We start from the raw sequence: 68104 nt of genomic DNA on the forward strand, positions 1-68104 counted from the left end.
TGATCCCCCTCTACCACAGTGACTGGGGTAATCTGACATTTGACCTTCATGTCCCTGTGGGATATAGGGGGACACCGCTGCACAAAACTCATTTTTTGGGAATTCAAAAAGATATGAAATGTACAGAGTGCTACATGTCATTTAGGCTATGTAAAGCATATTAGTCACATGTAGAAGTGTAAGCGCAGTGGGACGAAGGAAACTGGAGGAAACACAGAGAGACCATCTCCATCAAGGTTGTCCCTCACATCCCTCCCTTCAGACCCTGTCCCCACCTCCGAGGGACCTTGACTAATTTAATTACATTTTTGTATTATTATTTTACTGTGCAGGGTCAGGGGAAGATGCTACAGCTGTCATAATACTGTCAGCTGTCACCCAGGCAGGCCCAGTGCTGCTGAGCTAAAACAGGATTAGACAGAATGAGGAGAGCCCAGTCTGCATGCCCTGCTCCACTCTGCTCTGCTCCCAATCATCTTACTGCTCTGCCCTCCTCTCCTCTTACCCTCCTTGACCCATCCATCTCTACTACTGGAACCAGACCTCATCTCCTGCTGAGCCTGCCTACTGCACTGCCCACACCACAGCAGACCATAACCAGCCACTGGCATAATGCTTGCAGAGGCTCAGACAGGTCTAGTTATGGTAGGCTAAACCAGGCCTAGTTATGTTTGACTAAACCAGGCCTAGTTATGTTTGACTAAACCAGGCCTAGTTATGTTTGACTAAACCAGGCATAGATATTCATATAACTAACTGATGGACATATTGTTGATAAAGGCACCTACAAAAATATGACTATATGGATTTTATTACACAGAAAGAACACAATCAATAAGTAATAGGTCAAATAAAAATGTAATAATCATCCAAAAAGCTGAGTCCCGTTCCACTTCACATCACTTCATAAATTAAATATGTACTCATCAGCTCATCAAGCTCCTGCCCTGTTTGGCTTTTGTTTCCTCAATTAGTTCTCCATTCCAGCCGACCCTATTCTCATTATATAAATATGCCAGTGTTTTGGCTTGGAAGTGTAGCCAACAAACACATTGACATGTCGTGCATAGTATCTGTCTCATGTTGGAGGGGTGATGTTCTCTGGGTCTAGTATGGCAGGCCACTGAGCCCAGACAAGACAATAGGGCATCTCTTACTGAAGGCCAAGCATTTAATATGGCTTAGGGGTAGGGGTCTGATCCAAGTGAAATCTTACTTATAAAGCTTATTTGAATTTTTTCCAAATGTCTTCTATCCCTCTGATGTCTACCTCTTCTAATCCCCCTACCCCCCTCCACCTGTTTGTCCCTGGTTTGCCTCCCTCTCTCCTGAGACCATATGGGGTGGTAGCTGGGGCTGGTCGGGGTCTGGGCTGAAAAACGTAAGGGAGTTGTTGGGTATAGGGACAGATGCAGCCCTCCCCTCTCATTATTTCCCCTCTCTCCCTTTCCCCTCCCCTACTCTCCTACCCACCTGTTTGGGCCACAGACGAGAGCTGAGCGGCCGCACGCGTGCCATATCAGTGGCTTGGAAACCGATTATTATCACACCCCAGACAAAGGGGTATTTAGGGTGGCCGGGGGCAGCCTGCCTGCCCGGGGGAACACAATGCCATGAGGCTGGCAGGCCTGTGGCCACAGGCTCCTGAATCACGTGCCCGCTTGTGTGTGTGAGTGTCAGGTGGCATCTGTTATGTGTGTGTCACCCGAGGTATTATGCCAAGGAGGAGGGGCACAGAGGAAAGGGTTGGGGTTGTTATTTATTAATTTTTTTGTATTCATTATGATTAAATGAGATCTACACAGAAATGCATTGTGGGCTCTAGCGTTACCCACTCATAACCGGTCAGTATCCACTGCTGTTGACATACACACTGCTGTCAATTATTGCTGTTTTATAGTGCAGTCACAATATATTTTTTTCCTTGTATTTTCTTTACTGATTGTTATTCATTAAAGTGTAGAGTAGTAGCAACTATGGTAATCCATTTCCTGATACATCATCAGTATGAGGTTCCATCTGTGCTGAAAGACAACCAATCAATGAAGTTCAATAAATAGGCATTTGGGAGCCCTCACACGTTCTCCAGCACCACCTAGTTGAACCCGTTTACAGTCTGTTCCCCTCAGTCAGTTGCCTGGGGTATTCAGATCTGTTGGAACTGGGCCTCTATAGTCTACTGATGGCTGATCCCCCAGAGGTAACCAAACCATGGAGTCTCTGTGTACTTCAGCCATTGGCTGCTGCTGCAGGGCAGTAGGGATAACGCTTTAATCACTCATAGGAAATAATTGTTGTTTCACAGAAGAATAAAACTAATTGAAATGATTGAAATGGAAAATTGATTAGCTACTCACTTCAGATTGGGCAGATCCACCAGAGGCTGTGTTGGTCTTTGATTTAATAACTCCTTGGTAAGTGGAGCAAACTAGCTTCGACAGGTTATTGGGGTCGTGCCAGAAGCATCTAGGGGTCACTGAGGTCAAGTCCCTCTTGGTTGTCATGATGAGGATCCTAACCTCCAGGTCAACTGAAAAATTAAACAGACAACATGTCAAATACTGAGCCATGGAACATGCCAATTATCAACACAACCTTTAAAAATAAATTGTAACTTGGTTAAGTAGAAACCGTTAGTATAGCTGTGAGCTTAACATGGGTGTTTCTTGTCATGGCCAGTCCCAACCACCATAAAGGGGTTACAACGTCAGGAACTTTAGCTCCATCACTATTCCTCTCTCCTCAAGGGTGGTCCCCGTAGGTTGGTGTGGAGTCGAGGCCTTCCGCCTACTGAAGGGACGTTTCACCTTCGCCCCATTGCTCAAACACCCAGATCCCACGACACCCTCGGTAGTGGAGGTGGACGCTTCAGCGGTGGGTGTGGGGACAGTTCTGTCTCAACGACAGGGTAATCCACAAATTGTATCCGTGTGTGTATTACTCTAAGAAACTGTTCCCTGCAGAGAGGAATTACGACATCGGTGATCGAGAGCTCATGGCGGTGAAGTTGGCATTAGAGGTGTGGAGACACATGCTGGAGGGTGCCAAGGACTACGTCAACTCCTGTTCCGTATGTGCTCAAACCAAATCCCCTCGGCATGCTCCAGCAGGGAAACTCCTTCCCCTTCCCGTGCCTCAGCGTCCGTGGTCTCATCTGTCCATTGACTTTGTCACTGATCTCTCCTCCTCTGACGGTTACACCACCATTTTGGTGGTTGTGGATAGATTTTCAAAATCCTGTCGTCTCATCCCTCTCTCTCGTCTCCCTACTGCTCTCGAGGTCGCTGAGGCACTATTCCAGCAGGTCTTCCGGCATTATGGCCTTCCGGGAGGACATCGTCTCCGACCGTGGCCCCAATTCACATCACGGGTATGGAGAGCCTTTATGGAGAAACTCAGGGTCACGGTCAGCCTCACTTCCGGGTATAGGCCTCAGTCTAACGGGCAGGTGGAGAGGATGAACCAGGAGCTGGGGAGGTTCCTGAGGAGTCACTGCCAGGACCGGCAGGGAGATTCCTTCCATGGGTGGAGTTCGCCCAGAATTCGTTACGTCACTCCTCCACCAGGCTGACTCCCTTCCAATGTGTTCTGGGTTTTCAGCCGGCACTGGCTCCGTGGACCCCAGGCCAGACCGAAGCTCCTGCGGTGGATGAGTGGTATAGGCGCGCAGAAGAGGTGTGGAGCGATGCTCACGTGAGACTCCAGCACGCCGTCCACTGCCAGAATGAGCAGGCAGACCGCCACCGCAGATAGACTCCTGTGTTCCATCCTGGGAATTGTGTCTGGCTCTCTACCAGGAACCTCTCACTCCGCCTGCCATGCAAGAAGCTGAGCCCCCGGTTCGTGGGGCCGTTCAAGGTTCTCCAGAGGGTCAACGAAGTGACGTATAGGTTACAGCTTCCCAGTGACTACCGTATCTCACCCTCTTTTCATGTCTCCCATCTCAGGCCGGTGGTTCCTGGTCCCCTGGCTGATACTGTCCCCCAAGACACCCCTCCGTCCCCCCTGGATGTCGAGGGAGGTCCCGCCTATGCTGTCAGATCCCTACTGGACTCCTGACGTTGTGGGGGTCGGCTCCAGTATCTGGTGGACTGGGGGGGGGGTATGGCCCAGAGGAGCGGTGTTGGGTTCCGGTGGAGGACATTCTGGACCCCAACATCATCCGTCATTTCCATCTTCGCCGCCCAGACCGGCCCGCTCCTCGTCTTTGGGGCCGTCCCTCTGGCCAGCGTCGTCCTGCGGCTGAAGCCACGCATCCATAAAGGCTCTCCATACCCGTGATGTGTATTGGGGGCCACGGTCGGAGACGATGTCACGTCTACTCCCGCTCCTCCCCTCTGGCGTCGCCGGTTTACTAACCACCGGTCCTGGCAACCATCATTACGAGCACCTGGCATCAATCATTACACGCCCCTGTGCTTCATTATGAGGCACACCCGGACTCCATTACCTCACTCATTACCTCCCCTTTATCTGACACTCCCTTCGGTTCATTCCCCAGGCAGTATTGTTTCTGTTGTTCATGTCAAGACGCTACTCCAATGTTGTATCGTTCCATGTTGTTGGTTCTTTATTGTTCCATTCAATCTGCCATAATATAATCTAAAGTAGTCAGTATGGGTGTTTTTTTATAAGGTATATTTGTGGATTCGGAGTGGTTGCAATCCCTCGTATTCTGAGTTATGTTTGGACGTTGTGATAATAATTATGTTGATGACGTGGTGCGTGTGCTGTAGCACCCAGTCTAGACTGTGCTACATCATCTCAGAGGGGGTGCATGTATGTTGTTCTCATGTTATTGTGGACGATCGACGACAGCCTGTCCTCTCTGACACAGTAACGCATGGCTTGTGCCGTCCTGACCTACAACGAACCCTCTTGTTTGTCAGCAGTTGTTTGGCCTACTTTCATAAACAACAACACAGCCTTTTTGTTTTTCATTTCCATGAAAAAGGAAGAAAAAAGTGGAGCGGCAGCTGAAGCGTGGGGGGAGGGGGAAGTTGTGATGGAGTTTAACAACAAAAACAAAAGCGACAACAACGGCCACACCTAAAAGAATGGACAAACAGTACTCACATGAATCAAACAACAAAATGCCATTCTAACGCTGACTTAGTCAATTGTAAAGTATACTAATAGCCAGTGAATACTGAACAAAAGATAACAGGACAATGAAATAAAACAAACAACAGCTCAACAAATTGCTCCAGTATTGGTACAGTATTTCCTTTGAAGAGAACAGTTCATATCAGCAACATCAATGATAGTACATGCTACTAATATGGATGGAAGTAGACCATAACAATAACAGTGAAAAACTAAATAACAAAAAGATATATATATACACACTGTATATTAGTATAGTTGTTCTTCATGACCTTATGGACACCAACAGAAGTGTTTTCCACAGGAGACAGCAGGTCCTCAAACTGAATAAGATGTAAAGCTTGGGCCTCCCCCCCCCTTCTTTCTCTGGACAGTAAGGATGCTACAGTTTACTAATGAGAGCAGGCCATAGAGTCCTTAATTAGTCGCACACTGACACAGCACAGGCCAGCAAGGGGGGGCACACTGACACAGCGCAGACCAGCAAGGGACGACGACAACACACTGACACAGAGCAGACCAGCAAGGGACGACGACAACACACTGACACAGAGCAGACCAGCAAGGGACGACGACAACACACTGACACAGAGCAGACCAGCAAGGGACGACGACAACACACTGACACAGAGCAGACCAGCAAGGGACGACGACAACACACTGACACAGAGCAGACCAGCAAGGGACGACGACAACACACTGACACAGAGCAGACCAGCAAGGGGGGGGGGGGGGGGGCACACTGACACAGAGTAGACCAGCGGGGGGGGGGGGGGGGGGCACTGACACAACAGAGTAGACCAGCAAGGGGGGGGCACACTGACACAGAGTAGACCAGCAAGGGACGACGACAACACACTGACACAGAGCAGACCAGCAAGGGACGACGACAACACACTGACACAGAGCAGACCAGCAAGGGACGACGACAACACACTGACACAGAGTAGACCAGCAAGGGGGGGGGCACACTGACACAGAGCAGACCAGCGGGGGGGGGGGGGGGGGCGCACTGACACAGAGTAGACCAGCAAGGGGGGGGCACACTGACACAGAGTAGACCAGCGGGGGGGGGGGGGGGGCACTGACACAGAGTAGACCAGCAAGGGGGGGGCACACTGACACAGAGTAGACCAGCAAGGGGAGCGGCGGCAACACACTGACACAGAGTAGACCAGCAAGGGACGACGACAACACACTGACACAGAGCAGACCAGCAAGGGGGGGGGCACACTGACACAGAGCAGACCAGCAAGGGGGGGGGGGGGGCACACTGACACAGAGTAGACCAGCAAGGGGGGGGCACACTGACACAGAGCAGACCAGCAAGGGACGACGACAACACACTGACACAGAGCAGACCAGCAAGGGACGACGACAACACACTGACACAGAGCAGACCAGCAAGGGACGACGACAACACACTGACACAGAGTAGACCAGCAAGGGGGGGGGCACACTGACACAGAGTAGACCAGCGGGGGGGGGGGGGGGGGGGGCACTGACACAGAGTAGACCAGCAAGGGGGGGGCACACTGACACAGAGTAGACCAGCAAGGGGGGAGGGGGGGCCACACTGACACAGAGTAGACCAGCAAGGGGGGGGGGGGGGGGCACTGACACAGAGTAGACCAGCAAGGGGGGGCACACTGACACAGAGTAGACCAGCAAAGGGGGGAGGGGGGGCCACACTGACACAGAGTAGACCAGCAAGGGGGGGGGGGGGCACTGACACAGAGTAGACCAGCAAGGGGGGGGCACACTGACACAGAGTAGACCAGCAAAGGGGGGGGGCACACTGACACAGAGCAGACCAGCAAGGGGGGGGGGCACACTGACACAGAGTAGACCAGCAAGGGGGGGGGCACACTGACACAGAGCAGACCAGCACGGAGGGGGGGGGGGGGGGGCACACTGACACAGCAGCAGGCCAGCGCGGGGGGGGACGGGACACACACACTGACACAGAGTAGACCAGCAGGGACACACACACACACACACACACACACACACACACTGACACCGAGTAGACCAGCACAGGGGGGGGGGGGGGGGGGCACACTGACACAGAGTAGACCAGCATGGGGGGGGGCACACTGACACAGCACAGGCCAGCAAGGGGGATACACTAAATTCATTCCCTTTTTCTTTATCTCTGTTGAATATTTATAAAATGACGGGGAACTCCTTCAAACTAAATTGATTATCCTATAAACATGGTGTGACATTGATATTGTGTCAAGGTTAGGACATTGCCTCTGCCCACCCTGACTGAATGAAACACTTTGGCACACTTAAACAAGCAGAGGCATCATATTTGACCTGAATTATCAGCGGTCCCATAGGGGTGCAGATGGACCGGTCCCCAGAGTCAGACGTGTGTGGAATATTAACAGGGGATCATCAGTGACCAGTGGGTCAGGGGGCAGGGCTGGTAGAGTGGTGGGAAGGTAGTTCCTGAGGGGCTGGGGGAGTTGGGGACATTCCTCCAGCAGGTCTTTAATATGATCTGTCTGGACAGCCTTCCAACAGGTGCTCTGTGGACAGCCAGGCACACTTCTAGCACACAACCACCACAGCCCTGGTGAGTGTGTGTTTGTGTTGTAGGGGGTGGGACTGGGATGGTGGTCCCAGATGGGTTAATGAGGAGTTTAGCATCAGGATTACAATGCAACGGTGCCGGCTTTGGATTGAGTGGCGATTAGCCCAAACTCACACTGTCTACACACCCCCCCCCCCCCCCCCTTCTCTCCAAGTTCAACAACACCCCCACTGAGAGTCCAGGCACACAGTCAGTCAACCACCCATCCTCTACAACAGGAAAAACAACACTTGTATCTCTCCATCATCACTCCATCCCCCCTTCTCCATCACGTTCCTCCATCAGAGACACTCAGGGCTGGGGGACTAATCTGTTTGTGAAACGTGTGTCCTGCCTCTGCCCGCCTGCCCCTCCAGACCCATCCAACGGCGCCTGGCCGCCATAGGCCAAGCCCCAGCCAGCCAGGCAGGCAGGGAAAGAGAGGGAGATTGAAATGTTAAGGGCAGGGACGACAGCTCCACTAATTACATTTCCCAGGTTAATCCCTGCCAATCCCTTCATCACACTCTCCGACCAGTCCCTGCAAGGAGAGAGGGAGAAAGGGAGGCCAGGGGAACAAACAAAATGAAAACCAAAAGGAGGGGGAAAAGCAGAGTGAAATAAGGAAACAATAGATGGGAGGATGAGTGTGGTTGGAACAATTGGAACAGCGCAGGCCTATTGTATTGCATGCATGTTTCATGAAAAGCCTTTTTATAAACAAGCACTTAAACAAAACACGTAAAACAGAACACAGAAACAAACATCTGCCACTATTGACAGATATGTTAATATGACCAAACTGTTAACATGCGCATGCTAAATATCCTGAACAATAGCCATCACCCCTCATTGCATCCTATGTAATGAAATGCACAGAGCTATACATTCAATACAGACAGAATCTAAAGGATGTCCTTTAAACATCCCAAAAAAGTACTCTCCCAGCGAAGTAAATAATTCATTTTACCAACCACTGCCTTTGGTCCAACACATTTTACTGTATATTATAGCTATGTGGAATAACTGTTATAATTGTTATTCCTAACCTGCCATCTGTGTCTGACCTGGTCCCAGCCAGGAGTGTGAGGCCCTGCACCCTGCCCACTGAGATGGGCCTTGGCCCCCTCATTCTCCCAGCATTCATTACTCATAAGTGGTCCTATGTCTGACCCTATGCCTCCCAACACAGGGGGGAATAGACATACTGAGGAAGGTGTTTTTGGTAACCCTATCACCTCTTATAAGAGGTGTAAAATGAGCATCTTTGTTTCAAATATGATAAAATAAAATGCTTTGGTCGCATACACATGTTCAGCAGATGTTATTGCGGGTGTAACGAAATGCTTGTGTTCCTAGCTCCAACAGTGCAGTAATATCTGACAATTCAAACAATACACACAAGCCAAAAAGTAAACTAATGGAATTAAGAAATATTGAAATATTAGGACGAGCAATGTCGCAGTCCAGAATTAATATATATATGATGGGATGTATAGACATTATGGACAGTATGTGTATAGAATATGTAAACTCAGCAAAAAGAAACGTCCCTTTTTCAGAACCCTGTCTTTCAAAGATAATTCATAAAAATCCAAATAACTTCACAGATCTTCATTGTAAAACTGTTTCCCATGCTTGTTCAATGAACCATAAACAATTAATGAACACGCACCTGTGGAACTGTCATTAAGACACTAACAGCTTATAGACGGTAGGCAATTAAGGTCACAGTTAGGAAACTTAGGACACTAAAGAGGCCTTTCTACTGACTCTGAAAAACACAAAAATAAAGATGCCCAGGGTCCCTGCTCATCTGTGTGAATGTGCCTTAGGCATGCTGCAAGGAAGCATGAGGACTGCAGATGTGGCCAGGGCAATAAATTGCAATGTCCGTACTGTGAGACGCCTAAGACAGCGCTACAGGGAGACAGGACGAACAGCTGATCGTCCTCGCAGTGGCAAACCATGTGTAACAACACCTACACAGGATCGGTACATCCGAACATCACACCTGCAGGACAGGTACAGGATGGTAACAACAACTGCCCGAGTTACACAAGGAATGCACAATCCCTCCATCAGTGCTCAGACTGTCCGCAATAGGCTGAGAGAGGCTGGACTGAGGGCTTGTAGGTCTGTTGTAAGGCAGGTCCTCACCAGACATCACCAGCAACAATGTCACCTATGGGCCCAAACCCACCGTTACTGGACCAGACAGGACTGGCAAAAAGTGCTCTTCACTGACAAGTAGCGGTTTTCTCTCACCAGGGGTGATGGTCGGATTCGCGTTTATCGTCGAAGGAATGAGCGTGGGGCGGTGTGTCACAGCATCATCGGACTGAGCTTGTTGTCATTGCAGGCAATCTCAACGCTGTGCGTTACAGGGAAGACATCCTCCTCCCTCATGTGGTACCCTTCCTGCAGAATCATCCTGACATGACCCTCCAGCATGACAATGCCACCAGCCATACTGCTCGTTCTGTGTGTGATTTCCTGCAAGACAGGAATATCAGTGTTCTGCCATGGCCAGGGAAGAGCCTGGATCTAAATCCCATTGAGCACGTCTGGGTCCTGTTGGATCGGAGGGTGAGGGCTAGGGCCATCCCCCCCAGAAATGTCCGGGAACTTGCAGGTGCCTTGGTGGAAGAGTGGGGTAACATCTCACAGCAAGAACTGGCAAATCTGGTGCAGTCCATGAGGAGGAGATGCACTGCAGTATTTAATGCAGCTGGTGGCCACACCAGATACTGACTGTTACTTTTGATTTTGACCCCCCCCCCCCCCCCCCCTTTGTTCAGGTACACATTATTACATTTCTGTTAGTCACATGTCTGTGGAACTTGTTTAGATTGTCTCAGTTGTTGAATCTTATGTTCATACAAATATTTACACATGTTAAGTTTGCTGAAAATAAATGCAGTTGACAGTGAGAGGACGTTTCTTTTTTTGCAGAGTTTAGCATATCTGAAGAATACGTAGGATAGAACAGTACATGTACAGCAATAGTTGAATAGGATGGCCTTCACTAGAATACAGTATACACACATATGAAATGGGTAAAACAGTATGTAAACATTATTAAAAAGTGACCAGTGTTCCATTATTAAAGTGACCATTGTTCTATGTCTACGTACACTACCATTCAAAAGTTTAGGGTCACTTAGAAATGTCCTTGTTTTTGAAAGAAAAGCACCTTTTTTGTCCATTAAAATAACATCAAATTGATCAGAAATACAGTGTAGACATTGTTAATGTTGTAAATTACTACTGTAGCTGGAAACATCAGATTTTCTTAATCAAATATCTACATAGGCGTACAGAGGCCCATTATCAGCAACCATCACTCCTGTGGTCCAATAGCACGTTGTGTTAGCTAATCCAAGTTCATCATTTTAAAAGGCTAATTGATCATTAGACACTCTAATGTACCAGTCCTCTTGCTCAGTTGTTGCCCGGGGCCTCCCACTCCTCTTTCTATTCTGGTTAGAGACATTTTGCACTGTTCTGTGAAGGGAGTAGTACACAGCATTGTATGATATCTTCAGTTTCTTGGCAATTTCTCGCATGGAACAGCCTTCATTTCTCAGAACAAGAATAGACTGACGAGTTTCAGAAGAAAGTTCTTTGTCTCTGGCCATTTTGAGCCTGTAATCGAACCCACAAATGCTGATGCTCCAGATACTCAACTAGTCTAAAGAATGCCAGTTTTATTGCTTCTTTAATCAAAACAACAGTTTTCAGCTGTGCTAACATAATATCAAAAGCATTTTCTAATGACCAATTAGCCTTTTAAAATGATAAACTTGGATTAGCTAACACAACGTGCCATTGGAACACAGGAGTGATGTTTGCTGATAATGGGCATCTGTATGCCTATGTTGTTATTCCATTTTTTTCAAAAATCAGCCTATATAGATATTGCATTAAAACAATCGTCCGTTTCCAGCCACTGGGGCCAAGCTTCCTGCCATCCAGGACCTCTTTACCAAGCGGTGTCAGAGGAAGGCCCTAAAAATTGTCAAAGACTCCAGCCACCCTAGTCATAGACTGTTCTCTCTGCTACCGCACGGTAAGCAGTACCAGAGCTCCAAGTCGAGGTCCAAATGGCTTCTTAACAGCTTCTACCCCCAAGCCATAATACTCCTGAACATCTAATCAAAGGGCTACCCAGACTCCTCTTTTACGCTGCTGCTACTCTCTGTTTATTATCTATGCATACTCACTTTAACTCTACCTACATGTACATATTATCTCAATTACCTCGACTAAAAGGTGTCCCTGCACATTGAATCTGTATTGGTACCTCCTGTATATAGCCTCGCTTGTTATTTTACTTCTGCCTTTTAATTAATGGACTGAACTATCAAGTGTCAGTCAATCAGGGCAATAATCTCCAGACCCAGAGCAGAGGGCCTGACCTCTGAGGACCAGGAGCTGGGCTGTCAGAACAGCCAGTCTACAGACAGACCACCCCGCTCTGGCCTCTTCATGTCAGCATGTCTACGGGACATCCTGTACTATAACCCTTGTCTTACACTCATGTCTTACTCCTGTGACCAATAGCGTGGCAGCAGGGCGATGGAATGAGTACTTCACCACACCCATCAAGATGCACAAAATCCTGTTCTCAGTATATTGTACTTAAGATGAAATTCATGTTGTACTGTTTAACCCTCCTGCTGTGTTCCAGTCGAATTGGACCAATTGACAAGTTCTCTCTCTGAAAAATGTAGTTCATTTAATCTGATTGTCATAAGGTTCCATGACTTTGTCCACACAGGGCATCTGAACACACAAAATACACTGATGATTTTCATGAAATTTTGGCTGTTTTATTTAACTTGTGTACATCTGTGGTGTTCCCGGTCAAAAATAACAGGTCATTAGAAATGAATGGGTCTCTCTCTCTCTCACACACACACACACACACACACACACACACACACACACACACACACACACACACACACACACACACACACACACACACACACACACACACACACACACACACACACACACACACACCTCACTCCCCTTCTTGGCTTCCAAGGCAACTTCTTGTCTTCTGTGGATGTGATGAGTTAGAGAAAATGTGGTGTTTAATACAGTGTGGGTGTGATGTGGTGTTTAATACAGTGTGGGTGTGATGTGGTGTTTAATACAGTGTGGGTGTGGTGTTTAATACAGTGTGGGTGTGATGTGGTGTTTAATACAGTGTGGGTGTGATGTGGTGTTTAATACAGTGTGGGTGTGGTGTGGTGTTTAATACAGTGTGGGTGTGGTGTGGTGTTTAATACAGTGTGGGTGTGATGTGGTGTTTAATACAGTGTGGGTGTGGTGTTTTATACAGTGTTGGTGTGGTGTTTTATACAGTGTGGGTGTGGTGTGGTGTTTAATACAGCGTGGGTGTGGTGTGGTGTTTTATACAGTGTGGGTGTGGTGTGGTGTTTTATACAGTGTGGGTGTGATGTGGTGTTTAATACAGTGTGGGCGTGGTGTTTTATACAGTGTGGGTGTGGTGTGGTGTTTTATACAGTGTGGGTGTGGTGTGGTGTTTAATACAGTGTGGGTGTGGTGTTTTATACAGTGTTGGTGTGGTGTTTTATACAGTGTGGGTGTGGTGTGGTGTTTAATACAGCGTGGGTGTGGTGTGGTGTTTTATACAGTGTGGGTGTGGTGTGGTGTTTTATACAGTGTGGGTGTGGTGTGGTGTTTTATACAGTGTGGGTGTGGTGTGGTGTTTAATACAGTGTGGGTGTGGTGTGGTGTTTTATACAGTGTGGGTGTGGTGTGGTGTTTTATACAGTGTGGGTGTGGTGTGGTGTTTTATACAGTGTGGGTGTGGTGTGGTGTTTAATACAGTGTGGGTGTGGTGTGGTGTTTAATACAGTGTGGGTGTGGTGTGGTGTTTTATACAGTGTGGGTGTGGTGTGGTGTTTTATACAGTGTGGGTGTGGTGTGGTGTTTAATACAGTGTGGGTGTGGTGTGGTGTTTTATACAGTGTGGGTGTGGTGTGGTGTTTTATACAGTGTGGGTGTGGTGTTTTATACAGTGTGGGTGTGCTGCGTCACAGCCAGCATGCGCCTGCGTTGTGGCTTCGCTCAGAGGTGTAATGCCTGATTAGGGGATTACAGGAAAGTACTTCTTTGCAGTTCTGTGAGAAACAATTATTAACATGTTGCTGTCTCTAATCCTGGATAAACACAGCTTTTCAAGAACAACAGACTCTCTTTCTTCCATTTTTGAAAATCTGCATCTAAACCCTGTAGCCACTTGAACTCCAAAGCCTAACTACTAACTAATACCAGTTAAGGAGACAGGGCAGTGGCATGGAACACTGTCATTAACTAGGTGCCGCTGATTCACTGCTCACAGCTCCTGGAGGAGAACATGGCTGACCAACAGGGGCTAGTATTTAGGGAGAAATCCACATTTAGCTTGGGGAGAGAAAGGCATTGTGTGGTGCATTGCTTGTTGAAAGGGCATTAGACTGAACATGTTCACAGCCTGTAATCTTTTATTTGTTTGTACACTTCTTTCATGTAATTTGCTTTCTAGTAATTCAGAGAATATTTTGTAAGTAATGCTGCTGGAGAAGCTGTGGATAACTGATCCAGGTAGGGAAATACTAGAATGTAGATATTTTAGAGCTGTCTGCTTGTCAGGGATGCCTTTGAAGTCTTAATATTTCCTATTGTACCTTAATAATACTTCCAATTAGTCTGATTTAACACCAGTTTAATAATACATTCTTTTTTTTGCTACTTCCAAGCAGGTGCAGAGGGCACTCGACATACACACCTTAGCCAGAATGTTCAAACAACACACACACACAAAGTTAACAGATTTCCATCCAAAGTTATTTGCATGTACAGTAGGAGTATTGTAAGCTAGCAGTAGAAGACAGTTCCAGGGCTTAAAGACAGTTATTGGGGCAAAATACATATTTGAAATGTTATTTAATCACAATCAACATAATCATTTATTATCAACATTACCTCCCTGTTGAGGAGAACCATACCCTCTGAGCTCCCCAAGGGGTTCCATCTCCCTATTGTCCGGTCCACAGAGCCCAGTGCAGGCCAGGGGGAGCAGGGCTCAGCCTGTCCCTGAGGTCTAAGGTTGGTGGTGGTGGTAGTGGGTGGGATTGATGTGGTGCTGGTGCCCATCTGGCAGGGCAGGGTTTAGCCCTAATCCCAGAGCTCCTCGGCAGGGGAGCCCCAGGCTGCTGATCAGAACCCCCCATTGGTCCCTATTCATTCCTCTCCTACTACTCAGCACACACATAGCCTGCTGTAGAAACCAGAGAAAAACAACAAGTCTTCAACTGCTGGACATTGACAAGAACACATCAGAGACATTACAATTGATATTGTACACTGTGGGAAATGTTAATATTTTAATTGACACAGGAAACGTCATCTTAGCCTACACACATCATACACTGAGTGTGCAAAACATTAGGAACACCTTCATAATATTGAGTTGCACCCCCTTTTGCCCTCAGAACAGCCTCAAATCGTCGGGGCTTGGATTCTACAAGGTGTCAAAAGCGTTCCACAGGGATGCTGGCCCATGTTGACTCCAATGCTTCCCACAGTTGTGTCAAGTTTGCTGCATGTCCTTTGGGCATTGGACCATTCTTGATACACACGGGAAACTGTTGAGTGTGAAAAACCCGATAGCGTTGCAGTTCTTGATACACACAAACCGCTGCGCTTGGCACCTACTACCATACCTCGTTCAAAGGCACTTAAATATTTTTGTCTTTCCCATTCACCCTCTGAATGGCACACACACACTATACATGTCTCAATTGTCTCAAGGCTTAAAAATCCTTCTTTAACCTGTCTTCTCCCCTTCATCTACACTGATTGAAATGGATTTAACAAGTGACATCAGTAAGGGATCATAGCTTTCACCTGGATTCACCTGGTCGGTCTATGTCATGGAAAGAGCAGGTGTTCTTAAAGTTTTGTACACACAGGGTATATCCAGTAGACTAAACCAGTCTTGTCTGTCTGGGATTAACAGCTGTACACAGACGTAATGTGATAAACAAAAATAAAATATGATCCCAACAAACGCCGACAGGAAGAGGAGAGACATACACATCGTCACAAGCAGAGGGCACAGACTGATATTTGTGAGGCAAGTTGTAGTAACACATTTGTCACATACACAAGTAAAGACTGAGTAAATATATACACACATAATTACAAAAACAGACGGAGAGGCAAATACACAAAGACACCCAGAAGCAGTCACAAAGCCAAACACACCTAACCACAGATAATCCCCTTGACACTGGAACACACACACACACACACACACACACACACCACACACACACACACACACACACACACACACACACACACACACCATCATCATTATGTTTATCACTCCAAAACCAGCCCACCGACACCCATCACTCTAATTCCATTTGTCTGTTTAGATTCGTTTTGCTTTAATCCTCCCTTGTTTGTGCACATCTGCAAGCACTGTAGCAGCATTGAGAGAGAGGAAGAGAGAGAGAGAAACAGAGTGAGTGAGCGAGAGAGAAAGAACTGAGAGCACAGGGAGTACTTTCACTCCTGCACCTCTGGTCCCGGTACCGAGGGCTCCACCACTAGGGGTAGACAGGCATGTCTGCTAGCCCAGAGAGGAGCACCCTTTCCCAGCCACGGAGCCGCCGTCAGCCCCGCAGGCCTCGTTAATCACTGTACACAGTGAAACACCCAGTCACGCAGTCTCAAACACCAACAACATTACAGGCTTTTTACACAGTATTACGCCACATCTTATTACCCCATCCAAGTCCCTCTATTAGCTCAATTGGATAGTGGGATTTCCATTTGTAAATTGGGTGATTTTAGATTAGCTTGTCTGTATGTCAGCTGTGAAATGCCCCAATGAGACAGTGAATGATGTGACCAATCAGGCAAAAGACGTGTGTTTAGGAACAATGTGAGCTGATTTCTAATAGGGTCCCGTTGTTTTACTCTTTGCATATTTAATTACTATGAGTTGTAAATGATACACACCTGTAGTGATGTACTCCTGACGTGAAACATGTTTTAACAGGTAATTCAGGTCTTAACAGAGATTGTTTTATACTTTTACTGTATCCTCACCTACTACCAACTGCCTTATGCAGGAACATAGTCACCCGACAGAAACCAAGGGTGTGAATCACTCTTCATCCCCAGGCCTCTCATTCAGATACGGAGTGAGACTGAAGAGTGAGAGAGAGATAGAGAGAAAGAGAGGCACCCCAAGCGAGCTGAGACGCGGCAAATTATGAAAAAGCCTCTGTGTCCTAAATGGAGGCCGAGCTCTTTAATGTCGCACAAAATTAGAACCTGGGGGAGGAAGTGTGGCCTGCTTCTCGTTCTGGCCAACTCCCCACCAACCCCCCTCCCTCAGCCCCTCTCAAAGCAAACAGAGATATTATCTCATGGCCAGTGGCGCTCTGTTGTATAGGGGAAACGGAGAGACCCCTGAGAGGGTCCAGGGGCGTCCATAAAGGTGCCTAATTTGTCAGTTTACTCCTCAATTATTTAAATAGGTCTAAGAAGGGAGCGGAGAAAGGGGCTTTTTCTGCCTTTCCGTAGTAATGCGGAGATAGACCTTTCTCCACAGTAGCCATTTTCAATTATGCTCTGCACTGCTGTCTTTGATATACGAAAGTGCAGTGGTGCTGTATCAAATAAACAAATGTACACAAGATAACAATGGGAACTTAGGATACAATTCCGTTAGCCAAGTATAACTCCAAGAGGTTATTTCACATTTACTACACTGTAATACTAAAATACATATTGAAAAAACACAGACACAAAGCTGTCAGTCGAGATGTATGGCAGAGGTGTACTATGGAGACAGCGTTAAAAACCCTTTGTCCAGACATCCCCTGTGGTCCTCCATGCACCCGTCTGCCTGGGTAAAGCCCTTATCCCTCAACTACCTCTCCAACCTGGACAGAGGAACATGGCTCCTTTCCTATCAGCCAGGCACCACCAGCCCTCCATGTCCTGCTAAAGGAGCAACACAGCCAGGCAGGGCCAGGCATCTTCCAGGCTAGGGCCAGGCATCTCCCAGGTTAGGGCCAGGCATCTCCCAGGCTAGGGCCAGGCATCTCCCAGGCTAGGGCCAGGCATCTCCCAGGCTAGGGCCAGGCATCTCCCAGGCTAGGGCCAGGCATCTCCCAGGCTAGGGCCAGGCAACCCATTGGAGGTATGCGGGGGCTGGGGACAGATATTAGCAAGGGTTCAAGATTGATCCTGAAAACGTAGATGGCCAAATCTCCCAACCCCCTGACCCCTAATCCCTCCCATATCTGTCCCTAATGTTGGAGGGCTTTATTAAAGAGACGATGAGGAGGATGCTGTGGATGTGTGGTGGGGGTCGGGAGGTGACCATCACCTCCAGGCGTCTAGTGGAGGTCTAGTGGAGGCAGGTAACACGCTCTCCCTCCCTCTGTCTACATGCTTTGATGTAGGTCCCTGTTGTGAAGGATACTCATTTGTTCAACAACAAGCACTTTCAATAAGCTCAGCAGCAGCAGCAACACAAGGTCCTATGACAGCACTATATACCTAGTATTCCTACACAAAGACCTGGACAAAGTTCTCATCAACACAATGACTTAGTCCATTTAAAAACAGACAGGGACACTTACAGGCGGAGAATACACATTTTGACTTTCTGCACAACAGGAGGCAAACAAACCAACATAAAGACATATACAGTAAAGACAATGGAGAGAGCTGCCAGCACCTGTACAAACAGACTCTCTGTAAACCCACAAACACACTGTACCTGCAAGGTCTCAAACGATGGCTGTCACACACTGAGACAGACACTCATTAAGGCAATAAAAAACTCAACCTGCAAGCACGGCAATTCACACATTACAACAAAGTCATTCTCCAAGAGGAAAATAACCTATAGCGCATAACACAAAGGAACACTTTGGTCCCATACATGTTCTATTAGACTTTTGGCTTGTTGCGCATACACTAAAAAAACAACCAATGGAAACACCTTGGCTATCCCTGCTAGTCTGAGGCACTCAGGAGCCCCAGCACTACTATGGGGACACTCCACACTGTCATCTATATTTAGTTTTCTTTTGAACCTTTATTTAACTAGGAAAGTCAGTTGAGAACAAATTCTTATTTACAATGACAGCCTACCCCGGCCAAACCTGGACTCCCAATCATGGCCGGATGCCTCTTGCACTGACATGCAGTGCCTTAGACCGCTGCGCAACTCGGGAGCCCATCTATAAGACCTACGGTGCAAAACCAACCATCAACAGCCGCTGCATTAGACAAACCTACAAGTATGGATGAATAACAAGAACAATCCTGTGCTAAATATGTCAAGTTCAGTCGCGGCCATTGGCCATGATCACAGAAATGGGTGGCGTAGAGTAAACACCCTTGAAACAGGTTTCTCTGCTTAGCAAACTGATCTGCAGGGAAGTTTTTCCAGAGTGTAAGATGATACAAAATCTGTGGCCAGCTCAGTACATTATGCCTATTCCACCCCCTACCCCAACCCAACCTTCTCCATCCAGCCAGAGAGGAGATAGGCCCAGCCTCTAAAGCTGTCTTTTCAGCCCCTACTCCCGTTCGGTCTATCTGAGATGCACAGCAAGCGGAGGTGTCGCTTTTCCGCTGGCATTTCGGACAGTATCTACTTATAGATGGAGAAAAAGAGAAAAGAAAAACAGAAGGGGTATTATCAGGGAGGGATGAGAGCAGCAAAGGCATTTTGTCTTTTTATTCCGCTCCTAAGCCCTGGGCTTTGCTCCCAATCCGATTGGTCGATACGGCCAGGGATGTAAATGAAATGCAAAGAGGAATAAGGCTGGCTTCCCATCTCCAGTGTGTGCTTCCATGTCCCCCCCCCCCCCCCCTCTTTTCTGCTCTGTCGCTATTCTCTTTCTCCGGCTGTTTATAGTGTTGTCTCTCTGTCTCCCATTCACAGGCTTGCCTCTCACCCTCTCTCTGTCTCTTTCCCCCTCTCCCTCCATCCCTTCCCTCTCCCTCGCTCCCTGGCTGGGCTCACAGCTCTTATCTCCTCAGACGCCCCACATTCCAGCGTTGCCGTGGCTGCCTGCCTGCATCCGTGGTCACGGCGATTCCATGGGTTTCTACAATCCTTCGGCAGCTTGCTGATTTGGGGTGGGCAACTGACTCTCAGAGACAGGGGGCAGGAGGGAGAGACAGTGGGAGAGAGGGACGTAAGAGAGGGATGAGAGAGAGCGAGGGAGACAGGAGAGGGAGACAGATAGAGGGAGATTCAAGCAGAAGAGAGGACACGAGAAAAAGCAAATGAGTAAGGTGACAGAGCGAAAAACACAATATATTAAACAGCTGTACATTGTACTATAGATGTGCATCTCCTTTTAATACTAATTTGTCATATTTGTATAGATCAGTAAATACTTACACAAGAAATAAAATGTCTCATAGAAAAAATAAACACAGTAGAAAAAAAGTAAAGCTCTGAGAACATTTTAAGTGGAAAAATGAATCTTTATTTGAGTATTTTAATCTGTGGACAGCAGAAACAAATAGCATGTTCACAGTCAGAATGTGTAAGGTGAGCGAGGTAGAAGGTCTCTCCGAGAACAGAGGAACGAGGGAATGGAAGGTGAGCGAGGTAGAAGGTCTCTCCGAGAACAGAGGAACAAGGGAATGGAAGGTGAGCGAGGTAGAAGGTCTCTCCGAGAACAGAGGAACGAGGGAATGGAAGGTGAGCGAGGTACAAGGTCTCTCCGAGAACAGAGGAACGAGGGAAGGGAAGGGAAAGGTATAAAAAGCAGGTGAGATCGATAAAGATGTTATCAAGTGGGCTCTGCATGCCATCATGTCTCTCAGACCAGCCTCAAGGGACTGGGTCCATCTCTCTAGGAGCCTGGGTCGCGCTGCTGAGGACCCTTGCATGTCTGTGTGCAACGTCTCTGAGTGTCTGTGTTAGTGTAGCTGTGACTCTCAATGTCTGCGCGACGGAATGTCTCTGTGGAGATGAAAGCGCACCACTGTTCAGTGTGTGTGTGTGTGTGTGTGTGTGTGTGTGTGTGTGGTGTGTGTGTGTGGTGTGTTTCTGTCCTCGTGTCTGTGTATCACAGGAGGAGCACACACCTCTAAAAGCGTCCCTGGTATTGAAACATTTAATATGTCATTTAAATCCGTCAAGGATTATAGCTCTGCTGTCAAAAGGAGAAAAAAAGCTCCTTGAATCCATTTGTTTTTTAAAGGACCGTCTCAGCCGGATGGATAGTCGATGGGCAAAGGTGGTGATTTGGAGCCGGGGTCAAAGAGCCCAGAGGACAGCGTGGCACGGCACGGCACGGCACAACTCTGTCCTAGATTAAGAGCCTGCTCTAATCCTCCATTTCTGCGCACAAATTGGGTTTCCCTCAATCTCAGCCTGACCGCCCTAATGGGAGAACTAAAGCAGGAGGCCACATAATCACAACGTTAAAAGACGCGAGAGAGGCAGAGAAAGAGATACAGGTGAAATAGCAAATAAAATAATGTGTGTGTGGGAGATATGAACAGCTTGATTGGGTTCAGTCCAGGTTGCAAAAGTCATGTAACGTCCCCTGTGGAAAACATTCCTGCAGTATGAGGTGCAGTCAGGGTCCTGTTTGTCTGGACAACACCACCCCATCACAGAAAGCCTCATCACCAGCACTACCTCCACCAACACCACCTCCATAACAGGTACCATGTTGTAGCCAAGTCTTTGACAAGAGACATTTTTCATGACCTACTTCATCAAAGAATGGTGCAGGTCATCATACAAACATTTTTGCATTTACAGGTACACCTGTATCCAAACATCTCCAGAGACCCCAGTCTACTCTCCCCTTTACTGGGGGTGTTCTACCCTTGAGAAAAACCCTTAGCCCAACCACAAGAGAGGCTAGAGCACCAGCCAAAGTCCCCTGGCTGCAACACCGGAACCTCCTTTCAACCATGAAGTTGAGAGGACCTCTTCTCCGAAGAGTCTCCATGGCAGAAGTGTCCTGTAGTAACAGTACAAGCCCACTCCCAGTGTGCCCGCTCTATCTGACCGTCCCCTCCCTCAGGGGGTGCGTCTCTGCCGGAGCCTGGTCCTCTCCTGCAGCAGGTGGGAAACGGCGGTGCGGATGGCGGGGGCCTGAGAGTCCGTGGGCTCCTTGTCCAGGTACAGGCTGAAGTGCTGGATGCTGCAGTAGCCTCCCGCTGGCTAGGGCCAGGTTCTTATCCCAGTTGGGACGGTTGTCTGTGTGCCTCTGCACGATTTCCTTATACAGCTGTCAATCACAAAGAACACAACTTGTATACAATGACCATAACAAGCACCACTGTACAAATCTTGACCATATACTGTACTTCTAAGCTATGTGATTATGGTTAATGCTCATAGTCCTATTGGTTTGCTATGGGAGGACTGACTCTCTGTGTAGGAGAGCTCAAACAGGCGAGCTTTCTCCTCTCCCTGGATCCTCTCAGCCAGGTCAAACAGAAAGAAAGCCGTCTTCATCCTGAAACAAAGAGAACATATCACAGGCTCAGAGCTAAGTGCTGGATGGATGAATCGTGGAGATTTATCCGCAGAGATGCACTAGCAGAATAGAGTGATTTATGTAGATGCTAGCTACACAACGGCATTTCATGTAGAATAGCTGGTGCTCTACCACACCAGAGTGAGTTACGTAGATGTTTTAGCTAGCAGATGAGAGGCTCTATCTGTAAACTATACATATATACAGTGACTGCAAGAGAAAAGAGAGTCAGTGTCTTCAATGTTTACTCTTTACTTTACCTGGCCTGCCACATCTTCTCGTTAGACCCCCTCACCCAGGACCCTGGGTGGTAAATGGAACAAGACACAAAACAGCTCTTTATCTCAACACCTCTGGGGCTTTTCTTATGCATCATTCCTTCCACACAATCATATTCATTCTGTATCATTATGGATGTTAATACACATTGTTCAAAGTGTGCCGGTTTAGGTTTTCACAAACCCAATGTGAATATACAGTACAGTACTGTAGAGCAACAGTACCAGCACATTAGACATGGAAGGAACCACATATCCTTCTTCATGTTGTTGCGTATAAACACTTGACCTCTTCTTCAAAATAATATTTTAGCAGGGTTCCAAGCTAATATTTGGCTTGTGGGCATCGACGGACACGCTTGTAGTGAGGGCAAAGGAAATAATGTCACAGTATTCAGCCATGATTATCGCAGTGAATGAGGGACTGCTGGCAACAGCAACAGAAAATGGAGCTTTGACTAATTCCACTTTTGACACACTTATTGACAAAACGCAATAAGAAACTAATTATGTTTCATCTTTAGCCTCATTTCAAATGGCTGGAGGTCTAATGTCTTGCTTTGGTATAACGCAAAAAGAGCTGCTGGATCAGAGCACGGAGAACAGAGGAAACCTTGCTGTAGGAACGTCCGTTAAGTCTCTGCCGGTATTGTGAAAGACCACATAGAGAAGAAATAGTCCACACCAAAGAGTATCACTGAACACAAGATTCTTACTCTGCTATAGAAATGTATGATAACAGGATTCCTAACTAACAGGCCCAGCATGTTCGTCATGCTATGGCATACAGTATGACCATTTCCATGGCAGCTAGCAGAACACCATAGACTTCCCATGAACTGTAGGCTTCTCCTGCTGAGGAGGACCCCCACCCCTCCAGAGGGCCCTCTGGGTTGTATGTGTAGTATACTGTGTACCTGTTGTGTGGCTCGGTCCAGATGTAGAGGGTGTGGCGGGTCCACTCCTCCGGGTGGAAGGGCTCCTGGGCAGGCACCAGGTGGTCACACACACCCAGGAGCCAGTGAGAAAAGCTTCTCTCCCAGCTGGGGTCCCGGTCAGGCAGCCCGATGCAGGCCAGCACAGCCCCCCCTGCAGACACACACACACAACCAGGCAGGCACCGTGACCATGCTGCTGAGGTGGACAGAGCAGAACCACAGTGTCGGAGCCCCTAAAGGGAACTACCCTCAGCTATCTATCTCCCCTCAAACACTACTCACTCTCACTCCAGGTGACTTCTGATAGAACTGAATAGGCATACGTGGGAAGCACATGTGCATCCACCTCATACCCAACAAGCACAAGCATGCACACACACCCACCATTCAGCTCTCTCCCATTCCTACTGATCCACTCTCCTCTCCAGTGCTGTGCCCAGAGGGTTGAACCCACTGGGCAGTGTTGCCCCCCTGTTGGCCAAGCAAACACTGCCCCCTAGTGGGCTGGGGATTTAGAGGAGTCCTGTCCAACCCATTTGTTCTCTGTATCCTTCGAGTACTATAGTCAGATGGATAAAACATAAATACACTGTATATATCTGTTCAGTCTTTCTCTGCAGTCTTTCACAGACATGGATGAAGTATTGTGACTCCTCACGGGGCAGTAGCCTGGTGTTATAGTCCTTAATGCTGTAGGTTTTATGTTTTATCTCCTCCATATTGTTTCAACCACTCAGTGCTCTCCAACAATCTCACCATTCCTCATGTAACAGTATAGCTTCCGTCCCTCTCCTCGTCCCTACCTGGGCTCGAACCAGGGACCCTCTGCACACATAGACAACAGTCACCGTTGAAGCATCGCTACAGATCAGTCCACAAAAGCCGCGGCCCTTGCAGAGCAAGGGGAACAAGTACTTCAAGGTCTCAGAGCGAGTGACGTCACAGATTGAAAAGCTATTAGCGCGCACCCCAATAACTAGCTAGCCATTTCACATCAGTTACACTCACTTTCTACCCAGTCCATTGTTGTCCTCTTCATTCATTCTCTTCATTTGTCACTCGTCCATTCAGTCAATCCATACATTGTCAATAAAGAAAGACACTATGTATCTCTATGGTATTCTCTCCCTCCCTTCTCTCCCAGTGACTCACTGTGCGTTGTGAGAGAGGAACTGCTCCAGACTGAAGGTGTCTTTCTCCTCAATATGGACCGGGTCCCACCAGCGCCCTGGGAAGTGAACCCCAGGGTGATGCTGGCCCAGCTTGGCCACGTACCAGCTGTACGTCATCATCTGGAAGAGCAGAGAGGTCAACAAACAGGAGCCTTACTAGGATCTTCTACTGTCTATCATGTACGTCCTCTGTTTACAATGCTGTTATCATAACGCTGAATGAATGGAAGTCCTGACCTGGACTTAAAACCAATGCAAATTACCTTAAGTGGCAAAGTAGTAACCTCCTGGTTAACGAGGCATGCGTCAGGCCAGAGCCCCTGTCAGTAGTGCAGGGAGTTCCCTGGGAGGTCTCCCCGGGTCAGGATGATAGAGTCTGGAGGGACAGAGACCAGAAGCTCCCGCCCAAACTGCTCCACCACACTGTTACTGCTCTGATCACACTCCCTGGGAGGGATGCAACACAAACCTCTACAAGTCAACAGGAGTTAGCATATATTCTCTTACAACTGTGTGTCTGTGTACATTTCTTTTGAGTGGAGTTATGTTTGTCCATCTCCACTACTGAGGATGGTCTCCGTGTGTGTGTGTGTTTGTACTGTATGTATGTATGCCTTCAAGTGCCTCTGTGGTAAGTTGTCAGTCCCCCGCCCCAGCTCTGTCTATCTAATCGTGGGTAGACAGGTGTGATGGGTCTGACAGCGTATGCCCTCCCCCTGATCAAAGCAGCTGTGTGATGCTCCCTCAGTCTGCCTGGCAGAGCGCAGCACCACACTGGTGTAATCTGCTACCTCTCACGGCTAACATCTCACACTCAGCATTCACAGTGGAATCTATGTGCTAACCGTGCCTCTCTTTAGCCCCTACCATGGGATGAGGAGAGACGGGAGAATAAAATACCTGGCATGTGGAGTGCAGGGCCCCAGTTTGAAGTACAGAGAAAATTATTGGGTTAGCTCAGGTGAAACAAGTGCAGAGATATTTGTCAGTAAAATTCTCAAGATGTTTTGTGTGTGACCCTCTAGCTCAGGGGTATCAAACGCAGTTTGTCCCTCGGGCTGCATTCTGTCTCCATCGAGGTCCGGAGGACCGCGTTTAAAATGGATTATATTTTCTTGCCGGCTAAATCTGCAAAAAAATTGTCCTCTTTCCATCGCTTTAAAATTGTTCGATGCTCCCTGGCTGTCAAGCTTTCGTTTGATGACTGTTAGTGAGCTGGACAGAGTGAGGAAACTATAAACGTAGGTCATTATCATTTCTACACAGTTTTGATTTAGTTTAAGTCATTTCAATGTCGCCTGAGATCATTATTTCACGCAAAAATAAATATTCTTGAGTTTGACACGTGCTTAAGCTACAAGACAACATTTATTTTCCAGTTTGTTGGTCATCCTGAAATCAGTTGGTGCAGGTAAAGATACTACTGTGTTATAACACCACACCCAGGATGGTGCCATCAAGCCAAAGTCAGTTGATTTTACTGGATACGATGTCTACCGATGGTTGGAGCGTACCATGTGTACCAGGAGACCTATAGTGAAGAGCCAGCCTCCGGCCCTCCACAGACCCCCATGGCCTAGCCTCCTCTCCAGGCCTGTGTGTCCATTTCAGGCCCAGACAGCACACACACCACAGCATCACTCTGAAGCCAGAACCGCTCCACCTGCAGAGAGACTAAACACACAACACAGCCTTTACCTGGGGCAGAGGAGACTGTGGCAGCCCAACTCAGGCCCATCCAGTCACCTCCCTGCCCTAACTCAGCCCCACCGCTCACCACTCCCAGCAGTAGGGGTCTGCTGGTGTCCAGGTTGGCTCTCCAGGTGAAGAACAGGAAGTACAGTAGCAGCATGGCCATCAGAAGCCAGGGAACAACACCCTGCGTCCTGAAGGGAAAAGACAGGCATTCATCCCCGTAAGACCACTGGCCTTACACATAGTTACTGTATATAGACAGAAATACCATATACAGTGCTTTGCATAATTATTGGGACAGTAACACATTTTTGTTCTGTTTTACCTCTTTACTCCAGAACTTTGGATTTGAAATGATACAATGACTGAGATTAAAGTGCAGACTGTCACCTTTAATTTGAGGGTAATTTCATCCAAATCGGGTGAACCGTATAGGAATTACAGCAATTTTGTACATAGTCCCCTCATTTTAGGTGACCAAAGTATATGGACAAATTCAGTTATATGTATTAAAGTCGTCAAAAGTGTAGTATTTGGTCCCATATTCTTAGCACACAATGACTACATCATTTTAAGAATATGGGACCAAATACTACACTTTTGACTACTTTAATACATATAATTGAATTTGTCCATATACTTTGGTCACCTAAAATGGGGGGACTATGTACAAAAAGTGCTGTAATTTCTAAACGGTTGACCCGATTTGGATGAAAATACCTTGAAATGAAATCTGACAGTCTGCACTTTAATCTCAGTCATTGTCTCATTTAAAATCCGAAGTGCTGGAGTACAGAACCAAAACAACAAAAAAATGTGTATCTCACTCTCTCAATACATGTGCAGGGTACCTGTTCATTTAACAAATCACATTTATTTTCAATCTCATAATAAGTACATGAAAATACAGTACATGCAGTGCAATTCCCTCCTAAATGTATCGAGGTACAGGAGAGATAACATCCCTCCGCCTGTAGACAGCCACACTATCACAGCTAACATGTTCTGGTGCCCACAGCATGATTGCTTTCCTAATGCTGGGTCTGGATGACAGAGTGTGAGTCACTGTGTGACGGGGCCTACCACTCTGCCTCACATCACCATTACAACACAGAGGACTGTTGTAAATGGTTTTTATAAAATAACGACAAAACACTATCCCCTAGTGGTAATCTAAACACATATGCAATTTGAAAACAAAAAGTGGAAATAAAAGTACATCTTTATTTGTGCTGTATTTCAGAAAACTTTGCTGACATTTTCATGGAATTTCAATGGAATGACCCACGTATGTTTGCGAGTGTGTTTGCGCACGTACATGCTTGTGTGTCTGTGTGTGTGTAAAGCCAAGTGTGTCTGGGTGCCCCCCAGGGAAGGCAGGGGGAGGCAGGGGGTTGGCAGTGCCCTGGGGACTGCCTGGCTCTGCTCTGCCTTATCAGTGGCACCCAACCGACCCCAGCATAGCACTACTGTAATGAATTACTGCATCAGAGAGCACTGCTACATACAGATACATACATTCACATCATTACAACTAGTAGACAAACACACACATCAAAATCTCGCTTTCTTATTTTAATTGTACAGTGCCATGGCAGCACGACAGGTCGAATAGTTCATTTTCATGTTAAAAGCACTTGGCAATGGTTTTATTTCTCTAGAAGGAATGAAGTGAGTGTATATGGACTTGGATTGTGCCTGTCTGAGAGTGATTTCTGTCTGTCTGGTGTGTTTCCTTACCTGTCCCTGGAGGAGAGGAACAGGCCCAGTCCAGCTAGGACCAGCACAGGGAGGGACAGGTCAGCCATACAGTGGGTCAGCTGAGCCCTGACACACACACACACACACACCAAAAACCTCTGATTAGCAGACACCAATGTCTCCATGACCGCATCCCTCTAACCTCCATCAAACTGAAGGACACCAATTATTGAATAACCTCCCACTTCCCTTTCTTGTGACTGGAAGACACAAATAACTGACCCCTCCCCAATCAAACAGACTAACTCTAATGACTGTATGCACCCTTCCATCCGATTGACAGACACCAATGAATGTGTCCTCCACCCAACCCCTGTCAGAGAGCCTGTCAGTCAGAGAGCCTGTCAGTCAGAGAGCCTGTCAGTCAGAGAGCCTGTCAGTCAGAGAGCCTGTCAGTCAGAGAGCCTGTCAGTCAGAGAGCCTGTCAGTCACAGACACTTCCCCAGAACAGAGATAGCTCCCTGCCTCTTCTTTAATACCCATCTCTTTCTGACAGCGTATTGAGTCTCTACATCATTGAGTGTAGACCGATGTGTGTGTGTGTGTGTTATGTGCATATGTGTGTAAGACTGTGTCAGCTTCTCTAGGGAGGTTTACGTTCCCAATGTGACATGTTTGTCATGTTTGCCTCTCTCCCTCGTCTTGAATGTATGTTTGTCCATCAACCAGCGGGGGTGATGGAAGTGGGTGGGGCAAGGGCTGAGGGGGTTGGTGGTGGGGGGTCTTAAGAAGCATCAGCCGTAGAAAAATACCAGAAGTAGGATGACGGGGGGGTAGAGGGGGTTGTTGGAGGAAAACACAATCTCTCCAGCTATATTACAGTGTCTGTCATCACAGCTTGTCATGCTTAAACACCAGAGCAGAGTGATCATTTCAAACTGCTGGAGAAACAGAACACAGAGATGTGGTCCTCTAAGCAGGTTCAGTTATGCTTTGATGGTAGAGAGGGGAGCGGGAAGAACAAAAGCTGGGGAGAGAGGAGAGAGAGACAGGCTCCAGTACTGGCGCTGGATGGATTCCCTCCTTCAGAACAGAACTGATGGGTTTCTGTGTGATGTTTAAACCTGTCTGTCTAGAGCTAAAAGCATCAGAAAACAACTCTTTCACTTCTACAAATCACATTATCCAATAAATAACCGTCAATATTCAACATTTAATGTAATATACCACAAAACTGTTTCAAAATAAAATACCCTAAAAGCTCAAATAAATGGAAACAATGTGTAAAACAAACTGTTCAATTAAAATTCATGCTATAGCAATGACTTCATCTGTAAAATAAAGTGAATAACACTCACTACCATATCTCCCACACTAGAGTTTGTGGTAAAGCTCCAATATCCTGTAATGTATGTTGGGACAGTATATGTAAATGTATATAAGTGTGTACCAGGCTAAAGGCGCCGTACTCAGTCCTCTGTAGGCGAGTGAGGAGGCCTGAGAGGGAAGTCTGGTCCCCCCAGCTCCAGCGACTTATGTCCAGGTAGGAGACAGGCAGGAAACCCCCCAGAAAACACAGTCCCAGAGACATCAGCCCACATACAGACAGCTCCTGACACAATCACACAATAACATCTATTCAGCATCCTTACAGATAGGCCAGTTCTTCTACCTGGTTGTGTTACGTCTCTATGGCCACTCAGATGGAGAAGAGTGGTGTGTCGTTAAACTTCCTCTGTGAGAGCAGAGGTGGAGCAGGACCCTGGGAATGATGACTACCACGCACAACACCAGTGTGCCCAGGCCACAGCACAGCGCCCCCCAATGGGCAACCTGACAACAACAAGACGAGACTTAAAGGAGCAGTTAGATGGTTCCTCACCCTGAAAGTAGTCTATGGGCCAGTATTAACTGTAACCCATGGGTCAGTTCTCTTTAAACAGCCACTACAAACTTCAGTTAACTTTGGCCACCACAAGCTAACAAGTAATGGAAGTGATGTGAGCATGTTTAAAAAAAAAAAATGATGGCCAATTCACCTTTAAGTAACAGCAAACCAAATATGGAGTTGATTTGATTTCAGGTGATTTCAACATAATTTTTGTAAAAACATGCTCAAATGCCCCCATCACATCCATTGATTGTTAGCTTGTGGTGGCTAAGGTTAGCAGACGTTTGTAGTGGCTGTTTAAAGAAAAGTGAAACCTGGATTAGTTGATCTTGGCCCATAGACTACTTTCAGGGTAAGGCACCATCTAACATCAAGTTGTAAAATAGTGAACAACTCCTTAAATATATCAATATAAGGCATTTGTCATTGAAAACAGTCTAAATTCACATACCATATTTCTATAAATTGTAACATATAGTTTCCTCAGGCACACAGTTGTGATATCACAATGGAACGGTCTATCTGGTTTCTGGTGGCTGATATGCATGTCTTGTCCTGTGTGAGGGTGGATGGTATAGGAGGGTGTAGTTACCTTACTCCTCTGGGGGGCACTATTTGCACAGTGGAAGCTGGCAGTCAGGGAGAAGAGCCCAACGAAGAGGTTGAGGGAGAAGACCTCGGCCACCACCGACCACTGTCAGCTGGGCCTGGACACAGCAAACACCCCCCAGCCAGCACCGCACCTGGCCCCGGGTCTGCCAGTCTGGAGGAATGGCAGGGGGATCAGGTACGGGGGTGACCACATGTCCAACCCCAGGTATGGGTAAGGGTATGGTTCGTGGCTATCCAAAGTTAGAAAACTCATATTGATGATAGACGGATATTGTTGACCACGACTGCAAAACAAAATCATTGACATATTTTTGAAAATGTCTAAGTACCTGTCATTGAAACAATTCTATTTTCATAGCCATAGGTACCATCTAAAGCTCTGACCATTCCCATACCACATCCTTCAGGCCTCTCTCTCCAGAAGCAAATTCATCCGCCAGCCTGACATAGATAACCACTGTGGGAGATATACTCCTTTACTTCAAAAGTTTCCCCCCCTTCTTCCTCTCCTGCCTCCATCTCTTTAGTGGTAACTGAAGCAAACTTGGGATAAATCTGTCATATGCAAGACCCACCACTTACTAAAAAGAGACACAGAGGGAGAGGGACGACAAATGATGAGGAGGAGAAGGGGAAGACAACTCAAATAGTACAGAGATGTGTGAGTGGGGGGTCAGAGTACGTGAGGATGAAATGAAGAAAACAGAGAAAAAAGTTGAGGAGGAGAGAGGGGGAAAAAAGAGTAAGAAAAAAAAGCCGCCCAGTCCCCGGCACGCTGGCTCTGAAATATGAGCGGGCTCCACAATTAAGGAAGTCAGGCAGTATGGCCGTTTCCGCCATTGTGTAGAGTGGCTTAGAGTCCTCATCAGCCTATCAGCTAACTGACAGGCAGAGAGCTGCTCTATTCAGCACGGCAGATACAAGCTGCAGGCCAAACGGCTGCCAGGTCCCTTATGACCCCACAATCCCTTGCCGGTGACAGCTTCAAGCTCCATGGCAAATTAGGCGCTCTCACATTACAATCGCAGAAGACAGATTCCATTAACGGTATCTGAAATTGAGTAGAGAGCAGGCCCGTTATCAGACCTGACTCATAAGTACCGCCATTAATCACAAGGCATGATACCATTTATACATTTCCAGCTCTCTGCCTGCCGCTGTGATAGTCAGCCACAAAAGGCCTGATGAGACTTAGGCTAGGGGAACAATGGAGCTTTCTGAGGAAAGCGCCGTAAATCAGAAAAAAAAGGAGAGGGAGGAGAGTAAAAAAAGTATTGCTTGCTGACGACTTTTTTCCTTCATTTTTTCCCCTCTCATTTCTGCCAGTCTTTTTGCTCTGTGTTCTATGTGATGCTGGATTGGGTGGGGGGTGTCTAGTGGTGGGAGTGGGGGGGTCAGTCTTAGTAAGAGATAGCAGCATCTTTCTCACTGCATCGCTCCAGGAATTAGCTGCAACTTGAATGGCAGGAGAAGGGGGTGGGGGGCGGATGGGGACTTTTCTTGAGACGCTCCTCACCCTCAATTCTACCCCCCTGAGCGGCAATTAACCCCCAGCCCACACGCTTAGCAGGGGTGCTGGTTTTGGGGTAAAGCAGGGTGCTGAGCAGTAGTGGGGGTCCTTGGAAGTAATATGGATATTACACCAGGCTCGCTATGGCTTCTACGGACATGCCTGTCTAGACACAGACACACACACACACACACACTCACACACACTCCTGTCCGCTCTTTCTGAGAGGCTGACATCTCTCTCTCTCAGGGCCTGTCAGTGTGTTAAAACTCAGTGATGTGTGTACACTCAGGTTTAAATGACCTGTCTGTCTGCAGAGGACCACCTGGGTCCCAGTCAGCCTCTCTATGGCTCATTCTCTGGGCTGGGGATGGGGCTAGCTGCTCCCATGGTACGGAGATGAAGAGGGAGGGAATATGACACAATTGTGGCCATGTTTCCTGTTATCAAAGCTCAATGTGGTGCAGGGTGCTGCTGTTCTGTAATGTAGTGGCTCAGTGACAATAGCTGTCTGGTTGAGACATGGCAGGAGAATAATATGTTCTCAGTGAGGGTATTTTACCCTGAACTGATCCAGCTTGCCAGAATGTCTCAGTCTCATCACTTGGGTAATTAACTGGATGACATAGGAATTCTAAACAGAAATTTTGTAAATAAATTGTATTTCATGAATTGGGAGATCTTAGCTCTGCTAAAAAACATACAAAACACTTAATAGAAATTAATTTCATTAAAATATTTTTTTAAATCCTGGGAATTTGAACCATAATCATCAAGCTCTTATTGAAGTAAAATAAATCTACCAAAATCATATAATAATTCACTTTCTAAAATAAAATATCCTAAAAGAGAGTATATCAGTCAGTAACCAGAACAAGAAAAAATACCTTCAAGGAAACACAAATACCCATAAATACTCCTAACCACAAACCCTGTAGACATTGTCCTCAAACCAACGCCGACATTCAGTGCGTTCGGAAAGTATTCAGACCCCTTCGCTTTTTGTTACGTTACAGCCTTAAATCTAAAATGTATTTTTTTTAAATCCCCTCAATCTACATACAATTTCCCATAATGACAAAGCAAAAACAGGTCTTTAGAATTTTTTGCACATTTTTTAAAACAAAATAATGAAATATCACATTTACATACAGTACCAGTCAAATGTTTGGACACGCCTACTCATTCCAGGGTTTTCTTTATTTTTATTATTTTCTACATTGTAGAATAATAGTGAAGACATCAAAACTATGAAATAACACATATGGAATCATGTAGTAAACAAAAAAGTGTTAAAACAAATCAAAATATATTTGAGATTCTTCAAAGTAGCCACCCTTTGCCTTGATGACAGTTTTGCCCACTCTTGGCATTCTCTCAACCAGCTTCACCTGGAATGCTTTTCCAACAGTCTTGAAGGAGTTCCCACATATGCTGAGCAATTGTTGGCTGCTTTTCCTTCTCTGTGGTCCAACTCATCTCAAACCATCTCAATTGGGTTGAGGTCGGGTAATTGTGGAGGCCGGGTCATCTGATGCAGCACTCCATCACTCTCCTTTTTGGTCAAATAGCCCTTACACAGCCTGGAGGTGTGTTCGGTCATTGTCCTGTTGAAAAACAAATAGTCTCACTAAGCGCAAACCAGATGGGATGGTGTATCGCTACAGAATGCTGTGGTAGCCATGCTGGTTAAGTGTGCCTTGAATTCTAAATGAATCAATCACTGAGTGTCACCAGCAAAGCAAGCCCACACACCATCACACCTCCTCCTCCATGCTTCATGGTGGGAACCACATATGCGGAGATCATCCATTCACTTACTCTCCATCTCACAAAGCAAATATGGAATCATCAGACCAAAGGACGGATTTCCACCGGTCGAATGTCCATTTCTCATGTTCCTTGGCCCAAGCAAGTCTTTTCTTAATGGTGTCCTTTAGGAGTGGTTTCTTTACAGCAATTCGACCATGAAGGCCAGCTTCACGCAATCTCCTCTGAACAGTTGATGTTGAGATGTGTCGTTTACTTGAACTCCATGAAGCATTTATTTGGGCTGTAATCTGAGGTGCAGTTAACTCTAATGAACTTATCCTCTGCAGCAGAGGTAACGGGGTCTTCCTTTCCTGTGACGGTCCTCATGAGAGCCAGTTTCATCATAGCGCTTGATGGTTTTTGCGACTGCACTTGAAGAAACGTTCAAAGTTCTTGAAATTTTACTTATTGACTGACCGTCATGTCTTAATTTAATGATGGACTGTCATTTCTCTTTGCTTATTTGAGCTGTTATTGCCATAATATGGACATGGTGTTCTACCAAATAGGGCTAACTTCTTTATACCACCCCTACCTTGTCACAACACAAATGATTGTCTCTAAACACATTAAGAGGAAAGAAAATCCCCAAATAAACCTTTTATTTTATTTTTATGTAACCTTTATTTAACTAGGCTTTTAGCAAGGCACACCTGATAATTGAAATGCATTCCAGGTGACTACATCATGAAGCTGGTTGAGACAATGCCAAGAGTGGGCAAAGCTTAACACTTTTTTGGTTACTACATGATTCCATGCGTTATTTCATAGTTTTGATGTCTTCACTATTTTCCCACAATGTATAAAATAGTCAAAATAAAGAAAAACCCTTGAATGGGAGTTAAATCTTGGTTTTATCAGACCAGAGAGTCTTGTTTCTTTTTATTTTATTTCACCTTTATTTAAACAGGTAGGCTAGTTGAGAACAAGTTTTCATTTACAACTGCGACCCTGCCAAGATAAAGCAAAGCAGTGTGACACAGACAACAACAGAGTTACACATGGAATAAACAATAAACAAGCCAATAACACAATAAACAAGTCAATGACACAGTAGAAAAAAAAGAAAGTCTATATACAGTGTGTGCAAAAGGCATGAGGAGGTAGGCAATAAATAGGCCATAGTAGCGAAGAATTACAATTTAGCAGATTAACACTGGAGTGATAAATGAGCAGATGATGATGTGCAAGTAGAGATAATGGTGTGCAAAAGAGCAGAAAAGTAAATAAAAACAGTATGGGGATGAGGTAGGTAGATTGGGTGGGCTATTTACAGATGGACTATGTACAGCTGCAGCGATCGGTTAGCTGCTCAGATAGCTGATGTTTAAAGTTGGTGAGGGAAATAAAAGTCTCCAGCTTCAGCGATTTTTGCAATTCGTTCCAGTCACTGGCAGCAGAGAACTGGAAGGAAAGGTGGCCAAATGAGGTGTTGGCTTTAGGGATGATCAGTGAGATATACCTGCTGGAACGTGTGCTACGGGTGGGTGTTGTTATCGTGACCTGTGAACTGAGATAAGGCGGAGCTTTACCTAGCATAGACTTATAGATTTATCTTATGGTCCGAGTTCTTTTTAGTGCCTTTTGGCGAACTCCAAGTGGGCTGTCATATGCCTTTTATTCAGGCGAGCCTTCTGTCTGGCCACTCTACCATTAAGGCCTGATTGGTGGAGTGCTGCAGAGATGGTTGTCCTTCTGGAAGGTTCTCCCATATCCACAGAGGAACTCTGGAGCTCTGTCAGAGTGACCATCAGGTTCTTGGTCACCTCCCTGACCAAGGCCCTTCTCCCCCATTTGCTCAGTTCGGCCGGGCGGCCAGCTCTAGGAAGAGTCTTGGTAGTTCCAAACTTCTTCCATTTAAGAATGATGGAGGCCACTGTGTTCTTGGACCTTCAATGCTGCAGAAATATTTTGGTACCCTTCCCGAGATTTGTGCCTCGACACAATCCTGTCTCGGAGCTCTACGGACAATTCCTTCGACCTCATGGCTTGGTTTTTGCTCTGACATGCACTGTCAACTGTGGGACCTTATATAGACAGGTGTGTGCCTTTACAAATAATGTCCAATCAATTTAATTTACCACAGGTGGACTCAAATCAAGTTGTAGAAACATCTCAAGGATGATCAATTGAAACAGGATGCACCTGAGCCCAATTTCAAATCTCATAGCAAAGGGTCTGAATAATTATGTAAATAAGGTATGTTTTTTATGTTTAATACAATTGCTTTTCACTTCGTCATTATGGGGTATTGTGTGTAGATTGATGAGAAAAAAAACAAAATTATAATAATTTAATCCATTTAGAATAAGGCTGTAAGGTAACAACATGTGGAAAAAGTAAATGGGTCTGAATACTTTCCGAATGCACTGTAGTTACCAGTGTCTTCCACAAGGACAGACAGTAGGACACTAATAGCATGCCACTGTCACATTGAAGAGTCAAAGCAGAAACTGCCTCATTTACCCCCTCAGTTCCTAAACATGGTCCAGAGGATTGCCAGCACTACACTGCAGCCCAGCACCAAATGCCTGCCTGCCTGGGCTGGCCACAATAACACCACACAAAGCGCCACCACCAGCGGCAGCAGCCGTCTGTAGTGAATGTGTAGTGAATGAGGCAACACAAAGGGCCAGACCAGGGGATGGACTGTCACACAACACCTCAGGGACCACACAATGCCACAGCTGTGCCATCGCAGATCAGCCCACCACTGTTCCCTCACCCAGAGAGTGGCGCTTTGAGAGGGACATGGCTGGAAAAGAATCACACATTCCTGAAGAGGCTAGGATGAAGCCCATGAAGTGGTGTCCCGGCCTGGTCTGGTGTGACAGAGGGTTCCAGCTGGCCTTGGCTCAGTAACACTGACACCCCAGGGCTTAGCTGTGGCCAGGACAGGACAGCGGGCTGAACACTGAGGATCTTTAGATAATATGACAGTGTTTGTGGCTTAGTGCTCTGTTGTATCACATTTGGAAAGCAGACATGCAAACCTGTTTTTGGGCCAAGCTAGGAGAAATAGGGGTAACAATTTAACTACCGTAATTTCCGGACTATTAAGCGCACCTGAATATAAGCCGCACCAACTGAATTAAAAAATATATATATATTTTGAACATAAATAAGCCGCAAGTCTATAAGCCGCAGGTGCCTACTGGTACATTGAAACAAATTAACTTTACACAAGCTTTAACGAAACACGGCTTGTAACAAAAATAAAAAATTAGCAGTAAGCTTTAGTTGTCTTTTTGCACTGAGTCAATTCCTCACGCTGCTGTTTCCAACGTCTTATCATCGACTCATTAAGACCAAGCTCCCGTGCAGCAGCTCTATTTCCTTTTCCAACAGCCAGATCAATCGCCTTCAACTTGAAAGCTGCATCATATGCATTTCTCCGTGTCTTTGCCATGATGAGGGTGACAAAATGACTACCGTAATCAGAATGATGGGAAGTTTGAGAGCGCTCGATTTAATCTAAACAGTAAACAAAAAAGTTGTTTGACCTTAACCCGTTCGGCAATTTCATTGGTCTAATGAAAGCTTCATGCCGCCAAAAAACTGAGCACGTCACAGAATGTGTTTTAAAAAAAAAATAATATTTAAAGTGGGAAAAATCCATATATTAGCCGCGTCATTGTTTAAGCCGCGAGGTTCAAAGCCTGGTAAAAAAGTTGCGGCTTATAATCCGGAATTTACGGTATATCATATAAAGCATACAGTACATTACACATGTATAGTAGATCATGAATATGATTGTATGGCTGCTACATACAGTAAAAACTCATTCCAGGGTTTTTATTTTTATTATTTTTTACATTGTAGAATAATAGTTAAGACATCAAAACTATGAAATAACACATATGTAATCATGTAGTAACCAAAAAAGTGTTAAAACAAATCAAAATATATATTAGATTCTTCAAAGTAGCCACCCTTTGCTTTGGCATTCTCTCAACCAGCTACATGAGGAATACTTTTCCAACACTCTTGAAGGAGTTCCCACATATGCTGAGCACTTGTTGGCTGACTTTTCTTGACTCTGCGGTCCAACTCATCCCAAACCATCTCAATTGGGTTGAGTTCGGGTGATTGTGGAGTCCAGGTTATCTGATGCAGCACCATCACTCTCTTTCTTGGTCAAACAGCCCTTACACAGTCTGGAGGTGTGTTGGGTCATTGTCCTGTAGAAAAACAAATAATAGTCCCACTAAGCGCAAACCAGATGGGATGGCGTATTGCTGCAGAATGCTGTGGTAGCCATGTTGGTTAAGTGTGCCTTGAATTCTAAATAAATCACTGACAGTGTCACCAGCAAAGCACCCCCAAACCTCCTCCATGCTTCACGGTGGGAACTACACATGCGGAGATCATCCGTTCACCTACTCTGTGTCTCACAAAGACACGGTGGTTGGAACCAAAAATCTCACATTTGGACTCATCAGATGAAAGGACAGATTTCCACTGGTCTAATTTTCTTGGCCCAAGCAAGTCTCTTCTCCTTATTGGTGTCCTTTAGTAGTGGTTTCTTTGCAGCAATTTGACCGTGAAGGCCTGATTCACGCAGTCTCCTCTGAACAGTTGATGTTGAGATGTGTCTGTTTTGCTATCACAGACTGGAACATGTTCCTGGGATTCTTCCAATGGCATTGATGAGTACGCCACATCAGTCACTTACTTTATCAATAAGTGCATCGAGGACGTCGTCCCCACAGTGACTGTACGTACATACCCCAACCAGAAGCCATGGATTACAGGCAACATTCGCACTGAGCTAAAGGGTAGAGCTGCCGCTTCAAGGTGCGGGACTCTAACCTGGAAGCTTACAAGAAATCCTGCTGTGCCCTGCGACGAACCATCAAACAGGCAAAGCGTCAATACAGGGCTAAGATTGAATCATACTACACCGGCTTCGATGCTCGTCTTATGTGGCAGAGCTTACAAACTATTACAGACTACAAAGGGAAGCACAGCCGCGAGCTGCCCAGTGACACGAGCCTACCAGACGAGCTAAATCACTTCTATGCTCGCTTCAAGGCAAGCAACACTGAGGCATGCATGAGAGCATCAGCTGTTCCAGACGACTGTGTGATCACACTCTCCGTAGTCGACGTGAGAAAGACCTTTAAACAGGTCAACATACACAAGGCTGCGCGGCCAGATGGATTACCAGGACGTGTGCTCCGGGCATGTGCTGACCAACTGGCAGGTGTCTTCACTGACATTTTCAACATATCCCTGATTAAGTCTGTAATACCAACATGTTTCAAGCAGACCACCATAGTCCCTGTGCCCAAGAACACAAAGGCAACCTGCCTAAATGACTACAGACCCGTAGCACTCACGTCCGTAGCCATGAAGTGCTTTGAAAGGTTGGTAATGGCTCACATCAACACCATTATCCCAGAAACCCTAGACCCCCTCCAATTTCAATACCGCCCAAACAGATCCACAGATGATGCAATCTCTATTGCACTACACACTGCCCTTTCCCACCTGGACAAAAGGAACACCTATGTGAGAACGCTATTCATTGACTACAGCTCAGCGTTCAACACCATAGTGCCCTCAAAGCTCATCAATAAGCTAAGGAACCTGGGACTAAACACCTCCCTCTGCAACTGGATCCTGGACTTCCTGACAAGCCGCCCCCAGGTGGTGAGGGTAGGTAGCAACACATCTGCCACGCTGATCCTCAACACTGGAGCTCCCCACGACTGCATGGCCAGGCATGACTCCAACACCATCATTAAGTTTGCAGACGACACAACAGTGGTAGGCCTGATCACCGACAACGACGAGACAGCCTATAGGGAGGAAGTCAGAGACCTGGTGCCAGAATAACAACCTATCCCTCAACGTAACCAAGACTAAGGAGATTATTGTGGACTACAGGAAAAGGAGGACCGAGCACTCCCCCATTCTCATCGACGGGGCTGTAGTGGAGCAGGTTGATAGCTTCAAGTTCCTTGGTGTCCACATTAACAACAAACTAGAATGGTCCAAACACACCAAGACAGTTGTGAAGAGGGCACGACAAAGCCTATTCCCCCTCAGGAAACAACAAGATTTGGCATGGGTCCTGAGATCCTCAAAAAGGTTCTACAGCTGCAACATCGAGAGCATCCTGACTGGTTGCATCACTGCCTGGTACGGCAATTGCTCGGGCCTCTGACCGCAAGGCACTACAGAGGGTAGTGCGTACGGCCCAGTACATCACTGGGGCTAAGCTGCCTGCCATCCAGGACCTCTACACCAGGCGGTGTCAGAGGAAGGCCCTAAAAATTGTCAAAGACCCCAGCCACCCCAGTCATAGACTGTTCTCTCTATTACTGCATGACAAGCGGTACCGGAGTGCCAAGTCTAGGACAAAAAGGCTTCTCAACAGTTTTTACCCCCAAGCCATAAGACTCCTGAACTGGTAATCAAATGGCTACCCGGACTATTTGCATTGTGTGCCCCCACCCAACCCCTCTTTTTACGCTGCTGCTACTCTCTGTTTATCATATATGCATGTACATACTACCTCAATTGGGCCGACCAACCAGTGCTCCCGCACATTGGCTAACCGGGCTGTCTGCATTGTGTCCCACCCACCACCCCCTCTTTTACGCTACTGCTACTCTCTGTTCATCATATATGCATAGTCACTTTAACCATATCTACATGTACATACTACCTCAATCAGCCTGACTAACCGGTGTCTGTACTTTTATAGCCTCGCTACTGTGTATAGCCTGTCTTTTTACTGTTGTTTTATTTCTTTACCTACCAATTGTTCACCTAATACCTTTTTTGCACTATTGGTTAGAGCCTGTAAGTAAGCATTTCACTGTAAGGTCTACACCTGTTGTATTCGGAGCACATGACAAATACATTTTGATTTGATCTCTGTGAAGCAATTATTTGGGCTACAATCTAAGGCTGGTAACTCTAAGGAACTTATCCTCTGCAGCAGAGGTAACTCTGGATATTTCTTTCCTGTGGCAGTCCTCATGAGAGCCAGTTTGGTTGAAGACATGGATGTCGATTAAGGCAGCCCCCCACACCTCTCTAATTCACCCCCTTTCCCTTTCATCAAAGCGCTTGATGGTTTTTGTGACTGCACTTGAAGAAACGTTCAAAGTTCTTGACATTTTCCTGATTGACTGACCTTCATGTCTTAAAGTAATGATGGGCTGTCATTTCTCTTTGCTTATTTGAGCTGCTATTGCCATAATATGGACTTACCTTTTACCAAATAGGGTTATCTTCTGAATACCACCCCTACCTTGTCACAACACAACTGATTGGCTCAAACGCAATAAGAAGGAAAGAAATTCCACAAATTAACTTTTAACAAGGCACACCTGTTGATTGAAATGCATTCCAGGTGACTACCTCATGAAGCTGGTTGAGAGAATGCCAAGATTGTGCAAAGCTGTTATCAAGGCAAAGGGGGGCTACTTTGAAGAATCTGAAATATATGATTTGTTTAACATTTGTTTGGTTACTACATATTTCATAGTTTTGATGTCTTCACTACAATGTAGAAAAAAGTAAAAATAAAGAAAAACCCTAGAATGATTAGGTGTGTCCAAGCTTTTGACTGTTACTGTATATAATTATTATAACATAATAAATGTATTCATAATGCCTAGTATGTGCCTTCCAACAGCTAGTAAACTAACCTTCCTCAATGTGCACCCATTTCTGTTAAAACTCTCCAATCAGGCAGAGGCAGCAACAGCACCAAAGAGAGGAGAGATGAGAAGAGGAGAGAGGTAAACAGGACCTGAGAGCGGAATGAGGCTCAGACACCCCTCCTCCAGGAGAGCGCCCGCCCGAACGCGCGTGCAAAATTAATCACCACAATCCTGCTCAAACAATGCAGCCTATGATATGACAATTTGTCCCAGAATGCCATCTTAATCTCCAGACCAACACACAAAAATGACATAAAACAGAAAAAAACAAATTACAGAAATCCTATGTTTATGCAATTCATAGAAAGCCATTTTTATACCGCTGCTGCTGCTATTTTAACAAAGTCATTAGGCAGCCACCACTGATATATAAATGTTGCTCTACAGATTCCATTAACTAATTCTGGAAGAACTGTAATTGCCGAGTGTGATCCATCTCCTAGCCTGGTGCCTTATTAAGACTGCCTGTGGTGGGTGAGGGATGTAATACTGACGTCCGAGGCCGACACAATCTCAGGCCCACGGGCGAGAGGAATATTAAAACTGGTACTTTGTTATGCTGTCTATCTACCCCACTCTACCCCCTCCTACCCCATCCCACTGCCAGTAATGAGGAAATAACATCTTCATTAAACATCTGTTTAACTGCATTACAGAATGAGTCCTGGGGGGAACCATTGGTCATGCTGAGGATGGGGGTGAGAGGAGCAGGAGGCCTCATGTCTTAGGAGACAGGATATCATACAGACAGGGCAAAGGTCCAAACATAGGAGCTTTTAAATAGGTTATCAAACAATACAACTACCCACTTCAATCTATGGTTGAGAGAAGCTATGGCTCTGAACAGCGGATGGGGATAGAGGGGGATGTTCAGCTGTTATCCCCTATAAAACCCCGGACAAAAACCCACATAAGCACCCAAAAAGACACATACACAGACTGATCCAGTGATGACCCTGCCACACACGTCCCTCCAGCAGCACCAGCCCTGTGGAAAAATAACCCATCTGAGGGAGCAGCAACGGGGAAGGGGTTGCACAATCAGGACCATGTGGTGGAGGCCCGTTTAAGGGGCCTGGGCCACAGCACTGGGCACTAGGCAGGGTCTGGCACACTGCCCGCCCCTGCCGGTCCACTGAGTTATCAGCTGGTCCACAGAGGCCTGCTCTTGGCATTTGATTGTCTCGCAGGTGTACCTTTGGGACAAGGGAGGGGTATGGGGCCCATTTGGTGAGCCTCACAAATCCTGTTGTTTTGTCATCTTACTATCACACAATGTGTCAAAAGTGCTGATTGTTGGATGTTAGTGGTTGTAACAGACAATGTTGTTGTTGTTTTAGCGCTCCTCTGGCTGTGTCCGTGTGCTCTGTCTCTTTCTGGTCTCTCAGGATTACCATGGGAATGAAGTGAGAGAGATTCCTCTCAGGTAGCACAGTTTCAGAGGAGCTTTAGCAGATAAACTGTGAAATGAGGGAGCACCAAATACTGAGCTCTCTGGATTATCATCTAAGACTGATAGGGCCCCATATTATTCCTACGAAGTTTCAAGTGCAATCGATACTAATTATTATCATTATGGCCACCATCTTCAAAGGCCTATCAAGTCCTGGTGTGAAAACATAACGAGATGTGCAATTTGGCCATCAAACCATGTGATCAAGCCAAGTGTGCTGTAATTGACAAATCAAAGGGAAGCTAAGTGCTACATCTTAAACTTATGCAACTGGCAGTTTAGGGAGAAATGGCTTCCAAGCCTATCAACTTACATTCCACCACATTAAACACGGCAATCTGTCCAACTAATTTAAATTGATACATCAAAGGCTTGCTATGTTGGCAATATTCCAGACAAATTTCAAGGTCTTGCAATTTACTGTTCATGAGAAACTAACATTTCAAGTAAAAAAAAATAAAAGTGCATAACATGTAATAACTTCAATGCAATAGGTCTGCAGACAATTGATACTAAGTCCCTATGCATTTAAAACTGTGACTATTCCTCTGGTGCACCCACTTCCATAACCACTCTCAAAATTCTGCTGGGGTACAAACAAAACTTATGCAAATTGGATACAAACCAGGGGAAATGCCAATCACAGCCATATTATAGGCATTACTAGAATTCCACTTATTTGAGCTTAACTAAAATGTCCCTGAGAGGGCTAGGCAGGTAGGAAGTGCAGACTGGTCAGGTTTGGCATATAGTCTGAAGGACCGGTCTGGCCGGAAGGACCCCCACAGGGGAGTAGCATGCCATCTCTGCCACCCTACCGGGCACGGGCGAAGCACCCAAGGCCCCCAGACAACCGTTCGGAAACCATCTACCCCCTTGCCCCCTCAAACCCTACCAGTACCACACCAAGTCTGCCAGCTGAACTCCAGCCACGGGCTAAACCCAAACCAGATAATGACTAAAACCTTTTATGCCTATTTTTCAAATTGAAAAGCTAGATTATACATACTTAAGAGCTTACAGGGTGTGGGTTGGTGCTCTGGCTGAAGTCCTCAGTGCCCATCAGCCCAGTGGGGGGGGGGGGGGGGGGGGGGGTCTACATAATGACTTTTCACTTAGTCTAACTATAATCCAAAATTGGATCTAAATCCTTAGAGATTACAAACAGGGCTGCACTTTGCATGCGCTGTGGTCCAAATATCTTCAGACAGCATGCATAGCTGCTGGCTCCAGAAATCACAGTATGGAAGTGGCTAGCCAGAGCTTAGTGAAATGGTGCTATTGAAATGGTGCTAACAAATTCCAAAATGGAGTTGAGTCCATATCAGAGAGACAGAGACTCAGAGAAAGAGATCCACAGAGCCCAAACAACAACAGAACAGCTCCAGAGCAGTGAGTAAGAGTGGAAAGGAAAGGGAGAGGCAGGGCAGGGGCTAAGGCTGCAGTCAGTCAGTCCGGGCTGAGGGCCAGTCCACATGGGGGAGCACTTCCTCCTCAGCCACTGTCCTGCTCCAGCCTTCAGCAGGGCTAACCCTGTACCCTGACCCCTCCAGATCACCTGCCACCTAGACCATCACCGACCAAGCACACAGGAAATGGACCCAGCCCACTGCAGCCCACATGGGAGCAGTGACACTCCCAGCCCTGTATCACCTGCTTTCTCTGGCCCAAAACAGCTTGCTGATAAGTACTGTATCTGTGCTAAAACACTTTTTAACATATGCCACAACTAATTTGTTGGATCGGTAAATCAAACACAGCGTATGGTATATATTTAAAATAGCACTGCATGCATAAATGGGCCTTGTAAGATGTAAAACTATGTCAAAGGGGAAACATTCCAACACTAAACTGCCACCAATGGTGCACAGTGCACACAAGTAGGAAACTACCTCAATCAGAAAACGGTTATGCAAGGTATGCCAGCCGACAGTGTGAGATAAACACACACAAAGAGAGAGAGTGGAAAAGATTCCTTTCATGATGGGGTCAGCAGGCAGGCTGAGCTTTAGGAGGACCACCACAGGCGGGGTGGCATGGGAATGTGCAGAGACACAGTAACATAACACATTCTGAGCTCATGATTGAGGGAGGGGGGGAGGGAGGGAGAGCGAGGGAGGGAGGGACAGCGAGGGAGGGGTGGTGATCCTGTCCGTCTTAGACCCAGGAGGGCAGAAGGGGAGAGATTAGAAATCGTGCCATGTCAGGATTGGGAGCATGCTGGGTGATGGGAGGGGGGTCAGGCACTTGGAGGGGGCGTGACTGTGTGACACACAAACACACACACAGTGACAATGGGAGGGCAATGGGTAAACAGGCTGGGTGTGTTTGTGGGTGAGGAGTGTGGTGGAACTCTGTTCTGAATACAGAACAGGGGATCAGAAACACTACTAGCTGAAAGAGACTACCCACAAATATCACCAACCCATTCTCTAAGCAGCAAGATGCAAACGTCAGTTGGAAAATGTTCAGGGATTACAGGATTATTATTACTGCTCTTTGGGAGTTGAAATGTTGTGATAAAATCCCATTTGTTGGCTCATTTAGTAATTGACCAGGTTAGTTATTAGGCCAACCTAAACATACATTATCTATTAAAAACAAGAAGGTTTGTTTTTTAGTTCCATGTTTTTTACACCGGAGGTTGATTTTCTTTTAAAGGAGCATTATAAAACATTTCCAAATGCAAAGCCTGCTTTTTTAAGCAACCAAAAGGCCGTCATTGGCACTGCTATTGTAACCTGTAATGCGGCATCTGACAAAAGGTCTGGACCTTAATTAATGGCACAGGTAGTATACTTGCATAACTGCAAAGGTTGCTGGTTTAAACCCTGGTCTGCTGGCTTTTGCCCTCTACTAGCTAAAATAAAAGTTGAACTAACTATTAAAGTATGTGTAGAATTTACCACTGATAGTCAAAAGTAATTGTCTGCAGGTTTCAGAAGGTGATCGCTCAAGTAAAAAGAAAGAAAACTGTTTTAAGTCATTCACTTTTGAAAGTCATATAACTCAGCCATAGAGACTAAACAAAGATATCTCCATTTACACTAGAGGTGTGTCTTTCCTGTGCCTTTTACAGCTTGTTTCTAGCCTAAAGCGTTGCAGAGTTATGCATCCTATACATTTATATAATCCAAGCCCCCTCCCCTGGAGCTGTACACGGCAGAGTTGTTGACAAAGATCCAACACATGGCAGAATTGCTAGTTTGGCACACATTTGGATAAAGATTTCAAGAAGACAAGTGAAGGAGTGTACTGGAATTTATTATGGATGCTAGAAACTGGTGAGTTTTTCTGATGCTAAAAAGCATGCATTTGCACACTGCAGTAGTGTACAACTAAGGCACTGTTACATGTGGAGTTAGCTAGCAATTCTCAGTTTGAGTTGTGTCCTTTCTGACAGCGAAATGTGTCAGGCAGACTAGCTAGCTATGTTTTGTGGAAAAATGTAGCACTGGAATTTGTACGTGAGCTAACATTAGCTAGCTTCTGTGTTGAGGTCAGCTGTAGTTGTCTGGCTCTAGCTAGCTAGCTAATGGATGAAAGAATTTCTGTAAAAACCTTAAATAACCAAATATAGCTAATTACCTTTCTTTGCCTTTCTAGCTAGCTTTCAGCTGACTGGTGTTAGCTAGCTACAGAGCCTAGCTGCTGCACTCACTAACATTAGCTAGATAGCTACCTAGCTAATCAAATGATCTGTTTGCATTTATTGATAAACCTCAGCTTAAATACCACCATATAGCTAGCTTATCTACAGTAGCCTAGGTTTGTTCTCATACACTTCTTATGATTGGCAGCCTGGTGAAGCAGCACCTGTGAGTTTCCAAGCAACCAAGTTGCTCGACCTGGTGTTAGAACTCTGAGTTTGAGCTTTGTCAGAAATGCTACAAAAAGGTAGCACATAGCTGATTTTCTATTGGCAGGTGAGAGCGATAAATGATCAATTTAAATCAAAACTGTTGCCCCTACAAACGTATTCAGTCTGAAAGGTGGCAAGTCTAATGGTCACTTTATGGATGCTGTAGTCTCCTTCTTATCTGAGGCCTAGATATTGCGCTAAGATGGGGCAAGAAAGTGCCTTATTCCTAATGCTAACGACCCCGTTAAAAATCCGGTATGTGGTTCTTGGTAACGGCCTGACAGCTCATGACGAGAGGAGGGAGTTTATTGTGTACCTCCAAACAAGGTGATTTGCGAATTTTCATCAACATTGGCGTCATAATGGCTTAGATATGATGATAGGAGATTTTAATGTAACATTGACCTTCAAGCCTACTATTGTTGCGGCGGTCCATTAACAGACGTGTAACTGCAGAATACCAGAGTTACAGCACTATTGGATGCAGCAGACTAATCATGTTGACTATGATGAGTAGATGAGAAGGACCAGGAGTTTTCACTGACTAGGTGGCCTGACCAGGAGAACTCCTGACCTTGGCGTTAAGTTGTAGTCCTACCTGCAGACAGTGGCCCTGGCAGGCTGCTCAATAGGTTGACGCTGTGGGCCGGAGACATGGAGAGGTAGGGCAGCAGGGACAGATCCAGGCGGGCCAGCAGGGTGAAGACAGGGTGGTGGGTAGCCTGGGGGGTGAGCCACCTGCCCTGACCAACACAGAGAGAGAGAGGACACGTCAGTAATCAGGGGAGGGATTATGAAGAGAGAGACCGGAGAAAGCCAGCTATCAGTCCCAGACTGAGAACATCAGGGTATAGGTAGATGTTTTTCCTGGTCAATTCAGGAAATACTCTTGGCCCTGGATATCAGGCTAAAGAGTTTGAGGAGTGCAAAATGAAGTGCGGTGGAATAATACAGTGAGGGAAGGAGAGGGGGCATGGGGCTGAGGCAGGATGAAAGGGAGAGAGGGTAGAAGGGTAATGAAAGCCTGACATTTTAATGAGCCCCACTGCCACCAGCGCTGTATGTGAGCTGCACCTTTGTCTACAGTGAGTGTGTGACCCTGGGGGAGCGGTGGTAGAGGTGAAGGGATGGATGGAGTTGCAGGCCTGGCCTAGAGAGCCATAGTGTTACTGTGTGACCTGACCGCTGACTGACTCCTCAATGAGAGGGCGTCCCAACCCTCTTTCTGCTCTCTCCCTCTCTCTACACAACCCATTGCTCCTTCTCTTCCTCCCCTCATCACTTCCCAAGGACAAGGCACCTCTCTGGAGTCCGTGCTGCAGCACGTGGTGCTCGCCAGCCCTGGACCCAAACTACCTCGGTGCCGCAGCCACTCCCGCCCTAGGGATCCCAGAAATCACTGCAATTAGCCGCTAAGTCTCCTCCAGGCCGATAAGGGCTCAGTCATTAAACACAGACTCATTCCCTGGCACTGATAAGGCTAGGCCAGCCAGGGAGCAGGGGCAGCTCTTCAAATGGAGCCGCCACTGAGAGGTGAGAGTGTGATTACCCCACCAATCATCACGGACACTGCCGAGGGTCAATGACCCTTGGCCAGTTCCACAACAACCAGCCAGGTCTGAGGAGAGACTGGAGGAGCTTTTAAAGCTAGGGAGGTAAATGAATGGTCAAAGGGAAAGAGACAAGGAGAGTGGATGGTAAAAAGGAAGAGTGAAAGGGGAGGAGCCCGAGAACGAGCAATGAGAGAGAGGAAAGAGACAGACAGCAAAAGAAAGAAAAATAAGGGAAGACATTCAAAAATCCCAGTTTGGTAAACAGATGGTTGTATCAGACAGGCAGGCAGGTGAACATGAGGTGGAGGTAGGAAAGAGGGGATGTTGGGGCAGATTTAGACGGACAGGCTCTTAGTTAAAGAATGAAAGGACAGCGGAGGAGAACCAAGGCCACGGGAAGCTGTGGGCAGAGGTGAGCTCCAGAGCTCTGGGGATTGGAGGGAAGGGCCGGTGGCCCTGGGCCCAGTGTGGCCCTCCGAACCCTGGGGAGGCCTGACAGGCAGACGGGAAGGCCACACGGACTGCGGCACTAACGACAGGATTACTGGCATAGTGACACTGACACAGCCTCCCTAAAAGGATCACAGCGGCGTAATAAACTTTATTAAATAATACAACTTATTATAACTGTTAACCCGATTTAGTTCATTCTTCGCGGCTTACACACACATACACACACAAAAAGAGGGGTGGATATAATAAGCCTTATACCCTACATAAGGCAAAGCCTACAAAAGCCATCGCCTTACCATTGACTTTAATTGGATTTAAAAAACGGGATGCAAATTATAGCATTCTCCACTTCTAACTTGGTAAAATAAGTGTATTGAAAAGAATGGGAAAAAAATGTGGACTTAAAGTAAATTAATCTGCTTTCTGCCCATGCTTAATTAAACTCCCTTAATTCTTATAAGAGTTAATGAGTGAATTGATTAAACAATACGGCTAATTCTTACCCCCAGCTCACAAGCAGCGGTGATCAGCTCTCCTGTAGAAGTGAATAGGGGAGGAAATGAATGTAAACCCAATCATTATTATTAAGAGACGAGTCTGCTCCAAAGTTTTTCCCAAATCAAATACTTGCACTGGGGTTTTGCATTAATTTGCCTGGATCAAAACCTGCAAATCTTCCCAGTGTGACATTTCCTAAGCGGCACGCTCATTCTCTTCATCTCTTGCTTCTCCCCTGACTCCCCCAACTCCCATCTCCGCCACACACACACACAACTCCCATCTCCGCCACACACACACTTACACGCACCATAACACTCCCTCCCCAATGCTCCACCACACAGGCATACACGTAGGCTGATCTGAGAGTATTGCTCAAAGTCCTCCCCATGCACCAGGTCCCTTCTCTTCCTATTCCTTTCTCTCTCTCTCTCTGTTGCCACACTCCCAGCCTCTCCTTTGGTCCAGAGAGGACACAGAAACAGAGACAGTATTGGTGACAATGAAAGCATGATGAGGTAAGCTTAAGGACACAAGAGCTGGTTGCAAAGTTTCTAACTGTCTCTACCTCTGTGTGGGCTGCAGCGTAAACTGCATACAACCCACAACGCTATTTAAGGATGCCTCAGATCATTTTGGGCACAAACCCATGTGCCAGAATACACCCAAAGCGCATTCAATTAAACAGATTTTTCACCCAATGTTTGCATCTCCCACTCATGAAAATTGAAATTCTGTTCAGATTAAATTGATAAATGTGTGGGTCTTACACCTTACACATAGCACCCTCTACTGGTTATATATATATATATATATATATATATATATATATATATATATACACACACACACACACACACACACACACACACACACACACACACACACACACACACACACACACACACACACACACACACACACACACACACACACACACACACACACACTTCGGAAAGCATTCAGACCTCTTGTAAAAAAGTTATAATATCATCAATCTACACACAATATCCCATACTGACAATGTATGTATGTATGTATGTATGTATGTATGTATGTATGTATGTATATACATACATACATACATACATACATACATACACACACACACACTGAGTGCATTCGGAAAGCATTCAGACCTCTTGTAAAAAAGTTATAATATCATCAATCTACACACAATATCCCATACTGACAACGCAAAAACAGGTTTTTACAAAAAATAACATTTATTACAAATAAAAAAACAGAAATACCTTATTTACATAAGCATTCAGAACCTTTGCTATGACACTCGAAACTGAGCCCAGGTGCATACTGTTTCCGTTGATCATATTTGAGATGTTTCTACAACTTGATTGAGTCGATCTGTGGTAAATTCAATTGATCGGACATGATTTGGAAAGGTACACACACCCATATAAGGTCCCACAGTTGGCAGTGCATGTCTCAGAAAAAAAACAAGCCATGAGATCAAAGGAATTGTCCGTAGAGCTCTGAGATAGGATTATGTCGAAGGCACAGATCTGGGGAAGGGTACAAAAACATTTCTGCAGCATTGAAGGTCCCCAAGAACACAGTGGCCTCAATCATTCTTAAATGGAAGAAGTTTGGAACCACCAAGACTCTTCCTAGAGCTAGATGCCCAGCCAAACTGAGCAATCGGGGGAGAAAGGCCTTGGTCAGGGAGGTGACCAAGAACCCGATGGTCACACAGTTCCTCTGTGGAGCTGGGAAAACCTTCCAGAAGGACATCCATCTCTGCAGCACTCCACCAATCAGGCCTCTATGGTAGAGTGGCCAGACAGAAGCCACTCCTTGGTAAAAGGCACGACAGCCCACTTGGAGTTTGCCAAAAGGCACCAAAAGGACTCTCAGATCATGAGAAACAAGATTGAACTCTTTGGCCTGAATGCCAAGCGCCACGTCTGGAGGAAACCTGGCACCATCCCTACGGTGAAGCATGGTGGTGGCAGTATCATGCTGTGGGAATGTTTTTCAGAGGCAGTGACTGGGAGACTAGTCAGGATCGAGGGAAAGATGAACGGAGCAAAGTACAGAGAGATCCTTGATGAAAACCTGCTCCAGAGAACTCAGGACCTCAGACTGAGGCAAAGGTTTACCTTCCAACAGGACAATGACCCTAAGCACACAGCCAAGACAACGCAGGAGTGGCTTCTCTGAATGTTCTTGAGAGCCCAGCCAGAGGCTGGACTTGAACCCGATCAAGCATCTCTGAAGAGACCTGAAAATAGCTGTGCAGCGAGGCTCCCCATCCAACCTGACAGAGCGTGAAAGGATCTGCAGAGAAGAATGGGAGAAATAGCCCAAAAACAGGTGTGCCAAGCTTGTAGTGTCATACCCAAGAAGACTCGAGGCTGTAATCGCTGCCAAAGGTGCTTCAACAAAGTACTGAGTAAAGGGTCTGAATACTTATGTAAATGTGATATTTCCGGGTTTTATTTTTTATACATTTGCTAAAATGTATAAAAACCTGTTTTTGCCTTGTCATTATGGGGTATTGTGTTTAGCCTTCCCTGTAGCTCAGTTGGTAGAGCATGGTGTTTGCAACGCCAGGGTTGTGGGTTCGATTCCCACGGGGGGCCAGCACAGAAAAAAATGTATGCATTCACTACTGTAAGTCGCTCTGAATAAGAGTGTCTGCTAAATGACTAAAATGTAGATTGATGAGGGGGAAAAAACGATTTAATACATGTTAGAATAAGGCTGTAGCGTAACAAAATGTAGAAAAGGTCAAGGGGTCTGAACACTTTCCGAATGCACTGTATCTATTAGAGGTCGACCGATTATGATTTTTCACCGCCGGTACCGATACTGAATATTGGAGGACCAAAAAAGGCCGATACCGATTAATCGGGCGATTATTTTGACATGTATTTATTTGTAATAATGACAATTACAACAATACTGAATGAACACTTATTTTAACTTAATATAATACATCAATAAAATCAATTTAGCCTCAAATAAATAATGAAACATGTTCAATTTGGTTTAAATAGTGCAAAAACAAAGTGTTGGAGAAGAAAGTAAAAGTGCAATATGTGCCATGTAAAAAAGCTAACGTTTAAGTGCCTTGCTCAGAACATGAGAACATACACTGCTCAAAAAAATAAAGGGAACACTTAAACAACACAATGTAACTCCAAGTCAATCACACTTCTGTGAAATCAAACTGTCCACTTAGGAAGCAACACTGATTGACAATAAATTTCACATGCTGTTGTGCAAATGGAATAGACAACAGGTGGAAATTATAGGCAATTAGCAAGACACCCCCAATAAAGGTGTCGTTCTGCAGCTGGTGACCACAGACCACTTCTCAGTTCCTATGCTTCCTGGCTGATGTTTTGGTCACTTTTGAATGCTGGCAGTGCTTTCACTCTAGTGGTAGCATGAGACGGAGTCTACAACCCACACAAGTGGCTCAGGTAGTGCAGCTCATCCAGGATGGCACATCAATGCGAGCTGTGGCAAGAAGGTTTGCTGTGTCTGTCAGCGTAGTGTCCAGAGCATGGAGGCGCTACCAGGAGACAGGCCAGTACATCAGGAGACGTGGAGGAGGCCGTAGGAGGGCAACAACCCAGCAGCAGGACCGCTACCTCCGCCTTTGTGCAAGGAGGAGCACTGCCAGAGCCCTGCAAAATGACCTCCAGCAGGCCACAAATGTGCATGTGTCTGCTCAAACGGTCAGAAACAGACTCCATGAGGGTGGTATGAGGGCCCGACGTCCACAGGTGGGGGTTGTGCTTACAGCCCAACACTGTGCAGGACGTTTGGCATTTGCCAGAGAACACCAAGATTGGCAAATTCGCCACTGGCGCCCTGTGCTCTTCACAGATGAAAACAGGTTCACACTGAGCACGTGACAGACGTGACAGAGTCTGGAGACGCCTTGGAGAACGTTCTGCTGCCTGCAACATCCTCCAGCATGACCGGTTTGGCGGTGGGTCAGTCATGGTGTGGGGTGGCATTTCTTTGGGGGGCCGCACAGCCCTCCATGTGCTCACCAGAGGTAGCCTGACTGCCATTAGGTACCGAGATGAGATCCTCAGACCCCTTGTGAGACCATATGCTGGTGCGGTTGGCCCTGGGTTCCTCCTAATGCAAGACAATGCTAGACCTCATGTGGCTGGAGTGTGTCAGCAGTTCCTGCAAGAGGAAGGCATTGATGCTATGGACTGGCCCGCCCGTTCCCCAGACCTGAATCCAATTGAGCACATCTGGGACATCATGTCTCGCTCCATCCACCAACGCCACGTTGCACCACAGACTGTCCAGGAGTTGGCGGATGCTTTAGTCCAGGTCTGGGAGGAGATCCCTCAGGAGACCATCCGCCACCTCATCAGGAGCATGCCGAGGCGTTGTAGGGAGGTCATACAGGCACGTGGAGGCCACACACACTACTGAGCCTCATTTTGACTTGTTTTAAGGACATTACATCAAAGTTGGATCAGCCTGTAGTGTGGTTTTCCACTTTAATTTTGAGTGTGACTCCAAATCTAGACCTCCATGGATTGATAAATTGGATTTCCATTGATTATTTTTGTGTCATTTTGTTGTCAGCACATTCAACTATGTAAAGAAAAAAGTATTTAATAAGATTATTTCATTCATTCAGATCTAGGATGTGTTATTTTAGTGTTCCCTTTATTTTTTGGAGCAGTGTATGAAAGCTGATGGTTCCTTTTAACATGAGTCTTCAATATTCCCAGGTATGAAGTTATAGGTTGTAGTTATTATAGGAATTATAGGACTATTTCTGTCTATACGATTTGTATTTCATATACCTTTGACTATTGGATGTTCTTATAGGCACTTTAGTATTGCCAGTGTAACAGTATAGCTTCCGTCCCTCTCCTCGCTCCTACCTGGGCTCGAACCAGGAACACATCAACAACAGCCACCCTTGAAGCAGCGTTACCCATGTAGAGCAAGGGGAACATCTACTCCAAGTCTAAGAGCAAGTGACGTTTGAAACGCTATTAGCGCGCACCCGCTAACTAGCTAGCCATTTCACATCGGTTACACCAGCCTAATCTTGGGAGTTGACAGGCTTGAAGTCATAAACAGTGCAATGCATTGTGAAGGGCTACTGGCAAACGCACGAAAGTGCTGTTTGAGTGAACGCTTACGAGCCTGCTGCTGCCAACCATCGCTCAGTTAGGCTGCTCTATCAAATCATAGACTTAATTATAACATAATAACACACAGAAATACGAGCCTTAGGTCATGAATGTGGTCGAATCCGGAAACTATCATCTGGAAAACAAAACGTTTTGTTTGAAACGTGAAATACGGAACCGTTCCGTATTTTATCTAACGGATGGCATCGCTGAATCTAAATATTCCTGTTACATTGCACAACCTTCAATGTTATGTCATAATTACGTAAAATTCTGGCAAATTAGTTCGCAACGAGCCAGGCGGCCCAAACTGTTGCATATACCCTGACTCTGCGTGCAATGAACGCAAAATGACACAATTTCACCTGGTTAATATGGCCTGCTAACCTGGATTTCTTTTAGCTAAATATGCAGGTTTAAAAATATATACTTCTGTGTATTGATTTTAAGAAAGGCATTGATGTTTATGGTTAGGTACAGTCATGCAACGATTGTGCTTTTTTCGCAAATGCGCTTTTGTTAAATCATCCCCCGTTTGGCGAAGTCGGCTGTCTTTGTTAGGAAGAAATAGTCTTCACAGTTCGCAACGAGCCAGGCGGCCCAAACTGCTGCATATACCCTGACTCTGTTTGCAAGAGAAGTGATACATTTTCCCTAGTTAAAAGAAATTAATGTTAGCAGGCAATATTAACTAAATATGCAGGTTTAAAAATATATACTTGTGTATTGATTTTAAGAAAGGCATTGATGTTTATGGTTGGAGCAACATGTACCTAAGCGATTATATGCAACGCAGGACAGGCTACATAAACTAGTAATATCATCAACCATGTGTAGTTAACTAGTGATTATGATTGATTGATTGTTTTTTTATAAGATAAGTTTAATGCTAGCTAGGAACTTACCGTGGCTTCTTACTGCATTCGCGTAACAGGCAGGCTCCTCGTGGAGTGCAATGTAAAGCAGGTGGTTACTGCGTTGGACTAGTTAACCGTAAGGTTGCAAGATTGAATCCCCGAGCTGACAAGGTAAAAATCTGTCATTCTGCCCCTGAACAAGGCAGTTAACCCACCGTTCCTAGGCAGTCATTGAAAATAAGAATGTGTTCATAACTGACTTGCCTAGTTAAATAAAGGTCCACTTTTTTTATAAATAAATAAAAAAGGCCAAATCGGCGTCCAAAAATACCGATTTCCGATAGTTATGAAAACTTGAAATCAGCCCTAATTAATTGGCCATTCCGATTAATCGGTCAAACTCTTGTATCTATACATATTATGTTGGTTTTTTTTTGGGGGGGGGGGGGGGGGGGGGGGTGCTAAAGTCACCTTTTTCTATATTTAAAAATGAGAATTGTCATTTTTGCATTACGGTTTTGCATGAAATATAACTTGACCAATGCATTACTGTGGATAAGATTCTTTCCAAGTATTGTAGAAAATGTCTATATGTAATTGTATTGAATGTGGTCAATTTGCAATAAAAATTGGTAGGCTATATAGTTGTAAATAGTTAGTTATTCCAGTTCTATGCTATATTTACCAGAAATGATTGAATTGCAAGAACTGGGGTTTTGATGCAATACCAAAATTACAGAACATTGCAGTATAATTTCATTTGCATTTAACCTCTGTGATTCACTGCATCATCACATTTGAGTTTCTGGAGCATGAAGCATCCTCAGTCGTATCAGTTTAATAGGCCATGAAACCACAACCCTATTCAACTGCACAGCTCAAATATTTCCATTGGTCCATTTCACCTGGCATGAGAACTTCCTGCCATCATTTTTCATCACTCTCTCATCCTCCATCAATTTCACACAAAACGACATATTCCATATTGTACACTTTTACACACCAACATCAAATTCTAACAAATATAAGGGCAGAACATCAGAGTGGCAGATGCACAGAGATGCACTGCTACGGCCGCATTACTAAAATGGAAAAATATATCAGTTGACAGGGTAGCAGCACGGGCGCCAAGAGACTTTGTGATAGCAGAGCATGGGCACCCACACCAGTCTTCCCATAATCCCGGTCATTTCCACACTCCACATTCCTAGACAACAGCGTTCCTGCGGGGCTGCGCTCAAGCCTCTCTGGGGCGCATCACACCTAAAGAGATTAGGACATGGAGACCTGGAGAATTGGGAAGGGTGTTCAGCTGGCACTATCAGAGCGGGCATCCTGCACCATCCCTAAATGCTGTGAAGGGGCTGGACGTTTTTTCTAAGGCCCAGGCCGCTCGGCAGCAGCACAACCAGCAGGGCTACTCAGAGTTTTTCTCCTGCGCTAACCCCTGCCCCCCCATATCTGGCCCAGGCTTTTCAAAATGGTTCCATCTTGCAAAATGCAGTTTCAATGTACTTCCCCTTTGCAAAATGTATGCCAGGACTACACAAACCTACTGAGCAAAGCATTCATGTCCCCAAGTCCACTTTCACTGTCTCTGAACCTACCGGTATGTTCTTTCTAAGCACAGTCTGTAGCCTACTTGTACAGTCTGTAGCTTTACTTACACTGGGCATGAAATCATAATCAAAAGATTATTTAGTATTGACATTTGTTACCATGCATCAAGAATACCTGCAATTATCCCTGCAACAACATATAAACTACAGCCTACCTACACTAAACAACCATTGATTTCTCTCTGTAACAAAAGTGCATATAATTAGGCATTTTAGTAGCTACTATACATCGAGTTTAAATTTTAAACTTGGTAAAGTAAGACATAACAAAACCATTTTTCTTACAGAGAGAAATGTTTGGATCTTGTTCTTATTGAGAGGTTTTTGAAGGAATTGCAGTTTCTCTAAGGAAATAGACCCTCACTATGTTATTAACAATGCAAATGGTGGAAGAGAGGAGGCTTATGACACTAAAGCCTGACAAAAATACTGTGGTAGAATAATAGATGTCACAGTCCCCCATCCATGATCATCTATGCGTCAGTAATCCTGACAGTGAAGTAATTCCCTGTCTCAGCCAGCAGGCAAGCAGAGAGACACCTCTGCTTGCTGAATACATTACTGAACAACTTTAGACGCAGCTCCTTGTCGCTTCATTGTCATAATTAGAATGAAAAATATACTTTATCACCAAATTAATATGCACTGCCAACCTTCACTTTATGCCAAAATAATCCCCTCTGATAGGAACGTTTTTAAAGTAAGCACCTAAAGAGACAGAGGGAGCCCAAGAGACCACAAATAGCAGATTTGGTAGAAGTAGTAAATTGCATTGAATTTGACTTGCACATTTGATCAAGTAGGCCTATTAAACTGCATAGATGTTTACAGTATGTTTGCATGGACACATGAAAAACATTCAGCACCATGGACAGTATAGCATCAAAGGACTCGATCGCCAATTCGGCACCACGACCACTGAACTGCGCTGTACGCAGGCAGCTCATATCAAGAGAAGATTCAACACACTGGGATGTCACCACCAAAAAGATGTACACTGAATATAATAGAAAACTTTCTGGATGTATCAGAGTGGAGAACATTTGAATGCAAAGAGTAGGGAACTCAACTCACATTAGCTACAATACTTCTGCAGGCACACTGAAAAAGTTGATGCAAAAGTTATTCGCTCACACACCATGAATACCTATTATCCCTTTAATGTCCATGGCGTTATCCTTAACCATGGCAGTACTAATGTACCTGTAGAATTTGTCAGATCACGAGTAGATGATACGTCACCACCAGTCATTGATAAGGAAGGCAAAACGGATCATCAAGAAGGACAATAACTACCAGTTCACCCGACTTCCATCCAGAGGGCGAGGTCAGTGCATGTGCATCGGAGCTGGGACAGAGATTTAAAAAGCAGCTTCTATCTCAAGGCCATCAGATTGTTAAACAGCCACCACTAGCACAGAGAGGCAGCTGCCTACCTACAGACTTGATATCATTGGCCACTTTAATAAATGGAACACTAGTCACTTTAATAATGCCACTTTAAGAATGTTTACATATCTCGCATTACTCATCTCATATGTATATACTGTATCCTTCACTATCTATTCTTTACCATCTATTGCATCTTAGCCGATCTGTCACTGCTCATCCATATATTTTATACTTATATATTCTCATCCCATTCCTTTACTAGATTGTGCGTATTAAGTTTTGTTGTGGAATTTATTAGATACTGCTGCACTGTCGGATGTGGATGCATAAGCATTTCGCTACACTCGTAATAACATCTGCTAACCATGTGTATGTGACCAATAAAATTTGATTTGATAAACCATGGCTGCATAAGCTTAACCTGAGTCTCCTCCGGGGACAGCCTTATGCGTGCAGGGCAGGTAAAGTAAAGAGCCGCGACACAGGCGCCAGTCAGCCGCCAGGTTCTCTGCTCCACCACCACCGCTAGTCAGATAGCAAAAACAAACACGAATTGTTAACTAGCACAATTAACCGGAAAGCTAAGCTAGCTGGCTATCACTGAAACAATGAGTAGATTGCTAGCTAGCTTTAGGCTTCAATGCTAACACCCCGAACTCTATTTACAAATATCTTCTTTTTTTTCATAATCTTTATCTTCATCTTTAAAACACAGCCTAGCTAACGTAGCCTAGCCAACTATGTGAGGTAGCTAGCCTATTCATTGACATATCTGTACCCCAGACCTACGTTTATTATATTGCTCCTCTACACAGGCGCGTGCTTATTAAGTATTTTTGATCAAATGTCTTACTGTAAGAAAAACAAATAGCTAGCTCCCAAAAAGTACTTGCATGGTCCACAACAGGTTATGGTCTGCCCTATCAGCAGCATTCTCCAATGGACCTTGGGACAACCAGAGGAAATTGGAGTAGCACTGCAGTTAGGAGGACCAGAGATGTTCTCTTGATAAGTGCGTGCGTGAATTGGACCATTTTCTTTCCTGCTTAGCATTCAAAATGTAATGAGTACTTTTGGGTGTCAGGTTAAATGGATGGAGTAAAAACCATATTATTTTCTTTAGTTATGTAGTTAAGTAAAAGTTGTCAAAAATATAAATAATAAAGTAACGTACAGATACCCCCCCCCCCCCAAAAAAAAAAAATTACAGTGCATTTGGAAAGTATTCAGAAGCCTTGACTTTTTCCACATTTTGTTACATTACAGCCTTATTCTAAAATGTATTTTTTTTTTAAATCCTTCATCAATCTACACACAATACCCCATAATGACAAAGCAAAACCAGGGTTTTAGAAATGTTTTGCAAATGTATTAAAAATAAAAAACTGAAATACCTGATACATTTTTAATACATTTGCAGGAATGTCTAAAAACCTGTTTTCGCTTTGTCATTATGGGGTACAGTGTGTAGATTGATGAGGGGGGAAAACGATTTCATCCATTTTGAAATAAGGCTGTAACGTAACAAAATGTGGAAAAAGTCAAGGGGTCTGATATCTTTCCGAATGCACTGTAAGTAAAAATTCTTTAAAGTACTACTTATCACTGCTGGGTGGCCAACACTGATTTCGTTAGTCACTCTCACTCAGATATCATATTCAAAACTGCAAACATTTCTCTCCACACTATGGCTAAATGAGTAGAATTGCATGAAATAAGCTATAAAATTGCAAAATCTTCAGTCCGCTCTTGGCAAAATGTGTAGAATTGCATCAAACCTGCTTTAAAACTGCAACATTTTCTCTACGCCCCATGGCAAAATTGCAGGAAATTAACTTTAAAACAACAACCAAAAATCTCTGCTGTCAAGAGGGGGGCCACTAAAATGTTTTGCTCACAAGGTAAGCAACATAATTTCAGTTAAGGTCCCCAAAAGGCTAGGTGTGGGTATGGATGTGTGTGTGCAGATCTGCTCATAACTGCTGCCCTTCATGATGAGTTCAGATTTTTTGTGGCCCCCACCACCATCAATGTTGCCCATCTCTGGGATAGGCCTACCTGATACATCAATTGAATCACCGAACTGAGTCACACAGATGTGAGCCCACTGCCCCATTTACCTGAGGTAACAAATTATATACTGCTCAAAAAAATAAAGGGAACACTTAAACAACACATCCTCGATCTGAATGAAAGAAATAATCTTATTAAATACTTTTTTCTTTACATAGTTGAATGTGCTGACAACAAAATCACACAAAAATAATCAATGGAAATCCAATTTATCAACCCATGGAGGTCTGGATTTGGAGTCACACTCAAAATTAAAGTGGAAAACCACACTACAGGCTGATCCAACGTTGATGTAATGTCCTTAAAACAAGTCAAAATGAGGCTCAGTAGTGTGTGTGGCCTCCACGTGCCTGTATGACCTCCCTACAACGCCTGGGCATGCTCCTGATGAGGTTGCGGATGGTCTCCTGAGGGATCTCCTCCCAGACCTGGACTAAAGCATCCACCAACTCCTGGACAGTCTGTGGTGCAACGTGACGTTGGTGGATGGAGCGAGGCATGATGTCCCAGATGTGCTCAATTGGATTCAGGTCTGGGGAACGGGCGGGCCAGTCCATAGCATCAATGCCTTGCTCTTGCAGGAACTGCTGACACACTCCAGCCACATGAGGTCTAGCATTGTCTTGCATTAGGAGGAACCCAGGGCCAACCGCACCAGCATATGGTCTCACAAGGGGTCTGAGGATCTCAACTCAGTACCTAATGGCAGCCAGGCTACCTCTGGCGAGCACATGGAGGGCTGTGCGGCCCCCCAAAGAAATGCCACCCCACACCATGACTGACCCACCGCCAAACCGGTCATGCTGGAGGATGTTGCAGGCAGCAGAACGTTCTCCACGGCGTCTCCAGACTCTGTCACGTCTGTCACATGCTCAGTGTGAACCTGCTTTCATCTGTGAAGAGCACAGGGCGCCAGTGGCGAATTTGCCAATCTTGGTGTTCTCTGGCAAATGCCAAACGTCCTGCACGGTGTTGGGCTGTAAGCACAACCCCCACCTGTGGACGTCGGGCCCTCATACCACCCTCATGGAGTCTGTTTCTGACCGTTTGAGCAGACACATGCACATTTGTGACCTGCTGGAGGTCATTTTGCAGGGCTTTGGCAGTGCTTCTCCTGCTCCTCCTTGCACAAAGGCGGAGGTAGCGGTCCTGCTGCTGGGTTGTTGCCCTCCTACGGCCTCCTCCACATCTCCTGATGTACTGGCCTGTCTCCTGGTAGCGCCTCCATGCTCTGGACACTACGCTGACAGACACAGCAAACCTTCTTGCCACAGCTCGCATTGATGTGCCATCCTGGATGAGCTGCACTACCTGAGCCACTTGTGTGGGTTGTAGACTCCGTCTCATGCTACCACTAGAGTGAAAGCACCGCCAGCATTCAAAAGTGACCAAAACATCAGCCAGGAAGCATAGGAACTGAGAAGTGGTCTGTGGTCCCTGCCTGCAGAACCACTCCTTTATTGGGGGTGTCTTGCTAATTGCCTATAATTTCCACCTGTTGTCTATTCCATTTGCACAACAGCATGTGAAATTTATTGTCAATCAGTGTTGCTTCCTAAGTGGACAGTTTGATTTCACAGAAGTGTGATTGACTTGGAGTTACATTGTGTTGTTTAAGTGTTCCCTTTATTTTTTTGAGCAGTGTATATACAGTTGAAGTCGGAAGATTACATACACTTAGGTTGGAGTCATTAAAAACTCGTTTTTCAACCACTCCACAAATTTCTTGTTAACAAACTATAGTTTTGGCAAGTCGGTTAGGACATCTACTTTGTGCATGACACAAGTAATTTTTCCAACAATTGTTTCCAAACAGATTATTTCACTGTATCACAATTCCAGTGGGTCAGAAGTGTACATACACTAAGTTGACTGTGTCTCTAAACAGCTTGGAAAATTCCAGAAAATGATGTCATGGCTTTAGAAGCTTCTGATAGGCTAATTGACATCATTTTAGTCAATTGGAGGTGTACCTGTGGATGTATTTCAAGGCCTACCTTCAAACTCAGTGTCTCTTTGCTTGACATCATGGAAAATCAAAAGAAATCAGCCAAGACCTCAGAAAAAAAATTGTAGACCTCCACAAATCTGGTTCATCCTTGTGAGTAATTTCCAAATGCCGGAAGGTACTACGTTCATCTGTACAAACAATAATATGCAAGTATAAACACCATGGGACCACGCAGCCGTCATACTGCTCAGAAAGGAGACGGGTTCTGTCTCCTAGAGATGAACGTACTTTGGTGCGAAAAGTGCAAATCAATCCCAGAACAACAGCAAAGGACCTTGTGAAGATGCTGGCGGAAACAGGTACAAAAGTATCTATATCCACAGTAAAATGAGTCCTATACCGACATAAGCTGAAAGGCCGCTCAGCAAGGAAGAAGCCACTGCTACAAAACCACCATAAAAATGCCAGACTACGGTTTGCAACTGCACATGGGGACAAAGATTGCACTTTTTGGAGAAATGATCTCTGCTCTGATGAAACAAAAATAGAACTGTTTGGCCATAATGACCATCGTGAAGCACGGGGGTGGCAGCATCATGTTGTGGGGGTGTTTTGGTGCAGGAGGGACTGGTGTACTTCAAAATAGATGGCATCATAAGGAAGGAAAAGTATGTACTAATTGAGTGTATGTAAACTTCTGACCCACTGGGAATGTGATGAAAGAAATAAAAGCTGAAATCACTCTACTATTTTTCTGACATTTCACATTCTTAAAATAAAGTGGTGATCCTAACTGACCTAAGACAGGGAATTTTCACTAGAATTAAAAGTCAGGAATTGTGAAAAACTGAGTTTAAATGTATTTGGCTAAGGTGTATGTAAACTTCCGACTTCAACTGTATATTTGGGTAAAAGAGGAGTGCCATCAACCAACCATTAACCTCGAGTGCAAGGGTGTTGTTTTTGGCTGTTGCCGTTGCTGATCTACATGTGTAAAGGCCCAACCTCTAAAAGCATCAATAGGATAAACTGGCAAATTAGACAGGCATGTCAGTCTGTTAGCGCTTCATCAAACGTCGAACCCGATTTCTATAGCGTCTCCGTCGTTACGCACAATCAGCTGTAGATGATCAGAATTTGCCACCATTAAGGCAACCACATACAGTCAGTCAGTTGGTCGTTGTTACCTGTTGATGATCGAGTCCAGGCAAGCCTCATGTGGAATCAACATTTTATTGATCATAGGAAACAAACCAAAAGTAGCCTTGAGCATAACATTTATTTCTTGTCTTTATGTGAAACAAACAAACCACATCCATCAAACCACATCCATTTATAGCATAGATATTCTTTACTAAAATACAGACACCAATCACCCTGACTGTTATCAGTCTCTGCAGAGTGATTAGTGGCTATCATATTTGGATAAAGCCACTTTGGTTGCCATGTATGACTGAAGGAAAAAAGTTATTTTAACCTATATTTAGGTATGTTCTTTCTGTGTGGTCAAAATAATTTTCCTTGTGATAATCATAAGGCTCCATAAAATGTGAAGATTGAAGATGTTTATAACAGAGGTGTTTAGGGAAATTGAGTAAGAAAGGGTAGAGCAAAACTAGGTTGTCCTGTAGTTTGCTCAATATGCTGAGAATGGGGACTATTACTCCCTGTCTTTTTTGTATCTTCTAACCTGATTTTGAGCTTGTAATCAATGATGGACTACTCTGTACAAGTCAGAGGAGGAAGCACAATGCATTACAAGGGAGCCCATACACCGGGCCAGCTTAAGAATGTTGACAAACCAGGTAAACCTAAAGTCAAACATAGCCGACCGCCTTATCGGATTTAGAGCCTTTTGAAAGAAGCTATACGCCACGGTCATCCGAGCCCCCTTTAAACCTGGTGAGGTGTTAAAGAATGACTGAACGAAGCTTTATTTTACTTGGTTTCCCTAACGGGGGTGTTGATACAGTCAATCAAGCTGAAAAAGGCTCTAAATTGTTAAATGATGGAGAGAGAAGAGATTACAGCCGATGATAATTAGTCAGCATCTTCTCAGATCAAATCATATGTTCACTTGTGTAGAATGTAGATGGTGCAGATTCATTTGAACAGTTCTACAAATCTGTTCATAAAATTGACTAAAATAGTCAAGTGTTTTGTTCACTTTAGGCATTAAAACATGGTTGTGAGGGAAGTGTAACCACATAATGCTAGGGAGTAAAGTATATACTGTACTTTCCCAATATTTTATAGCTGCATAGCTAGAGCCCTTGTTCTATATGTCCAGCTACATCTATGTATAGGTTCAAATGCGTGCTACTGCTCAATAATATACTGTACCTTTCAATGATTCTGAAATGAGGTGTACATGCGTCCTTAAATGTCTGACAAGTGTCCGCGTTCCAAAGTTGAAGGGTTACCCTAATAAATAAATTGCCCTATTGAACTGCTAATAATCCCACTACTATCATAAATGAGTCTGATCCCTCAGTAAATTGAGCCCTTGGCGAGGTGGAGTGGTGTCAGCACCTAAAGAACTCAGAGATGGTTCTGTCTAATCAGTCTTACACACACACACACACACACACACACACACACACACACACACACACACACACACACACACACACACCCTTCTTCACTCTCAGCTCAGCTATCTCTTCAATGTGATGTCACTCTTAATCCACGCTTGGTTATCCGCTGGGCTGCAGTGCTGGCAGAGGGATATGAGGGAGGGGGGGGGGGGGGGGCTTCGTTCAGGCACACCAGGAAGCATTCCTTCTAAACTGCCTGTTCCATTACCCTCACAAATCCCAGCACATAGAAAAGGGGGATTTACGGCAGACCGTATAGATGCACAGATGAATGGTGGTGTAATTAAAATACACACAGATTCCAGTGATCTTCCAAACAACAGGGTTGTCAACAGAGGAATTCTCCAAGGGGATCGTTGGACTATGCAGAACTGCTGCTACTCTGTATTTTCCCATTTTCTAGCTTGAAACATGTTTCATTAGTTATTTGGAATGTCTCTCTTGGCTAGGAAACCCAAATTGGCCCACCACACCACAACTATTCACCTCTATTTGTCTCATGTTGCATTTATGATATTTGTATACAGACCATGCTAGGCTGTTAGTGTAGCTACAAATTCGACTGCGTGTACAAAGTACAGAGGCATGTCTGTACAGTATGTGGCAGGTTGGCAGGCCACATTAGTGACATAGAGAACTCATCCCAGAGCCTGAGGGATTATGCAGCATCCCCAGCATCCCCAACGCTTGCTGAAAATGCAATGCGTTTTTATTGACAGCTTGTCCAAAGATGCCCCGGTTCCATATTAGCAAAATATTGCTACTCTGTAATGGCTGTGGTATTACATTCATTATCTTTGTATGTGTGTGTAGAGAGAAAGTTAATGTGTTAGCAAGGGGAATTTGTCAAGTGCAGTGATAGGGTAAGGGCATCCACTTTAAATGGTAGTGGTGGTTACGGGTCCTAGATAAAGTAAGCTAGAGCTTGTGGGTTAGTGCTTGGCATCTGAACTAGAATTCAGTTTTTTTTTGTCTATCTTGTTATAGCACTATTCTGCTGTACAGTATGTTCATTGGGCACATTGTAAGCTGCTCTAAAGTCTCACTAGGATGGAGTAATCAATGGCCTCTATGTGACAAAGACCCATATGTTGAAAATGGGAAAGAGCACTCCTGATAGTATTGCATGAGTACTTGGTCATGTTGTTTTTTCAATTCTTGGAGGAATATTTTCAATGCAAAGGTAAGCATTCAGGACAATCTGATGACACTGGTGCTCTCCCAACCCTTGTCAGAGTGTAGCCCATCATTAATATCCACAATGTACACTACTGTTCAAAAGTTTGGGATCACTTAGAAATGTCATTGTTTTTGAAAGAAAAGTACATTAGAGTGTCTTGTTTCAGAAATAGACGCCTCACAAGTCCTCAGCTGGCAGCTTCATTAAATAGTACCTGCAAAACACCAGTCTCAACGTCAACAGTGAAGAGACGACTCCGGGATGCTGGCCTTCTAGGCAGAGTTCCTCTGTCCAGTGTCTGTGTTCTTTTGCCCATCTTAATCTCCAGATACTAAACTAGTCTAAAGAAGGCACAGTTTTCAGCTGTGCTAACATAATTGCAAAAGGGTTTTCTAATGATCAAATTAGCCTTTAAAATTATAAACTTGGATTAGCTAACAACGTGCCATTGGAACACAGGAGTGATGGTTGCTGATAATGGGCCTCTGTACGCCAATATAGATATTCCATAAAAAATCTGCCGTTTCCAGCTACAATAGTCATTTACAACATGAATAATGTCTACACTGCATTTATGATCAATTTGACGTTATTTTAATGGACAAAAAAAAATAATCTTTCAAAAACAAGGACATTTCTAAGTGACCCCAAACTTTTGAATGGTAGTGTATATGTCTTACATGGTCAAATACCCATACAGAGCTTATAAACTACACACTCATACAGACAAATGGCTACTCAAAGAGATCTATTTGATCAGACTTCCCTCCTCTTACTGTGATTTACTATACATCTGTTTTAATCTTACCTTAAGCATCCTGCAAACCCTGTGTAATCCACTAAAGCCTCTGTGAAATATGCTTCACAGTCCTAATAGAATTGTTCATCCTCCCACCAAACAGTTGCACACACAGACTAAGTGATACTGTCTACAAGTACAGGCCGACTGCCAGGAATCAGACACGGTGTATATCCATAGAGATCCAGAGATTCATATACTGCCAGGATTCAGACATGGTGTATATTCATAGAGATCCATATACTGCCAGGATTCAGACATGGTGTATATTCATAGAGATCCAGAGATTCATATACTGCCAGGATTCAGACATGGTGTATATTCATAGAGATCCAGAGATTCATATACTGCCAGGATTCAGACACGGTGTATATTCATAGAGATCCAGAGATTCATATACTGCCAGGATTCAGACACTGTGTATATCCATGGAGATCAAATGCAAACAAGCAGAAAGTCAGCCTCATACAAAAGCTGCACAGGGATGTATCGCTACACCAGAGAAACTCATCTTCTATGTCCAGAGGTGATAACTAGGCCTAGGTCTACTGTATACTGAGTCTTTCTTTGTGCGTTCTGATAGGTGGTCTAAACACTGCAGGTGGCAAAGCCATTTCAGACGTGAGGATTCTCACAGATCCTGTTGTGATTCAAAAAGCAAATTAGGTACCACTCTCAACCTAAGTCTGTTTACAGGGGACACAAATACACACGGGTCTCAACACACTTGTGTATCAACTGAATGACAAGGATGTTGTAAACTAAAGCCAGCTGTTTTACCTTTGAACCATGTGGTTTACAAAATGTTTCTAAACTACACCGCAAGATGGAAAGGATAAGACAAATGATAATCAACATTTTGCACAATGGAACACAATGGGGTTGGGAGAACAGAGGACAACAAAGTGAGCCCTTGTTCCAATCGCCCAGAGCAGTACACATAACGGAGACCAATTAAAATGTGAGGATTCAATTTTGCAAAACAACAGGAACCTGAAGATAAATCTTGTATCTCAGTTTGCAGTGAAGGCCACTCCCTTACTTTGGTTTCTATCATGTTTGTTGTGGCATTTCAGAAAAGCAGCTGGCTACTGACAGAGTTGGTCCAAACTACCC

The 68104-nt window shown here is 45.3% G+C and overlaps 1 protein-coding gene across 1 annotated transcript; it reads right to left on the reverse strand.

Annotated features, from left to right (window-relative positions):
• Window positions 1–20262: 20262 nt before the first annotated feature.
• Window positions 20263–48433, reverse strand: tmem260 (transmembrane protein 260). Its single transcript, XM_082955487.1, is given in 15 exon segments — window positions 20263–21927; window positions 21929–22016; window positions 22163–22245; window positions 22527–22666; window positions 23455–23633; window positions 23806–23828; window positions 24635–24774; window positions 24939–25101; window positions 26152–26254; window positions 26257–26317; window positions 26432–26540; window positions 28090–28123; window positions 30618–30704; window positions 47471–47615; window positions 48422–48433. Coding segments are annotated over 15 exon segments (1491 nt in total). The 3' UTR covers window positions 20263–21803.
• Between the last annotated feature and the right edge of the window lie 19671 nt (window positions 48434–68104).

The sequence above is a fragment of the Salmo salar genome, chromosome 09 (genome assembly GCF_965601325.2).
Source record: "Salmo salar chromosome 09, fSalSal1, whole genome shotgun sequence".
Taxonomy (NCBI): Eukaryota; Metazoa; Chordata; class Actinopteri; order Salmoniformes; family Salmonidae; genus Salmo; species Salmo salar.